Source organism: Eleutherodactylus coqui, chromosome 5, assembly GCF_035609145.1.
Source record: "Eleutherodactylus coqui strain aEleCoq1 chromosome 5, aEleCoq1.hap1, whole genome shotgun sequence".
In the NCBI taxonomy this organism is placed as follows: Eukaryota; Metazoa; Chordata; class Amphibia; order Anura; family Eleutherodactylidae; genus Eleutherodactylus; species Eleutherodactylus coqui.
Genome location: NC_089841.1, coordinates 27,263,205 through 27,335,293, shown reverse-complemented (window position 1 = coordinate 27,335,293; position 72,089 = coordinate 27,263,205). Strand labels below are relative to the sequence as shown.

Genomic DNA, 72,089 nt, shown 5'->3' with positions numbered 1-72,089 from the left:
AGCAGTCACAATCTGCACCCTGTCTATTTTGAAGCGGCCCTGTCCTTTTTAGAGCGACGGGCGTAAAGTCATACGTCGTGATAAGCCCCGCCCCTGACATGTTGGCACTTTGCGACAAATAAATGGGTTTTGGGTTGCAGTTTGGGCACTCGGTCTATAAAAGGTTCGCCATCACTGCCCTAGGATATCTCATCCTCTGTGTGAGAATGCTGCCCTCTCCTGGTCAGAGGGTCCTGGTCTTTCACCCCCCCCCCCCCCCCCCCAGGATTCCTCTTCCTCTGTGTGAGAATGCTGCCCTCTCCTGGTCAGAGGGTCCTGGTCTTTCACCCCCCCAGGATTCCTCTTCCTCTGTGTGAGGATGCTGCCCCCTCCTGGTCAGAGGGTTTCGGTCCTTAACCACCCAGGATTTCTCTTCCTCTGTGTGAGAATGCTGCCCCCTCCTGGTTGGAGGGTCCCAGTCCTTAACCCCTCCAGGATTACTTTTCTTTTGTGTGAGAATGCTGCCCCATCCTGGTCAGAGGGTGCTGATCCTTCCACCCCCCTTCCCCCAGGATTCCTCTTCCTCTTTGTGAGAATGCTGCCCCCTCCTGGTCAGAGGGTCCCAGTCCTTCACACCCAGGATTCCTCTTCCTCTGTGTGAGGATGCTGCGGACTCCTGGTCAGAGGGTCCCGGACCTTCACCCCCTAGGATTTCTCTTCATCTCTGTGAGGATGCTGCCCCCTCCTGGTCAGAGGGTCCCGGACCTTCACCCCCTAGGATTTCTCTTCCTCTTTGTGAGGATGCTGCCCCCTCCTGGTCAGAGGATCCCCGTCCTTCAGCCCCCAGGAATTAGCATCCTCCTGTGTCCTCAGTGTAGATCCGGCTGCAGTAAAGGACTCTTATCTAAGGGCCTTTTACACCGGCAGATACATCGCTGGTCGTTCAACCAGAAATCCTTCAGAATCGTTCCGTGTTTCACATTCGCCGTATAAGTGAGACGGAGCGACCGAGCGCTGATTAACCCTTTATACCTGCAGGAAATGAGCGAACAGTGAACGATTCTTGTTCTCCGTTCCATCGTCTCGCAGTCAGACTGAACGATTCTCGCGCACTTTCTCTCGTTTGAACAGTTTTTTGAAGCATTATCGCTTTGTCTACAATCACCCTGCGGGCGGCTTCACATGGGCGGGTTGGAACATATAGAATGTACGCGTGCAAAACATGGAGAATAGCCCCCCAGTATGGATGTACCACTAGAGGGCTCCACATACAAAGTGCACATTGAGTGCATTGCTGGTCGGTCGCACTGGCAGCTACGTGATTGGTGTGGGCAGCGGTATGTGGGATGAAGGAAGGCTTGGGCAATGCACGCAGCGGAGAGGTGTGATGATGTCAGCATCCTGCTGCTCTTGGAGACAACTGCCTGCCATCTGTGCTCCCGGCTCCCCTCACACCGCGGCTGTTTGCTGGAGAAGTACAGAGCAGCGGTCTGGTTCCGGGGTCACGGCTGACACGGTCTTCTGCAGGTTATCCACAGGGTAGGAGATAACCTGCTGATCCCTGGGGGTCTCACACCACTGAAAGTCCCCTGAGGATCTTAACCCCTTAGTGTTTTTACATCGTAGCTAAGTGGGATTTAATCCCGGAGGATATAAAAACATGCTTCCTGCGAGGATTAAAGCCACGTGGGCTATGGAGGGAGCTGACAACATGGAGCTGTCATTGGGGGGTCGCGGGGAGCACCTTTTCCCTGGCAATGCGATCAGCGCTATCCATTAACCGCATTCAAGTGTAAAAACGTTTTTAAAAAGGTAAAGATTCAGCTGCCTTGTGGATCGGATCCATGAGGGGAGGTGAAAATGCTCCCCCCCGTCCTCCATGATGTACATCTGATCTGCGGTCATTCGCGAATCAATCAAATGTATTGGATTACACAATTCTGCTGACATTAGCGGGTCGGAATTACATAATCCACTCGTACAAAATAGAAAGCAGCATGTTCTATTTTACCGCGGATACCCATGACATAGAACCCATTGTGCTGTATGGTGGTGGATATCTCTGCAGCCCATACACCGCATTGTGTACGGGCTGCGGGTACCCGTGTCATCGCTAAGCGGCGACATGGGAAATATAAACAAAAAAAGGTGTACTGCGCATAACCGCTGTGTGAGTTGGCAGCATATTATGCAGCACCACGGCCGGCCTTACAGCTGGGATCCGCTATGGGCCTCCGCAAGCGGATTCCACATATAGCCGTGTGAGCCCGGCGTTATTGAAATCACTAAGTTTAATAAGTAATTTACAAGAAGCCCCGGGAGCGCTCGCCTTCCTGCAGTTCCAGGAGCAGCTTGTTGACACCTTCTATGTGAGACCGCCGCACCTCAGCAAGCTTGGGAAGACTCACAGAGCGCTACTTTTTACACCCCATCCCTGCCACCGAGGTCAAGAAATACCCCCAAAAAAGCGAGGAGGAGGGATGCCTGATTTTATTGCCCCATGTGCCCATCCCAACCAGGCCCCCCTAATTACCCCTGTCTTCGGACATACCACACAGTTTATATTATTACTTTAATCTAAGATTTGGGGAAAGCCAAAAAAATTGTTGGGGGAATTATTTTTAAGGAGTTAATTTTTTTTCTGCACAAATGAGCAGTGGGGACTGGAATGAATTCAGTTGTGCCCTGAAATCCAATGGGTGTTCCCTTTACTAAAGGCCTAGCCATGTGTCCTGTAAGTAGATTAAGGCCACAATGGGAATGTTTCTGAACACAGGACAAGCAGGGCGATCCATTTTGGGGTGTCAGTCTTCATTCATATGTGTGCTGTACAAAAAAAAAACCCTCTCTTTAAAATGTCACAACTGACGCAAACAGATCTATCTCAGGTACCCCCCATTTTGTCACGAGTCGGCCGATCACCTCAGGATGAAGCTCCCACTCTCCTGGATCCACTTTCTTCCTGCTGAGAAAGTCCACGGCTATATTCTCAGCTCCTTTTATATGGAAAGCCAACAGTGACCTGATTGTAAGTTCCGCCCAATGAAGGATGTTGAAGTAGAGGAATCCTGGTGGTACTCTGGTGGCCAATGAGTGACACTGCCATCATGTTATCTGAGAAAATCCTAACGTGCTTCATCCATAACTCTGTTTGCAGGCTACATAGGGATTTCTCTAAAATTAGATGAACTGGTTCTCTCATGGGGATCCTAGGTACCCTGTATGCGACCTCCCTTAAAGTGGGCCCCTCACCCCTTGGGGCTGGCATCAATCGTTATTACTATCGAGGGGTCCAAATTCCATTCAGATGCCTGAGAAAGGTAGTCTGAGGACAACCACCAGTGAAGGGAGGATCTAGCCCTGGAGAAAATAAGGATTGTTTTATCGAGTGAAGCCTGTGACTTGTCCTAGTTCGGGAGGATAAGTACCTGAAGATCACAGCTGTGGAACTGGGCCAAAGAAACCACATTAATTCATGAAGTTATTAACCCCAGGCCCTGCATAGCTTCTTTGATTGATATTCCAGATTTCCTATATAGAGCTGACCATTTGTGTAGGATAAGTTGTTGCCTTAGGGGAGGTAGGGATTAACATTGGAGACAAGAATCCAAAATGACTCCCGAGAATTTTTTCCAAGTTTCTGGCTCCATGTCGGATTTCAGATCATTAATAATCCATCCGAGCTCCCATAGTAACTGAAGTGTAGAACTTAAGTGTGACTTCAGAATTGACGGAAAATCAAAAGGAAGACATCCAAATACAGGATGATAACAATTTCCAGATTACGCAGAAAGGCTATCATTTCAATAACAACCTTGGAAAAAACCCGCAGAGCGGAGGAAATTCCAAAAGGAAGGCAAATAAACTGGCAGTGATGGATTACCCCTTCAATTTCCAGTGGAAATCTTAGGAATTTTTGCGAGTTATGGAGATTTGATAATACGCATCCATCAGGTTGATAGTAGTCATCACACTATGTGGACCAATTTGGGGGTTTAGAGTTCTGATTGTCTCCATCTTAAATTTCCTGTACTCTATGAAATTATTTAGGTATTTAAGATTGATTATGGTGCGGTGAGACCTATCTGGTTCAGGAACAGAAATAGTGGGGAGTAAAACCCTTTCCTCCATAAAGGTCAAACAGGTTCTGCACTCCCTTAAGGAGAGCTGGAGACTGCAATGAGGTTAACACAAACCTATCTGGGGGACAAGATTCTAGCTCAATCTTGTAACCCTCCGCTATCAGGTGTACAACTCATTAGTTGGTTGTTATATTCTGCCAACTGGTATGGAAATGGACTAATCTTCCACCTACCAGGCACGGACATATAGACTAGGGACAACGGTAAGGACTTTACCCCTTCCTCCCTTCGGATAAGACCATCTCCCGGTCTTTCCTTTCCCTATATAGGCCGGAACTGGGAGACGCAGGGTGAAGGGTCTTTTTAGAAGGTCTGATAGCTGGAAGCCCCTGGCTTTTGTCTGCTGCCTTTTCTAGCAGGCCATCCAGGTCTGGTCCGAATATACATAAACCCTGAAAAGGTAAAGTACACAGTTTGTTTTTAGAGGTAACGTCCCCTGACCATTCTTTTACCCAGACTGCCTTTCATTTTGTGTTGGATAAAGCTGCCATACAGGACCTAAAGCAGACTAACTCCATGGAAGCATCCACCAGGAATCCTGTGGCCATCTGAAGTAAAGGAATGCCACTAGCAATTTCCTCTCTTGAGGCTTTCTGATCAGTTAGAGAGGTAAGCTGATCCAACCAGACCACCGTGCTACCGACGTGGATGCAATGTTGGTTTTCATGACCATACTCGATTTAGACCAGGCCTTCCGCATGGTCATATTCACCTTGTTGTCCCTTGGCTCTTTCAGATGGGACATATCCTCAAAGGGTAGCCCTGTTTTCTTTGCCACCACAGAGATAGCTGTATCTATCTTCGGCATTTTGTCAAAGATAGCAACATCTTCATCCGAAAACAAGATTCGCTCCCTAAATTCTTTGGAAATCAATCATCAATCATTCCACTAATTTAGAATCAATTGTTTAAGTGTCGTGTTCACTGGAAGCACGGATCTGCGTTGAAGTAAGAGGCCTCCAAACATGTCATCTTGTGCTGTGCGGGGTTGTTGTATCTCCTCTTCAACTTGCATGGTCTTACGAACTGCTTTCAATAAATGATCCATGTTAGCGGTGGAGAATAGATATTTTCTCTTCTCCTGCACCACTTTGCTTAATTCCACTAAAACAAATTCCTCAGCCATGTCAGAGTCAGACTCTGACACTGCCATAGCCGATCTTCCTGCAGCCCTTGAGGGCCCTGACTGGAGATCTGAGAGGGAGGATTGCACTTCTTCCCAGATGACTGTCCGGATTTCAGACATAACAGAAGATTTTTCTTCCCGCAGAATCTTTGCTGAACATGCAACACATTGTGTTTTGCTATAGGAGTCATCCAGTTCCACTAAGCATACTGGGCACTTTTTACTTCTCCTCCTAACCTCCTTAGGTTTTTGAGTATCCCTGTATTGAAATGACAAGAGAGAACTCCATTAGTAAAGGGAGTGTAGTGCAGGTGTTTGTAGTTTGGACCACAGGACAGCTTACAGCACTGTGGGCTCGGACTCCTGTCCTTAGGAACCGATCCCCACTTGTAGTAGCCTCCTGCAGCATTCTGCTGGTGCAGCGGAGGTTTATTTTTGTATTTGGTGCCACCTGCGGTAGGCCCCATCCCCTCCATGCGCTCTGTGTGACGCCCCCGCCCCGGAGTGTCTGACGTCAGCTGCTAGCTCCGGGGAGCCGATGCAGCAGCCGCAGCCTGGATGATGGCCACTGTGGTGCTCGAGAGCCCGTCCTTGGACCAAGGCCGATGCATTCCCTGTTAGCACCCAGGTGAGGTACATCCTACTGGGGTAATCGGGGCTGCCAGGAACGATGCTGCCCCCACCACCTTGGTAAGTCCTGATCCGGCGGCATGTGACAGCATACGCTGGAGCTCTGCCGCTGCTGTCCTGAAGGGACAGGAAAAACACTGGAAAAACAAAATGTGCAGTAAAGCGAGCAGGCTTGTGCAAAAACGCAATGATGATTAAGTAAATGCACACATGAATGCGCTTCCGCCCGTGTGCAGCTGGCCTAATGGTATGTAGTAAATAAAAGTCACATTTGTGCCATAGCGTCTGCCAGGTGTTATCTGCTTTCACGGAAGCTGGCGCTCACATGCCGCTCGCTCAGGGCTCCTTCACATGGCGCTATTTTCATCAGTACTTTATGAGCTAAAACCAGAAGTAGAACGTACAGAGAAAGTAGAATGGAAACATTCGCATCTTGTCCATATTTTGGACCCATTCTAGGTTTTGGCTCACAAAACACTGATGTGAGATGCGTTCCCCGTGTGAAGGAGCCCTCAGCGTGTAAACTGCGTATAGGGGCTTAAACACGGGGCGGGTTTTACTCCCATTATACAGCCGTGATAATTAATAACAGGATGAAACACAACCATTTTGTTTTCAGTAGTTCGTGAATATTACGGCCAAGAAAAGATAGGACTTGCCCTATTTCTCCTGCAAATAGGTAATACTGAATGCGCAAAAGATAGGACAGGACTTATCTTCTAGCGTTTTTTTCAATTTCCTGCGCTATGGCCGGAGAAGGGAAAAAAACAGTTCATCCATAACTATACCCCATAGCGGCGACTGCTGTGCACATATGGCCGCCTGAAATCGCCCTCGGTACGTTCACACGTAGCAGCTTTTGTTGCGAATTTGCCAGAAAACCCAGAGTATTTGGTGCATTTTTGACACAGATCTACAGCTCATTTACCCTTTAGGCTTCGGTCACACGGGCGTTTTTTGCCCCGATTTGTGGATCGCATGACGGATGCGCATCCGCAAATCGCGTGACCGGGGCCGAAAAATCACCCGAAAAATCTGCTCCTAGCCGCGTTTCCTTTGAAACGGGCCCGAGCAGTGGAGCGCTGTCCAGCCCATTGAATTCAATGGAGTTACAATACAGCCGGCTCCATTGAAAGCAATGGGCTGCGGGCGATCTCAGGATGAATTTTCCTGAAGGGCTTAAAAATATAAGCCCTTCCCTGAAAATCATCCAAAAATGTGTAAAAAGTTAAAAAAAAAAATATACTCATCTTGTCCCCGCAGACAGAGTTCAGCCGCGGCCGGCCGGCAGTTCTCCTGAACTGCTCTGAGTAGTATTCAGCAGGCGGGGATTTAAAATCCCCGCCTGCCGAATGGGCTGCCTCTGATTGGTTACAGCCCTGACCAATCAGAGGCAGCTCTCACTCACCCATTCATGAATTCATGAATGGGTGAGTGAGTGCTGCCTCTGATTGGCTCAGCGCAAGGACCAATCAGGGGCAGCTCTGTGACACGTATGGGATACGATTGAACTGGATGATTGTGTCAGAAGCAGGGAAATTAAGGTAATCAAATAACTAGTTGCCGTATGAGTTAACCAGAACTTCAATGAACTAATGACCCGTCTGAATATTCTGCTAACATTTGTTCAAAAGCAGAATATTTTGAACATATATGGTAAGAACAGCAAGAATGACTCATAATACAACACAGATGTCGATAACTTCATGGACAAAATATTCAATATATTTTGTTGCCAATCATCTACTACGCATGTCTAGAACCTGAATAGCCATATTAGAATGACGTATATACCCATAACTGCGCAGAAGCAGATATGCCACGTAATGTAAGAACAGCATAAATAACAGTGATCTTCAGGGAGGAGTCGGGACTCGTTTTGTTGTGGTCGATAGACGTATCGGCGTACTAACCGGATTCCTCCTATAAATCGTACCTGGAGATCCCCCGATTGCGGAGTGATGCTACAATATCCGGTGACGTATTGATGCTTATCTTTGTTACCCATGTGATCTCAATGCCTATATGTTAATTAACTATTTTACTTACATATACTAAAGAGTAAATAAACCTGTGTTTTATATTTGTCTTACTTTGAAAACTGTCTCAGACGGTATGCTTGGTAGGTATGCCAATGAGGTTAAAGAATAGCCAAAACTTGAGCAGGTAAGACATAAATTGGCGTAGTCTGGCAGGATATATATATATATATATTGTTGTCTTTGGTAAGGTTATATTACTGTATAATTTGGTATTGTGACAGTGCTTCTCAGTGCACGGGGGGCTGCTGTCACCATATTAGATTTTTGGCCCATTGCCAAGGGGTTCAAATGGTTATAACTTTGCTTTGATAAGTGATAGAGTAATAATAGTAAATACACATTGATAGTCGCAGTAAGTAGTCCCTGTTGAACCCATTGGCATACTGCCAAAATTTTATAAGTTCTGTAACTTTGAGACAGGACTTGGGAGATTGGTGCCAGTTTGCACGGTTGTGTCTAGCAATAAGCGGGACCTTTGTGCAAAATTTCACCAATTGGCACGTTGCCAAAATTTTCGGAGTTCTGTAACTTTGAGACAGGACTCGGGAAATCGGTGCCAGTTTGCAGGGTGGTGCCTCGCCGTAAGGGGGACCTCTGTGCAAAGTTTCACCAATTGGCAAGTTGCCAAAATTTTGTGAGTTCTGTAAGGGGGAACTCTGCGCAAAAAGTTTCACCAATTGGCATTTTGCCAATAAGACAACAATATGTTTAGAAAAAGAACCAAGAAAGATAAAACTAAAATCGTTCAGAAAATAGACATCCCCGGCTGGTCCGAGGGTCCCTATGATATATTAGCTCAGGAGTTGATGCATAGTGGGCTTGCAGAATCATGGGATAGTAAGCTAAAAGATTCAGAGCCCCTCGATGTCGTTAAGGTACTCGAGGAGACCCCCTCCAAAGCCGGTGACGCAGTTCAGTTGGGTAGGAGGAATTGGGTATTGGCCTCAGCCTATAGGAATATCCATAAGAAGAAGTCCCAACTAATAAGAAAACTTAATCAGACGGAACAAAAGTTAGCAGAATCTGAAGGAAAGAGAGTGGTGTTGGAATGTAACCAAAGGCTGATAAAGGAAAAAATAGAACATTACCAGAATATTGCAGAAAAGGCTGTTGTAAAAGTTGCTCAGAATAAATATAAGGGGCGTAAAGGTAAAGTTGATAAGCGAAAGGTATCGAAAGCTATAGCTTCTGCTTCTGTGAACTGGGACCCAGATAAGTGGGATGGAGACTTATGGGATTCCTCATCTTCTTCGGGGGAGGAGGACTGGCATAAGGGGGATTGGGAAGACCCACCCAATCCAATAATTGATCCACCTGCTTTAAAACGTGCCCAGCCCATTAGCAGAAGGAAGGAAACTACTGAATATGGACCCGATACCCAGCCTATCGTAGGTCATGATGGGCAAAGGTTGCCCAGGTATGACGATCAGGGAAACTATATGTACGATGCCGATGGGAGACTGTTGGTGCAAGAAGAATTGGTGCCACATAGGCGCACCAGGCTTACCCTAGAGGATTTTTCTCAGTCAGAAGTTGATGATATACTGAGTAGATTTAGGCAAAGGCCTGGGGAATCTGACATACCATGGTTGGTCCGTCTATTTGAGCACGGGGCGACTGGGGTAATGTTGGATCCAAAAGATGCAATGAGATTTGTTACTCTAACTAGAGATCCAGTAATCAGTAGAAATTTTAGAGAATATTTTCCTAATCATCAAGGAGAAAGTGCTATTTCCCTGTTTAATATAGTAACCAATGGGTTTCTTAATAAATTCCCAACAGAGGCAGACATTCCAATCAATGACAAACCTTGGTACACTATCAGGGATGGCATTGAAAGGTTGAAGGAGGAAGCTATGAGGGTCTCATTAATTATCATCGAGCATATGGAAGATTATTTGGAGACTCGGCTGACAGCAGGAGTTAGAAATCGTTTAATTAAGACTGCACCTCTGGCTTATAAAGCCGTGATGATGACCCTACTTCTATCCATGACTAATGAGCCAATGTCTGCGGTCGTGGCTAGAATGCGGGAATTGCAAGATATGGGAAACTGGGATAGAGAGGAAAAGCGAACAGATCGTGATAGGTCTAGGAATCCTAGTTCCCAGGGGACTGGTGATTCAGGAGTGCCAAGGGTATCTCGTAGAGATATGTTTCAGGCTCTCCTGAAAGCTGGAGTCTCCAAGGACGCCATTGATGGAAAAGATACAGGTGATTTGTGGCGTCTTTATAAACAGAAGGTATTATCCAACAAAAAGGTGGATAAAAGGGAAGATTCAGTGGCCCCAAAAGCTTCTAAAAAGAGAGAGAAGCAGGTCACTAATTTAGAACCTAAGAAATTAGAATGGGAGGACTTTCAAAAGATCTATCCATGGAAGGAGATGGCTGCAATGGTAGCTACCCAAGTGCAGGACCATTTGAAGCCATCTGCTCCGCTCCTGGAGGAATCAGATTCTGATTCCGCATAGGTAGCAAGCCAAGCCCCTGTTTGGGTTAGGCGGGATGACAGACCCTATGTCCCGCTAGCCATACATTGGAAAGGGGGTAATGTCCAAAGGGTCCCAGCTTTAGTAGATACAGGGGCGGAGGCTACTCTGATTTATGGAAATCCCAAAAAGTTTAAAGGTCCAAAAGTTAATATTTCAGGATTGGGAGGAAAAGTTACTGAGGGAGTACAGACACAGGTAACTTTGAAACTGGGCAATTTGCCCTTACGTAAATACACGGTGTTAGTAGTACCTATTCCGGAATATATCATTGGCATAGATATTCTGAAAGGATTGACACTACACCTCGAAGATGGTAAGTTTGCCTTTGGCGTAAGGAAAATAGGGATAAAAGCTTGTCCAGTTACGGTGGGAAAGGTCAAAATGCCACCCGTACACATCCCTCCTGCAGGAAAACTGGTTGCTATGAAGCAATACAGAATTCCTGGAGGTCACAAGGAAATAGGAGAAACCATTAAGGATTTGGTCGATGCTGGGGTTGTGAGGCCTGCAACCACAGCATGGAACAATCCGGTATGGCCTGTGAAGAAGAGTGATGGGTCTTGGAGGATGACTGTCGATTACAGGGAATTGAATAAACAAACACCTCCCTTGACGGCAGCTGTCCCAGACACCATTACAATTGTGGAGCAGATCCAAAGTCACAGTGGACAATGGTACGCTGTGATTGATATCGCACAAGCCTTCTTCACAATTCCAATAGAAGAAAAGGCGCAAGATCAGTTTGCCTTTACGTGGCAAGGACGTCAATATACGTTCACTCGATTGCCACAAGGTTGGATACATAGTCCAACCATCTGTCACCGGACGGTGGCAGAACATTTGGATGAGTTTGATTTACCATCAGAAATGCAGTTTTCACATTATATCGATGATATAATGATTCAGGGACCGGATGAACAATCTGTAAAGAAACAATTGGACAGACTGTTACATCATTTGCGGGAAAAAGGATGGGAAATAAATGATAGCAAGGTGCAGGGCCCCTCTCAGACGGTGAAATTCTTAGGAATTCAATGGAATAAGGGCCATAGGGAGATTCTCCCTAAGGCAAGGCAGAAAATCTTAAATTTTCCCACTCCGAAAGACAAGAAGGAAACACAATCCTACATAGGATTGTTTGGATTCTGGAGACAACACATTCCGCATCTGGGGCAGCTTCTTGCTCCTCTTTACAAGGTGACTCGCAAGAAGTACGAGTTCACGTGGGGAGAAGAGCAACAGGTTGCATTTGAGGCAGTAAAAGAAGCCATACAACAGGCTGTAGATTTATGGCCTTTACAAGATGGTGAGATAGAACTTCATGTATCAGTTCAGCATATGTATGCAAACTGGTCATTGTGGCAGAAGCAAGGGGGCAAAAGAGTGCCACTAGGCTTCTGGAATCGGAAATTACCAGATGCAGGAGAAAAATACACTCCACTGGAGCAACAGCTGTTGGCATGTTATTGGGCCCTGGTGGATACTGAACAATTGACGACAGGACACATAGTCCTTCTAAGGCCGCAAATACCCATCATGAGTTGGGTATTATCTAATCCAAAGTCCAATCGGATAGGACATGCCCAGGAGCAGAGTATCATTAAGTGGAAATGGTACATCTCGGAAAGAGTGAAAAAAGGTGAAGGGGGGATAGCTGCCCTGCATGAAAAGATAGCTGATATCCCTCCAGATGGTCAGGTTACACCAGTAGCGCAAATGGAGGAATCCCCAGTAAAGTGGGGAATACCTTACTCTGAGTTGACAGACTCCCAAAAAGAGCATGCTTGGTTCACGGATGGTTCGGCCAAGTATATCAGTGGAAGACGTAGATGGAAAAGTGTAGCCTTTAATCCAAAATTAGACAAGACGTTGGTCATGGAAGGAGAAGGTAAGAGTAGTCAATATGCAGAACTTTGTGCAGTATTCTTAGCTCTGAAGCAGGAACAAGGGCAAGAATGTCATTTGTATACGGACTCATGGTCAGTTGCCAATGGTTTGGCCACTTGGATCATGGGATAGAAGAAGAACGACTGGAACATTCATGGTAAGGAATTGTGGGGGAAGGAGCTTTGGCAAGATATAGAGGAATTCATTAGGAGTACTAAAAGTACTGTGTTTCATGTTGATGCTCATGTCCCTCTTGACTCATTGGAACGTTTATTTAATTCTCAAGCAGATGCGGCAGCATCGATCTCTGTTGCCGTCCAAGAACCTGACAAGGAAAAGGAAGCATGGCTTCAAGGTACAGCTGTTTGGGCTCACCAAAAAAGTGGACACTTGGGAGAGAAGGCCACTTACAGAATCACATAATCATTTTTGGAATCCTTGGCGTCATGTGTTCGGTGTTCGCAGTAGGTGATGCGTGGACGCCAGGGATCCGCGTCAATGACACCGGAAGGAATGACTATTCGTGGGGCTGGAGGAATTCAACCCGAACCAGGAAGCAAGACAACTTCACTTGTGAAGCCAACCAGAAATGTTATATCGTGAATATTACCTTTGATGGGACTATCTGGAGTGGAAATCCATTATCGCATATAAGTTCGACTTACCGTCCTTCATATGCACTGCATAAGGCAACGGGACAAATAAACATTACGTCACTTGTGAAAGTGTCCTGCTGTCAGAGACCAAAAGAGTTGCCATATCTCAATTACTCCCTGGTGATACAATATGTTCAGAATTGTACAAATACGGGAGTGCAGTTTTCATTTCCCTTAAATGAGACAGAAGTAATTACATGTGGGAATGCAACGGAGATCGAGAATCGGGCCATGTGGGGCCAGTTCCTGGTATTCGTGAACATTAATGCTTCTAAAATAGATCCTGGACATATAAAAAGGGTTCCATCCACCTGTCGCCTGGTGGGACGAGATGCTCAAAAGACTGTTATACAAGCCTCCGTGCAGTTTCCACCCTCAAGGACTTGTCCTACCAAGCGTTCCCGTCGAGCTTGGTATGATACCTTACTCGGAGGCTATGGAGCGCTTTCTGGGACTATTAATGGTTTTGATATAGAGACTTTAGCTAATCGAATGCATAACGCGGGAAGTGGTATTAAAGATGTGCTCACATTGCAGGCTAACTGGATGCCCACTATATGGCAGCCCTTTAGTATGCAAACGGATGTGGACACAAAAATGCTTGATTTGCAAGATGCATCTAATAGGTTTTCATATGAAATAAATTCTAACATATCTAACTATGTTAATTGGTCAATATGTACCTTGCAGACCATTTATCAGCAACAACAAAAGAACACACTTCAAACTATGCTCATGACTGGCAATGAGCAGGTGTGGAGGACCGTGTTCAATCAGACTATAACTGAGACTGATTGGATACAGTTGGAGGCGCAGAAAATGGTTTGCAATGATATATTATGTAAAGGGACCATATTCATATACAATGTTACTAAAAAGAATGTGATGTGTAAGTTTGTAGTTCTCCCCTTACTTATAGGTGTTCCAGAAGATATGCATTTCTGGGTACCTAGATTTAACGGGATTTACATTGATGACCAAAATAGAACTCATGATTTATCATTGTGTGATGATACATTAGAAGGGACCATATGCAAGGTCCAATCGGCTGTTTATGAACCATGCTTATTACAAAATACGATCAATGTATGTGAATGGACTGTGCTGCCACTCACTTTTAAGATGATGGTTGAAATAGCCCCACAGGAGGTATGTTTGGCAAGTAATCATCCTGTTGTACCTGGGATGGTTGTCCCATTTTCAGGATGCTTGCGAAACGTATCTGCACTTGTTTGGGAAAATGAGACCTTTGTGTTATTACCTGAACAAGACAAGACAGTGGCTGTCAATTGGCAACCACTGCCTTTAAATGTGTCAAATTGGGATCTAAATTTGACCAAATTCAAAAAGTTGTTAGAAGACACAGAAGAAGTACAGCAACATATTAAATTGCTTAATAGATCTTTGGCAACGCATATTGTAAGTACTACTGTAATAGCTGGCAAAATTGTAAAGATGGGATCGGCTATTGCTGATGCCACGTCACACCATTGGTATGACATCTTTATGGGTTATTCATCATCTGCACAAACCACTCTTAATTGGCTAATACATCCTGTTTTGGTATTGGCCATAGTTGTAATACTTTTATCGCTATGGAATTGTTTCATGGCATATAAGGTATTCTGTAGAAAACCAAAAGTTTTAATGGTATCATACGGCAAATAGTGAATGATTAAGGACCGATTGTGACACGTATGGGATACGATTGAACTGGATGATTGTGTCAGAAGCAGGGAAATTAAGGTAATCAAATAACTAGTTGCCGTATGAGTTAACCAGAACTTCAATGAACTAATGACCCGTCTGAATATTCTGCTAACATTTGTTCAAAAGCAGAATATTTTGAACATATATGGTAAGAACAGCAAGAATGACTCATAATACAACACAGATGTCGATAACTTCATGGACAAAATATTCAATATATTTTGTTGCCAATCATCTACTACGCATGTCTAGAACCTGAATAGCCATATTAGAATGACGTATATACCCATAACTGCGCAGAAGCAGATATGCCACGTAATGTAAGAACAGCATAAATAACAGTGATCTTCAGGGAGGAGTCGGGACTCGTTTTGTTGTGGTCGATAGACGTATCGGCGTACTAACCGGATTCCTCCTATAAATCGTACCTGGAGATCCCCCGATTGCGGAGTGATGCTACAATATCCGGTGACGTATTGATGCTTATCTTTGTTACCCATGTGATCTCAATGCCTATATGTTAATTAACTATTTTACTTACATATACTAAAGAGTAAATAAACCTGTGTTTTATATTTGTCTTACTTTGAAAACTGTCTCAGACGGTATGCTTGGTAGGTATGCCAATGAGGTTAAAGAATAGCCAAAACTTGAGCAGGTAAGACAAGCTCTCAGCTATTGAATGTGCGTTGTACAATCTTCCTTTGTTCTTATGGCCAGTAGTATGTACCAGCATGTCTTTCAAATTCGGCCCCCTTCGATACGACATCAACGAGGGGACCGGGAATTCGTTGATATCAGGACAGCAATCCGACAAAATATGCCAGTGCTTCCTGATAATCTGCGAAATCCCCCTTTCTCAAGTGCCATACGTAGAAATAAATGGCATACGCATGGAACCGCTGTCCCTCGTGTTAGTCTGTAATAATGAACTTGTAGAACAACGTTGCATAAAAGCTCACACGGTAGAGCATGAGTCATCAGGGTAACCTCTCTGAGTAAACTTGTCGCACATCTGTTTTAGCCATGCATCTACGTAGTCATCATGGGCAATTCTACGAACCCGTAGACACTGGCTCCATGGGAGCGCATTGAGCATTCTGTTAGGATGAAAACTGCAGTACAGAAGCAAATTATTTTTGTCGATCGGCTTTGTATAAACTTCAATATCAATGCCCCAGTGTCATTAGTAATATCAACATTAATGAATTGTATCGCTTTGTTCAAATGCATGAAGGTAAATTTCAATTCGGGAAAGATCATATTCAACCCCTCATAGAACTCCTGTAAACCGCCAATTGTACCATCCCAGAGGAATAAAATATTGTTTATGTACCTCCACCAGGCTCAGACAGGTGTCTAGCCTGCAGAGGTGTAGACGAAACTTTCCTCAACAAACGCCATGTACACATTGGCTACGTTGGTGCGACATTCGAACCCATCGCCATCCCCTGGCGCTGGTGATAGATTTTATCATCATACAAAAAGATGTTACACTTGAAGACCATCTCCAAAAGTGTCAATAAAAACTGAATGCATCTATTTGACAAATTAGATCTCACCAGCTGTTCATGTGTGGCTTCCAAACCTTTGTTGTGTTGGATATTGGTGAAGAGAGAGAGACAGTGTCCAGAGTTCCCAAAATGGTACTCTCTGTAACATGGGCTTCTTGAATTTTCACCCCAAAAAATCAGTTGTATTGCGAATATATGATTTGGACTCCACTGCAAATTTTCTTAGAACCCTGTCGAGAAAACGATATACATTTTTTAATAAACCACCTCTCCCAGAAATAATTGTACATCCCGGAGGAGACTGCAGATTCTGATGTATTTTCTTCAGAGTGTACAGTGTGACCATTACCGGATATTAAATATACAAGAAATCCCTCAGATGCCCGTCAATAATTCCACCCTCAAATGCATCATCTAATAACATACGTAGTGATGACTGATATTGAGCAGTGGGGTTATCATGTAGAGGTTCATATACTGTTACATCCATTATAATATTGTGTGTCCAACATGACCACAGCCCTGATCTGCTCTGATCGTGATGTCCACATCGCCACTCTAAGATTTAAGAGCTTCTCTTTCAGCAGATTATTTCTGTAATGTGATCTATATTTTCCTGTTCTCAACTTTTTTAAGTCCTTCACTACCAGTTTGGAGTACGTATCAACAGCAACCTCAACCTGTGGAGGATGAAAGGTGCTTTTGTTACAAAGACCCAATGCACGTGAAGAGAATGTCTCATTGGGATCCATCTGTGTCTCTTGCATATTAACAATTTCACCTTGTTTGGAGAAGAAGCTCTTAAGATGCAAATTCCTAAAAAAAAACTCCTAAAGTCAATATCCATTTTAAACCAGTCCGTATTCAGTACAGGGAAAAAGGACAAGCCCTTAGATAGTACCTCCACCTGTACCTGTGTGAGTGGCTTAGAGGAAATATTGACAACTAAAGGACTGACGTAGACACTTCTTTTGACGTGCCCCGGCCCTGGTTACAATGCTTGGAGTATCCTTTCCTGCTCCTATGATGCCTACGGCCGCCTCTCCTGGATTTGCATCACCCTAATGTTTTGCTTTAGACCTCATAGATGGACGAAGTACTAAAAAACATTGACCACCTGACTGCACACCCTTTAGGGAATCATTTGTCAAATCTGAGCCCACAGAGGTGAAATCAGATTTCGGGGATCTCGTTCTCTGTTGGTGTTGTTGTCTTCTCCAACCGCGTCTTCCTCTCCTATTCCCACCTTGAGGTTGTCTGTTGGTATTCCTACCACATGTCTACCAATTATACATGTGTCCAGAGCTGTAATCATCAGCGTACCTACTCCATTTGTAATGCTTAGTATTTTCCAAATCCTCAGTATATTTCTTAAAACACCTCATCCATCTTTTTCATGTAATCAGACTAATCTTCATCCGACAAATGACATCTCAGCTCCGGCTCCAAACTGCCTGCATCAACATTGGTTTTTTTAATATCGCTTGGCAAAAATTCCATGTTTAGCAGCATTAAATCAAATGAGTATTTGTTAGCGATACTCACGAATTTCATGCAAAAGTCCTCATTATTTGCCATCAACGTAGGTTGTATATGGGATCTGAGGCCCCTCGGTATCCTTTTGACCGAGTAGCATTTTTTTAATGCCACCAGATGTTAACAACTTATTAACACATGTTTCCGGGCAGCTTCCCATTTCCTCTATATACCACTCTGATATTGGGAGAGTTTAAAAAGGTACCATCCACGTTGGCCCCCAGTAATATTCTGGCCACCTCTTCCTCTGTATAGGTAAACGTAGTTGATAATCCTGGAGCACCCAACTCAGGATCCATTATATCACAAAAAATGCTTCAATTAGGTGCCCGCTGGCAATGGTCAAAGGCAACTGTAGAAGGTAATGTTTGTAGATAGCAGCACACAATCAGACCACAATTGCTGTGGGAAGCATAACGCCACTGCATGCTCCATATGCGATCCTGACCACGGATCAATAAGCCAAATTAGTCCACGGGGACCACGGGGATAAAGGAATGTCCTGTCACAGCTGCGGCAGAGTTCTGCAATGCTATTCCATTGGTCATAGCGCTCAGCCAATCACAGGCAGCGCTTGGCCATTTATTGAATTCAATCCCAATGGGATAGCATCGCAGGCCTCTGCCACAGCTGTGACGGGACATTCCTTCATCCCTGCGGTCTCTGTGGTAATGAAGGAATCACGTGCCATAGCTTTTCTATGAACCTCGGGGTTTATTTTCTTGGCATTTAGCTCCTCCAGCTATCTGAATCTTGGAGTTATTCTGTTCATTATTAGCTGCAGCAGCTCTATGAACCTGCGGATCCGTTTGTTGGTAAGCTTTCTCTGCAGCAAACTGAACTTTCTTGTTTCTTTTTGTGCACTTAGTAGCGACTTCGTTGATCTGTCTTCTTCTTCTGATCGCATCAGTAAATCTAGCTCAGCGGTTTTTAGTAGTTTTCCCAGAATTAGAAGTACTTTAAGCTGAGGAACAGGTAGTGTGATCGACAGAGCTTTATAGGGCAGGTAAACATGAAAATGTCTGCTAGAAAGATCTTGCGAAGAAATAAAAGGCAGTCTATTTACAGGATTACCTTCAACTCCGAACTTTCCACACAACTTTCCACTGTGATAGACTTCAAACACTGACCTAAATATTTTCCCAGCTGCTACTAATTCACAAAACCACCATAAGTGTGCGGTCACAGCATATCAGCACAATAGTCTGCAGAACTGTTCTAATTCTTCATATCACTATCATGAGATAAAATGGTGAAATCATCCCAGTGATTCACTACGTACTCCAATATCTCCTCACGCACCTCTCTGGCCATGAGTATCATACAAAGTATAGGATATTGCTCTACGGCAAGCACCATCACCAATAATAGGTACGACGGTATGAGGCACCATTGTGCCGATCGTGTTTAAAGCTCCAACAACCACTGTAGATAAATATATGAAAGCTGTCTAAAATACAATCTGCCGCTGTTGCCCGTAGCATTGGTTTACAGCACAGCTTTCATTTTACCTCAGCAGTATAAGAAATGAAAGCTGCGCTGTGATTGGTTGGTAAACTACTGTGGTAAAATGACAGCTTGTGCTGTGACTGGTTGCTATGGGCAACAAAGACAGATTTTCTTTTAGACAGCTTTTATAAGGGTGTGGTGCCGGGCCACTTTTCCATGGTCTACCCTAGATTACACAGGTCTGAGATGAAAAAATTGTAGCATATTTAATTAGTGGGTTTAACAGTATTTTTTGTGCTGATTACGGTAAAAATTGTGAAAAAATTCCATCACCCCTAGATAAGTCACAAATTTCACCTGAAATTTTCTTATTTTCAGTGTTTTTCAGGTTCGGTACGTGTACGACAACGAATCTAAACTGTCTGCTAGGCGTGACCTTGACTGCAGTCAGTGACTCAGTGTGGAGCCAGCCACTGTGGTGTACGCATCAAACAGTTTTGTGATACGGTATTTAGAAGAAATGGCTACTAGAAGATGTGTCAACTCTCCTAACTGTTTCTGTTATATTTGTCAAGAAGCAACAAAGGAACATTTCTAATTTTGTTCAGAAGGTGTATTTTGCATACTTTGGTATGAAATTAGGGGACCAAGATAAATCTTGGGCTCCCCATATAGTGTGTTCTGTGTGTGTTGAAGAACTGAGACAATGGTTTCAAGGTAAGAAGAAATCATTTCGTTTTGGAGTACCCATGGTTTGGAGAGAGCCTAAAAATCACAGTGATGACTGTTATTTTTGTTCTTGTTCAGTGCAAGGTTTCAATTTAAAAAACAGGAAGGACATTTCATACCCAACCAACATACGTTCGGCTATTCGCCCTGTTCCTCATGGACCTGACTTGCCTATTGCTTCACCTCCAGATACCCTGGACAATATTTTAGACGATTTAGACCAAATGTCACATAGTAGCAGCGATAATGATGACAGCTATGATCCAGGTACCAATGACCCTGAACTTTTCTCTCAATCAGACTTGAACGATTTAATATGCGATCTGGGCCTACCAACGGATTCAGCGGAAGTGTTAGGGTCTAGACTTAAAAAAAGACATATGTTAGCCTCCGGTGTTTCATTTTCATGGTACCGACTTAGAGAAAAGGAATTTGTCCCCTTTTTTTTACACAAGAGGGTGAACTAGTTTTCTGCAACAATGTACCTGGAATCATGGAAATGTTCAACATAACGTATGACCCAGAGGAATGGAGACTTTTCATAGATTCGTCAAAAAGGAGTTTGAAAGCCGTACTTCTTCACAGTGGTAACCAATATGCTTCTGTGCCTGTTGGACACTCAGTCCATTTGAAAGAATGCTACGAAAATCTTGGGTTTGTTCTTAATAAGCTCAGCTACTCTGACCATAAATGGACCATTTGTGGGGATTTGAAAGTTATCTCCATGTTACTAGGTCAGCAAAGTGGTTACACAAAGTTTCCATGTTTCCTCTGCGAATGGGATAGCCGTGACAGGAAACAACACTATGTCAAGCAGACCTGGCCAATCAGAAAGGCTCTTATTCCTGGAGTTAAAAATGTTGAAAGACAAAGTTTAGTGGATCCTAAAAAAATCTTACTTCCACCACTTCATATCAAATTGGGACTAATGAAACAGTTTGTGAAAGCATTACACAAAGAAGGAGAGTGTTTCAAGTATCTTTGTGAACAGTTTCCTGGTCTATCAGATGCTAAGCTGAAAGAGGGAGTCTTTGTTGGGCCCGACATAAGAAAACTTTTAAAAGATGAAATCTTTGTCACTAAAATGGAAATGGAAGAAAAAAATGCCGGGAATTCATTTAAACTTGTTGTAACAGGCTTTCTTGGAAATAAAAAAGACCCAAACTACAAAACTTTGGTTGCTGAATTGTTACAAAACTACAAAATCTTGGGCTGCAACATGAGTGTCAAAGTCCATTTCCTTCACTCACATCTGGACTACTTTCCAGAAAATCTTGGGGCTGTAAGTGAGGAACAAGGAGAACGTTTCCATCAAGATCTAAAAGAAATGGAGCGCAGATACCAAGGTCGATGGAATGTCAACATGATGGCAGACTACTGTTGGATGTTAAAAAGGGAAAATTCACAAGAACACAGCCGAAAAAGTACCAAAAGAAGCTTTGATGGAAAAAGAAAACGTTTTTACAAAGACTTATAATAACTTTGCAACACATGTGTATCACTATTATGCTTATTTTAGCTAGATATTGTTGGGTTTTTTTTTGCTTTTACTTCATGTTAAAATAATAAAAACAAATAAAAAAATTTCCGTTTTTTGTATTTTTTCCAAATAATTCAACTTTATTTTGTAAGCAAGCCTTACGTGATAGAAAAAAACCCATGTCATTTTTGAAATCTGTGCAAAAAAGTACATAAAGATGATTTAACAAAATCAAAACAATTTTTAAAAACGTTTTTTTTGCAGACCTGTGTTATCAATCACACATATATGTGGAGATAGAAGTTTGTTTGTTACCCCACTACAGTCCTCTTCTCCTCATTCTGAAATAGCTGATAACAGGGAGCAATAGATAACATTTAACAGGAGGAGATAAGGGAGCACATGGTGAATCACTGGGATGATTTCAACATTTTATCTTGTGATGGGAATAATTATAACAGTTCTGCTATTTGGATGATGTATCACGATCGCACACTTATGGTGCTTCATGGAAATTTGTAGCAGCCAGGTAAATATTTAGGTCTGTCTTTTCACAATCAGTAAAAAACGCATTTAATTATTTGTTCAAATGATTATTTTTGCCAAATTTCAAGTTCATAGGTGCATTAGATATTGTTTTCCCATAAAATCGTTGACCCCCTTAGGGATTGAATTTTAAAAATGTCCTTCTTAGTGAATCTCTACATTCTACAAAGATGCTACTGTCCAAATTACTGCCAGTGGTGCTCATCAGCTTCTTATCATCACCCAACGGCACTCTGATGGGCTGCCAGTCACTGTCTTACTATTGAGGTGCCTCAGCATCTAGGGGAGCGTGTAGCAAGGACTGAGCTTAGTGAATTAGGAAAAGCCCTGAGACTGCAGTACCTGGGGGAACGAGCAAACCCCTATTCACGGTCTAACTGAAAGTGCCAATTTCTGTTAGGATATGAAAAGGCAGAGCTGTGAGAATAAGACTTCCATGCTCACTGCATGTTCATCCACGCTATGTATTTCCATCTTAGGCTTCCATAACAAATGCTAGAAACAGCATCGGGGGTGGAATTTTAGGCTAAAATGTGTGAAAATAAGACCACTTTTCTCTGTTTAGCAAAGTTTCCAGGATTATAGGAGAAAAGAGAAGCGTAGTCAATGAGCAGACTCCCACATCATAATGTCAGACACAAGATATGGATGCTGATTTTATGCTGGTAATCTGGTCCTCTCCAGCTAGTCACACCCGTTTGCAGTTTCTGTGGTTTTCCTGATGAGCAGCAGTGGCATCGTACCTGTATAAAATTATACAAAGCTTTCGATTATAGTGATCAGCCTCGACAATGCATCCAATGCACAGAGATGGAAAGGACGCCAAAGCAGTTCTCGGGCAACGTAAATCACATTTATCAGCCTCGGTATAAAATATCAGACTTTATATATACAGGATTAAAACTTGGGGTGCACAACCCATTAAGACCAACCACCAACGCCTCAGCTGAGCTCTTAGTCATGGCTTGACAGATGTCAAGTGAGCCAAGAGTTTTATACATAAGTGGTAACTTAGAAGAGCCGGTCCGGCACAATAGTCCATATCAGGGAGCGAACATTTACATTCAATCAACACAGAAAATGAAAATGTAAATCTGAGATCGGGCAGATATTGTAAGTACAAATACATAAGATCAGACTTGGAATTCAGGGCTAACGGAACCCGGGCACACAACTCCATAATCAAGTACTAAAGGTTTCCTGTACCAATCACCTCCCCAAGAGGGAAATTTAACTCTGTAACTCCAAAACCAATAATTCAATGCTCCTACTTTATACATTATAGCTCGAGAGGAGTGAGCGTACTCGCTAAGGCAAATTACTCGAGCGAGTATTGTCATTTCCGAATACATGCCCGCTCGTCTCAAAAGATTTGGGGGGCGGCGGGGGTGTGCGATGAGTTGCGGGAGTGAGCATGGGGGAGCAGGGGGAAGAGAAATATTCTATGTACACGGCTGATATAAAGGTGGGTTATCTGGATGCTATTTGTTTCTGGATAACAGATAATTATCAGTAATTACATACATTTTTTATTTATCACTTAATGCTCTAAACTGCTTCCCTTTACTTCTGTATGACATGTCATTTAACTTTTTACCTTTTTTGTATGGTTTGACAACAGGTTTTAAAAAAATGGTTTCTCTGCTGTGTGACTTCTCTGATGCCTAACAATACATCATTTAGATCTACAACATTTCACACATTGTGAACAAGAAAACAGCTTCTCTCCTGTGTGACTTCTCTGATGGTTACCATGGACCGATCGCACTGCAAAACACATTCTAAACAAAAAAACAGCTTCTCTCCTGTTTTACTTCTCTGATGTGTAACAAGGTATGATTGCACTGCAAAACATTTCCCACATTCTGATCAAGAAAACATCTTCTCTCCTGTGTGATCTCTCTGATGTTTTAGAAGGACTGATTGCACTGCAAAACATTTCCCACATTTTTATTTTTTTTTTGTTAATTCACTTTTTATTGAAAATTTTTGTGTATAAACAATTTGTAAATTTACTTAGAACTTAGGAGATCCTCTGCCTTTAACATCATACATTTTTTTAACTGTTGGTAGATCTCAATCATTCCCCAAGCTCTTCATGTTATGCTTTAAGGCTTTATTATTTAGCTATAGGGGCCTGATCGAGATCCCAACTGACTGTGATATTGTCAACATTATAAACAGTAAAAGAGTAAAACGGGAAGGAGGGGACAGCGCAAAGGTGAAGCAAGTATAACGATTGTATTGAGGGAGTTCTCCCTTGTTGCGCAGACGCCTTCCCCTATTCTAAGTGCCTCCACCACCGCGACCCCACTCCGCATCACCTCCTCTCAACGTTTGGAGTGTACACATTATTTCTCTATGTAGGCGATCTGCGAGGGGAGGGTCCCGAGCCAACCGGGGGAATTGACCAGAGCCCCGGCCCCCGCAATAGTCATCTTGGGTATATCCAGAGGGGAGCAGCAGGCGGGGAGGCCGTAACAATGCAGTTTATTATCAAATCAGCAGAGGACCAAATGCTTGGTTATTTAACTCGGTATAATATAAGAAAAGAAGGTATAAAAAAGGGGGGGGGAGCAGATGGGGGGGGTAAGGAAGAGGGCCTATGGGAATTTGAATATGATTCCGTCCAAGAATTTACTTGTGTTGGTGTTATGATCTGTGTTTCGTATTTTGGTAGGGTGATAAGTGTGTGTTCTCGTCACATTCATTGTCACATCCTTCCTTGGCGTGTGGTTGTTTCCTCTCGTCGCGTTTACCAGGGGTTGCGGGTAGCTTATAATGTGATAAAATCATCTGCTACATTGTATTGTATTGTACGGGGGCCTTATGAATTGTATTATCCTTTTGCTGTGTATTTAGGTATCTGGAGTAGTACTCCGGTTATAGTCTATCCAAGGGGACCAAGTTTCAAGAAACTGGGTATATGTTAAATTTGTCCAGCTAAGGATTTCTTCAAATTGATGAATTTGGTTCAATTTCTCTTTCCATGACTTTATAGATGGGGGATCTGTGCTTCCCCAGTGCAGGGGGATTAAAGCTTTTGCCGCTGCTATCATGAAGGATATTACTTTATCTTTTAAGGGATTGAATGTCTTATTTGTTCTGCTTAGTATGACCATGTCTGGGCAGAGCTGGATTTCTTTTTTGAAGATTGTTGTTATTTCTCTCTCAATATCCCACCAAAAAGACTTAATCTTCTTACAGTCCCACCAAATGTGTAAATATGATCCCGTTTGTTCATGGCATCTCCAACATTTGTCCGACTCAGCCAGTTTATACATAAATAGCCATTCCGGGGTTTTATACCACCTTGAGAGTAGTTTATAATGATTCTCTTGGAGACGGACACATGGCGAGACCCCATAAGAGGATTTAAATATTGTCTTAAGTTCCACATCTGTTATTTTTAAACTTAATTCTTTTTCCCAGGATGAGATGTATGTCGGTCTAGTTAAGACATTTTGCGATATAAATTTTTTCGTTAGATGTGATATTTTCCTAGCCTCTTTACTTTTGTTATTCATTAATCTTTCGAATTCGGTCATGGGTCTTGTTGATGGGTGGTCAGTTTTAAAGTTTGAGATGATGGCCGAAATATGAGCTATATGGAGATCTTGCATCTTTCTATGTGGGAAAAGTGTATTTATTATAGTATGTGGATCTTTGTGTATTATAGTCTGTAGGTCATGGATTGACATATCTTCGAGTCTATTCCATAAGTCATCTAGGGTCTCTGGCTTTAGGTGTTTAATGCTGGACGGAAGTAGGCTTAGGGGTGTGTTGGGTGATGGTAATGGTGCTAGTGTGTGAGAAAGGGAGTCCCAGGTCTCGCAGATGCCTCTTGTAAGAATATTAAAGCCTCTGGAGCGATAGGTTTTTGGGTTGGGGAACCACATGTCTTTGAGGAAGTTCTTTCCTTGGTTTAGTTGTGCTAATTTTCTTAATTTGTGGCTATTAAGCGGATACAAAAGTTCTAGCCATCTTTTTAAATTAATAGCTTTATAATATTCTAGAATATTAGGAAGACCTACCCCCCCAAATTGTCTGCTCCTGGACATTAGTGTGTAAGCTAGCCTGGGACGTTTGTACTTCCAGTAGTAGCCCGAAAATAGTGAACTTATTTTCTTAAAGAAGGATTTTGGTATATGTATAGGTAGCGTCTGTAATTTGTAAAGTATCTTGGGGAGAATATATGTTTTTATGAGATTCTTTCTACCAAACCAGGATATGATGGGTAGGTTGTACGCGGAGAGAAGGGAGGCCACCTCTTCTAACAACGGCTCTAAATTGAAATCATAAAGTTTTGTGAGGTTATTTGTAATTTTGATGCCAAGATAATCTATATGGTGTTCTGACCAGACATATGGGGATATTTTCTTAATCTCTGTGGCTCTGTGTGGGGGTAGAGAGATGTTCAAAAGAACTAATTTGTTTTTGTTTACTTTAAGATTAGAGAAACCGCCATATAAATCTAGCAATCTGTTTAGTCTGGGGAGGCCTTGCAGAGGGTTTGAAATTAAGAAAAGTATGTCGTCTGCAAAAGCTGCCGATTGTATGTATTCTCCTCCAATCTCTAGACCTAGTATTTCAGAGTCTTCTCTAACCGCTTGTAAAAGAATCTCTAATGTGAGACTAAATAATGTAGGGGATAGTGGGCAGCCCTGGCGTGTGCCATTTGTTATATTAAATGGTTGAGACAATATGTCATTTACTTTTAATCTCGCATACGGGTTTGCGTATAAGGAGAAAATAGCGTTAATTAAACCTGGGGGGAAGTTGAATTTGCGAAGGGCTGCTCTCATAAATGTCCAATCGACCCGATCGAAAGCTTTTTCAGCGTCCATTCCTAAAAATACTAGTGGGATATTCTTTTTTTGCGTAATGTATTGAGTGTAAGAGTATTGCAGCATTGTCTTTTCCTTCCCTACCTTTTACAAACCCTGCCTGTTCGTCTGATATTAGTTTTGGGATAATTTTCCCTATTCGGCGTGCTAATAGTTTGGCCCAGATTTTTATGTCGAGGTTTAATAAAGAGATTGGCCTATAATTATTACATTGGGATGGGTCTTTTCCCTCTTTGTGTATAAGGGTGATGTGGGCTTCTTGTGATTGTTTGGGTAGTGGGGCTCCTTGCAGGATAGCGTTGAGTGTAAGCTTAAGGTGGGGCAATAGGGGCTGCTGTAAAGTTTTGTAGTAGAGTATTGTCAGGCCATCAGGTCCTGGGCTTTTACCGCTGAGGAAGCTATTTATGATTTCTGTAAGTTCTTTTTGGCTTATTGGGGACATTAAACCTTCCACTTCTTCTGAGTTAAGTGAGGGTAAATTCAATTTTTCTAGGAATGTAGCCATTCCTTTATATTTATTTTTTAATTCGTCTTGCGGTGTTTCTTTGTCAAGGTTGTATAATTTGGTGTAGAAGGCGTGGAACTCTGCTGCTATGCCCTGAGTTGAAGTCGTTTTTTTGCCTGTTGCTTTCCTAATTTCTTTAATGTGTGCCTTTTCTCTAGCCTTTTTTTATGAGTGCTGACATTAATTTCCCTCCCCTGTTTCCTTGGGCATAGATCTTTTGTTTAAAAGTCATGTATGCTCTAAAGAACTTTTTATCTAAGAGAGATTTGAGTTGTTCTCTAAGTGAGTTTAATTCAGGCTGTGTTTTTTCTACTATTGACAGTTTCCTTTTCTGTTCAAGAGAGGCTATTTTTATTAATAGATCATCAATTTTCTTTTGTTTTTGTTTTTTGAGTTTTGAGCCTAGGGAGATGAACAGACCCCTCACATATGCTTTATGGGTTTCCCATATGATAGGGAAATTTGAGTTGTCTTTTGAGTTGATTTCAAAGAATTCTGTAACGCTTTTAGTAATCTCTTGTTTGAATTCCTCTTCTCTTAGTATAGATTCATTAAGGTGCCACCTCCATTCACCTTTGTTATTGGGTAAGATGTTTAGTCGGGCATGATCAGAGATTGTAATGCTATCAATTTGTGCTTGGAGAACAGAGTTTAAAAGTCTTGCTGAGACGAAGATATAATCTAGTCTCTGGTGTGAAGTATGGACCTGCGAGTAGAAGGTGTAGTCCTTTTCTGTAGGGTGTTTAAATCGCCATGTGTCGATCAGGTTCATCTCTTGTAGGGCAGAGTGAATTTTTTTCTGAGCTTTCTGCGAGACCTGGGACTTACTCCTTGAGGAGTCTAGGAGCGGGTTTAAGGTGATATTAAAGTCTCCGCCTAATATTATGTGCCCAACCGCAAAAGATTTCAGCTTCAGGAACGTCTCCATAAGCCAATTAGATTGCCGCAGAAACTCTCCGCTTGTTCCTTACCCTGCAGGGGTGATGAATTTGATGTAGTCCGGTACGACTGAGGCAATTATGTTGCCAAAAAGGGGATGTAAAACCACTTGGCTTAGGAGTCCTGTGCCAGTGCGTCCGAACTCTCTGCAGGTTAGGCCACGCCCCAACATTTCCCACATTCTGACAGGAAAAAGGCTTCTCTCCTGTGTGAATTCTCTGATGTCTGACAAGGTCTGATTTATATGTAAAATATTTCCCACATTCTGAACAAGAAAACGGTTTCTCTCCTGTATGAGTTCTCTGATGCTGAGCTAACTTTGATTGTTCTGCAAAACATTTCCCACATTCTGAGCAAGAAAACGGCATCTCTCCTGTGTGAGATTCTTGATGTTGCATTAAAAGTATTTTGTGATTAAAACATTTCCCACATTCTGAGCAAAAAAACAGCTCCTCTCCTGTGTGAATTCGCTGATGTCTAACAAGGTCTGATTTTTGTGTACATTTCCCACACTCAGAACAAGAAAAACGGCTTCTCTCCTGTGTGAATTCTCTGATGTCTAGCAAGGCTTGTTTTCTTTGCAAAACATTTCCCACATTCTGAACAAGAAAATGGTTTCTCTCCTGTGTGAATTCTCAGATGCTGAACTCGCTTTGATTTTTCTGCAAAACATTTCCCACATTCTGAGCAAGAAAACGGCTTCTCTCCTGTGTGAGTTTTCTGATGCCTAACAAGGCTTATTTTCCTTGTAAAACATTTCCCACATTCTGAACAAGAAAACAGCATCTCTCCTGTGTGAATTCTCTGATGTTTAACAAGGTTTGATTTTTCTGCAAAACATTTCCTACATTCCGAACAAGAAAATGGTTTCTCTCCTGTGTGAATTCTCTGATGTCTGACAAGGGTTATTTTACTTGTTAAACATTTCCCACATTCCGAACAAGAAAATGGCTTCTCTCCTGCGTGAATTCTCTGATGTTTAACAAGGCTTGATTGTATTGCAAAACATTTCCTACATTCTGAACAAGAAAATGGTTTCTCCCCTGTGTGAGTTCTCTGATGTCTGACAAGGCTTGATTGTATTGCAAAACATTTCCTACATTCTGAACAAGAAAATGGTTTCTCTCCTGTGTGAGTTCTCTGATGTCTGACAAGGTCTAATTTATATCTAAAATATTTCCCACATTCTGAACAAGAAAACGGTTTCGCTCCTGTGTGAGATTCTTGATGTTGCATTAAAAGTATTTTGTGATAAAAACATTTCCCACATTCTGAACAAGAAAACAGCTTCTCTCCTGTGTGAATTCGCTGATGTCTAGCAAGGCTTATTTTCTTTGCAAAACATTTCCCACATTCTGAACAAGAAAACGGCTTCTCTCCTGTGTGAATTCTCTGATGTGTAACAAGGTTTGATTTTTCTGCAAAACATTTCCCACATTCCGAACAAGAAAATGGCTTCTCTCCTGCGTGAATTCTCTGATGTTTAACAAGGTTTGATTGTATTGCAAAACATTTCCTACATTCTGAACAAGAAAATGGCTTCTCTCCTGTGTGAGTTCTCTGATGTCTGACAAGGCTTGATTGTCTTGCAAAACATTTCCCACATTCCGAACAAGAAAATGGCTTCTCTCCTGCGTGAATTCTCTGATGTTTAACAAGGTTTGATTGTATTGCAAAACATTTCCTACATTCTGAACAAGAAAATGGCTTCTCTCCTGTGTGAGTTCTCTGATGACTAACAAGTTCTGATTTATATCTTAAACATTTCCCACATTGTAAACAAGATAATTGCTTTTTCCCTGTGTGACTTCTCTGATGTGTAACAAGATGTGATTTCTCTGTAAAACATTTGCCACATTCTGAACATGAACATGACTTCTCCCCTGTGTGAGCACTTTGATATTGTCCTGTTCTGTGACATTTCTCCTGCTTATCGGCCTGTGATGGACCAGAAGATGGGACCTGTACAAGAGGATCAGATGATGTATCTTTGCTGTAAAGGGCTGAGGAGATATCTGGGATAATGCTAGGTTCTTCATATGTATCTTGCGTGATACCACAATCCTCTGCTTTACAATCTGCAGATATCAGACGTCCCTCTGAGCTCCCGGTACCGTCATCTGCCAAGAATAAAGCAGATTCTTTAATACTAAAAAACTTACAAATGTATAGAAATGTTATAAAATATCAGTATCTAATAACAAGTCATGTAGCAAAATCTAATTATCATCTAAGGGTGCTTTTACACAAGCTGACAGCCGCTAGAGTAAACACTGAAGAGAGCCATTACGGACAACTGTCAGCCCATGTAAACACGGGTCCTGACAGAGCAAGTAAGTGAGAATAGCTCACTTGGCGAAGTTGCTTGGTTTGCACCTCACTTAAAGACCAAGAGATTGTCAGTGTAGAAAACATCACCAAAAACTACAGATGTGAATCAGGACTTACAAGTAACTAATTCTGACTTCCATCAATAACATGGGTATCCTGGGGGATCTGAAAAAGGGTCATGAAACTAACTTGCAGCAGAGTCTTTCACAAGCCCCGGGTTCCGGTCCCCGGTAGATCTCCGAGCCCAAGCTACAGGAATAGTATATTCCATACAGATGGAGTTCGGCCATTTCTGCAACAAGATCAGTTTTTGTTTTTCCATAAAGAACTCACAGAAAATCTCCCATGAAGCAAGATGTCAGTAACACACGGCGTACAGCAAATAAGGAACCGCTCATCTATAAGACAGCTTAGTACATACAGTAATTCTATATGCGGTCACATCAAACCAGGACTAAGCAGGGGGAAGAGAGGCAGGTGACAACACAGCTGGGTTCGCCCGTACAGGTTTACGGCCACTTAGTTTGCCCCACTCTTAAAGGTCCGATGGCTACTGCTGCTACTAGTGCTGAGAGTCTTACTCATGGTACAGCCGTGTCCCGCTTTCTCATAGGCTGACAGAGTCACCTCACTCCTCCCTCCCCGGCTCCAGCGTTCACTGTAGTCTGAGTGACTACGCCAGGGAAAAGAAGTGAGGTGACGTTGTGAGCCTATGAGAGAGATAATGGGGACTGTTTTCAGGACCTTGGAGGATTATAGGGACTATTTGGGTAATATGGAAGGATGATGGAGCCGCTTGTAGAGTTGCTGTATTCCACATTATTCACTTGTTACCTGCAATGCAAATTTTTAGTACCGTAAACTCCCTCTTCCTTCCCTGCCCCTCGTAATTCCTCCCCTCTCCCAGAACACAACTGTTCCAATGAACATTAAGCACTCACCTCTAAGCAGATCGGTATTAAGGAGACCAAAGGCATGCAGCCATTTGAGCCATATATTGTATTTCTGTAACGTTTTCCTTTTGCAATAAACACCTTTTTTCCACACTAGAATTTGAGTGACTTTTTTGTGAGTTTGGTCAGATCAGGAGGGTCTCATCCAGCTGGTGCTGTGCTATTAATTTTCTGGTACTGACAGTTTCTCATTCACATAACCCAGAACGCCTACCAGCGGGGTAAATTCTAATGTACATACACACTATGGATCAGACTGCATACCTCGGACCAATATTTTTGTAGTTTTGGACAGCGCCACATCATATGTATAAGGTCTGCTGTGTGGATCTTGCATCTATTACACAGAGGGGTGTCTCTCAGACCCATACCGTATAGGAACGCTGGAGTGCGATACACTCTATGTAACAAATATATTTGTGATCCATGGGACTCACTCAGAGACAGCTTGGGAGTCATCTGTGATATTTCCTCCCACAGTGATTCTTCAATAGCACCTATATCTTCCTCCCATTTGCTCCTTGTTGCCAGAGGATGGAACAAATTAATCTGACCCTGTATATAGGAATATATGTGTGATATCTTCCCCTTTGTAATGGTTGATCCACCTATATGTGATCCAACCTCTATGTGTATATATCGAGGAGAATATACCTCACCACTATGTGTATATACTGAGAACAATCTACCTCACCTCTGTGTGGGTATATACTGAGGAAAATCAACCTCACGTCTATGTGTATATACTGAGGAGAATGAACCTCACCTTTATGTGTATATACTGAACAGAATCTACCTAACCTCTATGCGTATACTGAGGAGAATCTACCTCACCTTTATATGTATATATTGAGGAGAATCTACCTTACCTCTATGTGTATATACTGAGGGGAATCTAACTGACCTCTATGTATATACTGAGGAGAATCTACCTCACCTCTATATGTACATACTGAGGAGAATCTACCTCACCTCTATATGTATATACTGAGGAGAATCTACCTCACCTCTATATGTATATACTGAGGGGAATCTACCTCACCTCTATGTGTATATACTGAGGAGAATCTACCTCACCTCTGTGTGTATATACTGAGGAGAATCTACATCACTTCTCTGTGTATATACGGAGGAGAATCTACCTCACCTCTATGTGTATATACTGAGGAGAATCTACCTTACCTCTATATGTATATACTAAGGGGAATCTACCTCACCTCTATGTGTATATACTGAGGAGAATCTACCTCACCTCTATGTGTATATACTGAGGAGAATCTACCTCCCCTCTATGTGTATATGCTGAGGAGAATCTACCTCACTTCTCTGTGTATATACTCGATCGAGTAGCAGCCTTAAACGAGCGTGCTCGCTCATCTCTACTACTAACACATCTACCTTACCTCTATATGTATATACTGAGGGGAATCTACCTCACCTCTGTGTGTATATACTGAGGAGAATCTACCTCACCTCTGTGTGTATATACTGAGGAGAATCTACATCACTTCTCTGTGTATATACTGAGGAGAATCTACCTCACCTCTATGTGTATATACTGAGGAGAATCTACCTTACCTCTATATGTATATACTGAGGGGAATCTACCTCACCTCTATGTGTATATACTGAGGAGAATCTACCTTACCTCTATGTGTATATACTGAGGAGAATCTACCTCCCCTCTATGTGTATATACTGAGGAGAATCTAACTCCCCTCTATGTGTATATACTGAGGAGAATCTACCTCACCTCTATGTGTATATACTGAGGAGAATCTACCTCCCCTCTATGTGTATATGCTGAGGAGAATCTACCTCACTTCTATGTGTATATACTGAGGAGCATCTATTTCGCCTCTATGTGTATATACTGAGGAGAATCTACCTCACCTCTATGTGTATATACTGAGGAGAATCTACCTCCCCTCTATGTGTATATACTGAGGAGAATCTACCTCCCCTCTATGTTTATATACTGAGGGGAATCTAACTGACCTCTATGTATATACTGAGGAGAATCTACCTCACCTCTATATGTACATACTGAGGAGAATCTACCTCACCTCTATATGTATATACTGAGGAGAATCTACCTCACCTCTATATGTATATACTGAGGGGAATCTACCTCACCTCTATGTGTATATACTGAGAAGAATCTACCTCACCTCTATGTGTATATACTGAGGAGAATCTACCTCACCTCTGTGTGTATATACTGAGGAGAATCTACATCACTTCTCTGTGTATATACGGAGGAGAATCTACCTCACCTCTATGTGTATATACTGAGGAGAATCTACCTTACCTCTATATGTATATACTAAGGGGAATCTACCTCACCTCTATGTGTATATACTGAGGAGAATCTACCTCACCTCTGTGTGTATATACTGAGGAGAATCTACATCACTTCTCTGTGTATATACGGAGGAGAATCTACCTCACCTCTATGTGTATATACTGAGGAGAATCTACCTTACCTCTATATGTATATACTAAGGGGAATCTACCTCACCTCTATGTGTATATACTGAGGAGAATCTACCTCACCTCTATGTGTATATACTGAGGAGAATCTACCTCCCCTCTATGTGTATATGCTGAGGAGAATCTACCTCACTTCTCTGTGTATATACTCGATCGAGTAGCAGCCTTAAACGAGCGTGCTCGCTCATCTCTACTACTAACACATCTACCTTACCTCTATATGTATATACTGAGGGGAATCTACCTCACCTCTGTGTGTATATACTGAGGAGAATCTACCTCACCTCTGTGTGTATATACTGAGGAGAATCTACATCACTTCTCTGTGTATATACTGAGGAGAATCTACCTCACCTCTATGTGTATATACTGAGGAGAATCTACCTTACCTCTATATGTATATACTGAGGGGAATCTACCTCACCTCTATGTGTATATACTGAGGAGAATCTACCTTACCTCTATGTGTATATACTGAGGAGAATCTACCTCCCCTCTATGTGTATATACTGAGGAGAATCTAACTCCCCTCTATGTGTATATACTGAGGAGAATCTACCTCCCCTCTATGTGTATATACTGAGGAGAATCTACCTCCCCTCTATGTGTATATGCTGAGGAGAATCTACCTCACTTCTATGTGTATATACTGAGGAGCATCTATTTCGCCTCTATGTGTATATACTGAGGAGAATCTACCTCACCTCTATGTGTATATACTGAGGAGAATCTACCTCCCCTCTATGTGTATATACTGAGGAGAATCTACCTCCCCTCTATGTTTATATACTGAGGGGAATCTAACTGACCTCTATGTATATACTGAGGAGAATCTACCTCACCTCTATATGTACATACTGAGGAGAATCTACCTCACCTCTATATGTATATACTGAGGAGAATCTACCTCACCTCTATATGTATATACTGAGGGGAATCTACCTCACCTCTATGTGTATATACTGAGAAGAATCTACCTCACCTCTATGTGTATATACTGAGGAGAATCTACCTCACCTCTGTGTGTATATACTGAGGAGAATCTACATCACTTCTCTGTGTATATACGGAGGAGAATCTACCTCACCTCTATGTGTATATACTGAGGAGAATCTACCTTACCTCTATATGTATATACTAAGGGGAATCTACCTCACCTCTATGTGTATATACTGAGGAGAATCTACCTCACCTCTATGTGTATATACTGAGGAGAATCTACCTCCCCTCTATGTGTATATGCTGAGGAGAATCTACCTCACTTCTCTGTGTATATACTCGATCGAGTAGCAGCCTTAAACGAGCGTGCTCGCTCATCTCTACTACTAACACATCTACCTTACCTCTATATGTATATACTGAGGGGAATCTACCTCACCTCTGTGTGTATATACTGAGGAGAATCTACATCACTTCTCTGTGTATATACTGAGGAGAATCTACCTCACCTCTATGTGTATATACTGAGGAGAATCTACCTCACCTCTATATGTATATACTGAGGGGAATCTACCTTACCTCTATGTGTATATACTGAGGAGAATCTACCTCCCCTCTATGTGTATATACTGAGGAGAATCTACCTCCCCTCTATGTGTATATACTGAGGAGAATCTAACTCCCCTCTATGTGTATATACTGAGGAGAATCTACCTCACCTCTATGTGTATATACTGAGGAGAATCTACCTCCCCTCTATGTGTATATGCTGAGGAGAATCTACCTCACTTCTATGTGTATATACTGAGGAGCATCTATTTCGCCTCTATGTGTATATACTGAGGAGCATCTATTTCGCCTCTATGTGTATATACTGAGGAGAATCTACCTCACCTCTATGTGTATATACTGAGGAAAATCTACCTCCCCTCTATGTGTATATACTGAGGAGAATCTACCTCCCCTCTATGTTTATATACTGAGGAGAATCTACCTCCTCTCTATGTGTATATACTGAGGGGAATCTACCTCACTTCTCTGTGTATATACTCGATCGAGTAGCAGCCTTAAACGAGCGTGCTCGCTCATCTCTACTACTAACACATTATGTGAATGTTAGATGTCAGCAGTGTCATTTATATTCACTTGCTGAGAATGCCTATCAGAAATATCATGCTATATAGGGTTTAGCTCAGATATTGCATCTTGCTACAGTAATCCGCTTGAACCATTATCACGTTTGATGGTCTTTGCTGTGCAGATGCGCACTATATTTCAATCAGTGCTCTAGGACTAACAGAGACTCTCTAGGGACCATAGGGTGAAAATAGATCTGTGGTTTGGTTATAAGAGGGCATGTTTCTCGCATGATGTGGTATATATGCAAATGAGCAATCAATCAATACATACACCTCTATTACAGGGTGGTGACGCTATGGAGCTTCTAGTGCACTTATGATAAGAGAAATCTAGGTATTCATACAATGGGATTAATGATGTGATATAGGGTTTAGTTATTGGTGATTGTGCCGAACCTAATGATGTAGATATGAAGTAAAGTATCCCTAACATACATTCTAATCACTTACCTACAGTCTATTACAGTGAGAAGGTGGAAGTAATATTCCCAGAACTAGAATATCTAAGATCTAGAATATCGTTAGCAAAGAGTGAAGTCGCTATGGCAGAAGAAATAATAGATGTATATTACGCCAATTTTTAATGTATATTTAATAAAAGTTAGATTATAAATTCCTTTTGGTGGCATCTTGTTTCTATGGCGTACACACTGCGACAAAATGTACCTAATAGCTTTATTCTATGGGTCAGCACGATTACTGCGATACCACACATAGCTTGTTTGGTTTTTGCTGCACTACTTTTATTTCAGATATGTAATTTCTTACATGTTATTTTTCCGTCTTCTGACAGTCATCATCTTTTATATTCTTGTAGATCTAGCTATGTGAGGGCTCATTTTCTATGGACCGTCCTGTAGTCTCTGTTGGTACCATTCTGGAGTACATGTGACCTTATCACTTTCTATTACCTTTTTTTTCAATAAGTTAGGTTTTAAATTCCTCTCAGTGGGGTCTTTAGATAATTTAGGATTTTTTTTGCCTCGGTGATTACTGAGTAGAAACAAGACGCACCCTAATAAGGCCGAATTTCGGGCTTTTTTTCACATTATATAGTACATTAAATAGCAACAGTGAAAAATACAACCCGTCCCACAAAAACCAGCCTTCGCACAGATACACCGATGGATACATAAAGGAGATAGGATTTATTTAAGAAGAAGGGAGGAAAAACTAAAAATGGAAAAAAAAGAAAAAGGGCCGATTCCTTAAGGAGCTAAGGATGGTTCTGGGGCTCTATTTACGTACTGAGCCTGGTTCTGGTGTTACATCTATGTACATCACCAAGAATGCTTTTGGTCCCTTAACCCCTTAATGACACGGCCTATTTTGGGCTTAAAGGGGTTGTCCCGCGAAACAAAGTTGGGGTATACACTTCTGTATGGCCATATTAATGCACTTTGTAATGTACATCGTGCATTAATTATGAGCCATACAGAAGTTATTCACTTACCTGTTCCGTTGCTGGCGTCCCCGTCTCCATGGTGCCGTCTAATTTTCAGCGTCTAATCGCCCGATTAGAAGCGCTTGCGCAGTCCGGTCTTCTTTCTTTCTGAATGGGGCCGCTCGTGCCGGAGAGCGGCTCCTCGTAGCTCCGCCCCGTCACGTGTGCCGATTCCAGCCAATCAGGAGGCTGGAATCGGCAATGGACCGCACAGCATGGTGCACCGTGGGTGAAGATCCCGGCAGCCATCTTACTTAGGTAAGTAAGAAGTCGCCGGAGGGCGGGGATTCGGGTAAGTACTGGCCGGTTTTTTTTTTTTTTATTCCATCGGGTTTGTCTCGCGCCAAACGGGGGGGGGGGGCTATTGAAAAAAAAACAAACCCGTTTCGGCGCTGGACAACCCCTTTAAGGATGCAACGATTTTTGGCGGATTTTCATCTCCATTTTTCAAAAGCCATAACTTTTTTACTTTTTCGTCGACGCGGCTGTATAAGGGCTTGTTTTTTGCGTGGCGAACTGCAGTTTTTATCGGTGCCACTTTGGGGAATATACAGCTTTTTTGATCACTTTTATTGCATTTTTTGGGAGGCAAAATGCTAAAAATTAGCATTTTGCCTCTGCTTTTTTGCGTTTTTTTTAACGCTTTTTATCATCCAGAATAGAAAGCGTATTCAACTTTTTGTACAGACCGCTACGGACGTGTCGATACCAAATATGTGCCATTTGATTTTTTATTTTACCTTTTTTTATACTAATTTGAGAAAAAGCATAAAAAGGGGGTTTTTTTATATATTTTTTTTTTTTTTTTTCTGCACAATTTGTGTCCCTCTGGGCACTTACAGCACAGCACTGATGATCGCTGTGATAAGGCATGGCAGGGCTACTGCCCTGCCATGTCATGCCATATCTCTTATACGGCGATCATAGGCTGTGGCAACACAGGACGTCGGTATCTGGCGTCCTGTTGCCATGGCAACAGGACGGGCTCTCTGCGATTAAATCGTGCACTCCCTCTGTGAACCCTTCCCATGCCGCGATCTATATAGATCGCGGCAGGGAAGGGGTTAACAGCGGGGGGGGGGGGGGGGCGCATCTTCGATGCACCCCAGCTGCTGCAATGGGAGGCCAGCTATGACTGACAGCCGGTTCCCGCTGCGGGATAGCGCGAGATCATGACTGATGACGTATTCCTATGACGTAAGGGTACGTCGTTTTGCGGGAAGCACCCCGCTCCCATGACGTACCCTTACGTCATGGGGAGGGAAGGCGTTAATTATGTTATGACCTTGGTTCTGGTACTGTATTTATGTATTAAGGTTGGTTCTGGGGCTTTATTTCCAGCTAAATAGATAACTAAGGATGCAATGATCACATTGTGGCCGGTCACACACCACCAGACCGTGCCCACCGACTGCGGCCAGTCACCATGTAATTATGCCAGTATTTTATGTCGCCAATTGTACTGTGTGTTTCCACTCTTTGGGTTCGTTCACACATGGCAGATTTTGATGCAGGTCCACCCCAAATCTGCAGGACAATCCACAGTATATGGTGTGAGTTTTGACCCAGATCCACAGCGGATTTCACTCTTTTGATTGAAGAAATGAAGTCCGATGCAAATCTGCATAAAAATACGGATTTTGCTCAGCAGAAGAGCCACATGTGAACGCACCTTTACGTTGGGCCGTTACTAATAGGCCTGTGATATTATCCTGCCCCCAGGCTAAAGTTTACCAACCAGCCCCTGACCATTACACAGAGCCGCCAGGAGACATATTGGACTCCCATATAGTGAGATTTATGAGAGCCCCAGGGGACGGGTGGGGGATGGTGTTGGAGTCTTTAGTAGGAGGTGGGGAGCAGAATAGCCAGCGGGAAGCAGAGTAACCGTCAATGACCACTGGGGGGCTCCTTAAAGGGATCCAACCCCCCGAGATACAACTCCTACTGCTGGTGTGCAGAGTGCTGGCGATCACTGATTTAGCTCAGGACATATTGATATCTTTACCCGACAGGCAGGCAGCAGCCAGCGGTCAGCGGGGGCCTCTGTAACCATTTATCCTGCCCTGATGGCGGTCCGGCCATTAGACTCTTCCTGATTCTAAACAAACTCTTTGGAGCCATTAGAGAACACTTCTGTAAGCCGTTACTTTATCTCCAACCCCCTTATAATCGGCTCAGACGTTATATTAGGATGAAACTACTCGGAATCTGTTTCCCAATTGTGCCCATTTATGGCAACTGGAAGAGTATTACGGTCAGATCACACACTGCGGAATTGTATAATCTACAGTACAATGTAAGGGAGTGGGATTCTAAGGAACCGCATTCACTCCCAGCTGAGAGATAAGATGTGACACCTGAAATATGATTTATCTGGTCGGCCATATTCAGATGGCTGAGTGCGAGTTGTGCCCGAGAACTCCCATTGGACATCAAATGGACACATATGGATTGTGTGCTGCCCCATGCTGGCAGGCAGTAGACATTACATGTCAGATTCTGGTCCGTGAACCAAACCAGAATAGGACATGCTGTGAACCACATAAAAACATGTTAATGTTAATACCCCAATTGGCTATAAAGAGGATAAGTGCGATCTATGTAATACATGGACAGACGTCAGATGGGAAATAGTGGCTGTCTGAATGGGATCTTCATGATGATCAGCACCTCGGTGTCTTCCTGCCAAGTCTCTGGTGAGCGACATCCCTGACATCCAGCACTAGACTTACATCCTCTAAAGAATCCTCTGTTCTTTGGGTCTATGTCTGCACATTCTGGATTCTGTTATCGGGGTCTTTGCCTTCATCTTCGGTATTGTGTTAGCACACAGCAGCTTGACATCAATCTAATAGGAATTAATGGTTCCTCAAAACCCTTTTACATGTCCTGATCATCAGGCACGAACATTTGTACATCTGATCGTCAGGTTATGAAAAAGGGACATCCCTGAGCGGACATACTAGTGACACTCGCTTATCAGCTGATCGATGATTTTCAGCTTTACATCTCTCCATATTACCGAGGAGATGACCAGCCGGCCTATGTGCATCAGCCATCAGACTAAAGATCATTCGTTCCCATAGCAGTAATTCTTGGCCCGTGTAAAACAAAAAGTAATCCAGCAGCGACTGACCTGCCTACCGATCAGCGCTGGTTACATCAGGTGCTAGCAGGAGATGCCAGCAGGGTATCCGCTAGACACCGGGTGAGTCCCTTTATTCATTTCCTTAAAGATATTGTGAAGTATCTGTCGTGGAGCGCTGTCCTAATTGTTTTACATATAATGAATAGTAGTTCCCGCTCACATAGGTGTGTTTTATGTCCGTGCCGTAAATGTCCATCCTGTGTTATCACCTATAACGGTATCACATGTCAGCCATATTTATTTTGTACTCCGGCTGAATGGGGATATATACAGCGGAAACTGACAGATCCCAGAGCTTATAAATCTACATAACTATCAGCAGCCGCTGACCGAGGAGAATCTGTGACTCTTCTCTGCTGTATTTAGTGGTTACTACTCACCTGGGCGGTTACCTGTAGGAATCTCCTCTTTACACCGCTGATCGCCCCTCACACTTGTCTCAGTAGTATTAATATTGGTCAGATCTTCATCCCGATACAAAAGCTGTGGGACAAATATTGTAAATGTCAGCAAACGGTTGGAGAAGTTGTGCGTAAGGTTGTACATGACACAAAAAGATCATTAATCATCATGACAACCAAAAATAACCTGACAGGAGTGGTTATTCGTCATGTCAAAGTGGATGCACTTTTTAGGCTACTCCTTAAAGGGATTCTGTCACCCGGTTCATGAAGTTTGGCTTGGAGTTGAGATTTGAATCAGGGAGGGGGCCGTGCTGGCTTTTCCCTCTCGCATCACACAAACTGACAGCTCTCTCCCCTTCTGTGTATAGGAAGAGAGCCATCACTGTATGCTGCAGGCGGGGAAAAGCCAGCACGGCCCCCTCCACGACTCAGAGCTCAACTCCAAGCCAAACCTCATGAACCCGGTGACAGAAGCCCTTTCATTCTATAATCTTGTAACTGTGGTTGATTCTACATGATCATAATGTGCTTCACACTACTGCATTATATAACGGCCGTCCCTTTACAACAAAGTAACCGCAGGATAACAAATGCCTGTTTTCAGAATTAAGTGCGTTTGTCTTCCTGATTATCTGACAAGTGGATTTACTTTTTTTCTTACCTGTACTGACATTTATCTGGAATTTACGCCCAGATGTCTTGGTTTACTGGGTTATCGGACAAGTAATTCAGTTATGTTTTTATACGGACACTGTTCCTAATATTAATTAAGACTCACAGGTGTAACGGTTATGATTATCTGAATGTACAGAGACCATATATGTCACCATTACAGACTAAATGGGAAACCACTGGCTAACACTGAGATGGAGAAGGACTTGGGGATTGTAGTTTACTGAAAACTTAATTGGAGCAACCAGTGTCAGACAGCTGCTGCCAAGGCAAATAGAATCATCGGGGGCATCAGAAGAGATCTAGGGACACATGACAAGAACATTGTTGTTCCTCTTTACAAGTCTCTGGTCAGAGCACACATTGAATATTGTGCGGATTATTATTATTAATAACTTATTAATATTATTCGTGTTGTCGGTGAGGAGTTTTTTGCCCTAAAATGAGGAAGATTGGCTTATAACTCATTGGGGGCCGGGGACCAGGGGGGGGGGGGGGGGGGGGGGTTGCCTTACTCTGGAACAACATTGGGGGGTAATAGACCCAACTGGATGGACATGTGTCTTTTTTCAGCCTAAAATACTGTGTTACTTTGTAATTCTCTGACAACTATTTGTAATTAAAAGCCCAATGTATTTGGTGTTATACTCACTATTTTCGTCTAAGCGCTCATTAAATGCGTTCTGCTTTTGGGTCTGTAGAGGTGGACATGTTGGAGTCCAGCTTTTAGTATGTATCTTACTATATAAAAGGGAACCCCAGTGCTGCTGCCACCAGATCTTGCTGCAGGCCTTTTGCAGCCACTGAAGGGTTTTTGACCAACTGCCTCCTCCAGTATCTGGGGCGACTCTTTCTGCCATGTCTGGATAGTGTAGCCAGTGTTCCTGTAACATTGAACTTGCATTCAGCTATATCTCTAGGAACATTCGGTGGCTTTGTATCTTTCGCACCCCTTTCCTTGTTTGAACAAGGCAATGATTGTTTCTTTTACCTTTTTAGACCAGTCTTTTCACTTATCTGAATTTCTAACATGCAATCAAACATCACAGTCAGCAAAGCTCTTGCCAGTCCAGGTATGTGATCTATTTTCTCTCAAGCACACCTGATGCAACTAATGAAGCCCTTGATTAGTTGGATCCGGTGTGCTTGAAGCATCAAGTGATTTCCTAATGTGTGCTGTTGTGAGGGATTCTATTCAGGGGTGAATAATTCTGAGACGGTAAATGTGGCATCTTGTGGAGAAGTCAGAGGACCACATGTAATTTTAGTTGTGTTGAGCAATTTACATTGTTCATGTTTGATTGAAAAAAAAAAAAAACAAATAAAGAAAAAAGGGTTGTAAATTTGGCTAATAATCTGCTGATGTGGCCCTTGGTGAAACTGAGTTTGACACAACTGATCTAATATCTCTGGTCAGCGGTAATCCTGCCATCTCCACCGGCCTCATCACACAAGTAGAAGACATCTAATAAGACTGAAGACAAGAGCTTCACAGCCTTCTACAGATCAGAGGGACATCTCCATCTACCTGGTGGTCCTGTGGAAGAAGAGGACGGGGACATCTCTCTGGTGGGCTTCTCTTACTGGATGGAACTGGGGGAAACACAGAAAGACACTGAAGTCATTCTTTACATACAGATAATAAAGTCTCCGTGTATTTAGTCCTTTTTACCTGGTGATGGGAGCGGCTGGCGGGTCTCCATCATGGCGTCCTTGTACACATCCTTGTGTCCTTCTAAATACTCCCACTCCTCCATGGAGAAATAGACAGCGACATCCTGACACCTTATAGGAACCTGACAACACAATATACAGTCATCACCCAGAAGCCTCCAGTACTGTTACTGTATAATGCCCCAGCATTCCCTGCATCGTCACCTCTCTAGTCAGCAGCTCAATCATCTTGTTGGTGAGTTCTAGAATCTTCTGTACATTGATGTCCTCATGTATCAGAGGGTGAGGTGGTGGCCCCATGATTGGGCTCAGGGGTCTTCCCCATCCATCACACACAGGGGCGTAACAGGCATCACTAGAGGTCTTCTTCACTACTGTGTAATCCTGTATATGGGGAGACATTAATAAATATCACTACAGACATTTCCAGAGTCCATCACCTCTCCAGTGACATCATCTGTTATTACCATAGATAAGGATGATGTGTTATAGTAATAATATAGGTTTCTTACATCAGCCTAGGGAAACCACATGCATATATACACTACCGTTCAAAAGTTTGGGGTCACATTGAAATCTCCTTATTTTTGAAGGAAAAGCACTGTACTTTTCAATGAAGATAACTTTAAACTAGTCCTAACTTTAAACAAATGCACTCTATACATTGCTAATGTGGTAAAGGACTATTCTAGCTGCAAATGCCTGTTTTTTTGTGCAATATCTACAAAGGTGAATAGAGGCCCATTTCCAGCAACTATCACTCCAGTGTTCTAATGGTACAATGTGTTTGCTCATTGGCTCAGAAGGCTAATTGATGATTAGAAAACCCTTGTGCAATCATGTTCACACATCTGAAAACAGTCTAGCTCGTTACAGAAGCTACAAAACTGACCTTCCTGTGAGCAGATTGAGTTTCTGGAGCATCACATTTGTGGGGTCAATTAAACGCTCAAAATGGCCAGAAAAAGAGAACTTTCATCTGAAACTCGACAGTCTATTCTTGTTCTTAGAAATGAAGGCTATTCCATGCGAGAAATTGCTAAGAAATTGAAGATTTCCTACAACGGTGTGTACTACTCCCTTCAGAGGACAGCACAAACAGGCTCTAACCAGAGTAGAAAAAGAAGTGGGAGGCCGCGTTGCACAACTAAGCAAGAAGATAAGCACATTAGAGTCTCTAGTTTGAGAAACAGACGCCTCACAGGTACCCAACTGGCATCTTCATTAAATAGTACCCGCAAAACACCAGTGTCAACATCTACAGTGAAGAGGCGGCTGCGGGATTTTGGGCTTCAGGGCAGAGTGGCAAAGAAAAAGCCATATCTGAGACTGGCTAATAAAAGAAAAAGATTAAGATGGGCAAAAGAACACAGACATTGGACAGAGGAAGACTGGAAAAAAGTGTTGTGGACGGATGAATCCAAGTTTGAGGTGTTTGGATCACAAAGAAGAACGTTTGTGAGACGCAGAACAAATGAAAAGATGCTGGAAGAATGCCTGACGCCATCTGTTAAGCATGGTGGAGGTAATGTGATGGTCTGGGGTTGCTTTGGTGCTGGTAAGGTGGGAGATTTGTACAGGGTAAAAGGGATTCTGAATAAGGAAGGCTATCACTCCATTTTGCAACGCCATGCCATACCCAGTGGACAGCGCTTGATTGGAACCGATTTCATCCTACAACAGGACAATAACCCTAAACACACCTCCAAATTGTGCAAGAACTATTTACAGCAGAAGCAGGCAGCTGGTATTCTATCGGTAATGGAGTGGCCAGCGCAGTCACCAGATCTGAACCCCATTGAGCTGTTGTGGGAGCAGCTTGACCGTATGGTACGCCAGAAGTGCCCATCCAACCAATCCAACTTGTGGGAGATGCTTCTAGAAGCGTGGGGTGCAATTTCACAAGCTTACCTCAACAAATTAACAGCTAGAATGTCAAAGGTGTGCAATGCTGTAATTGCTGCAAAAGGAGGATTCTTTGACGAAAGCAAAGTTTGATGTTAAAACAATGTTATTTCAAATACAAATCATTATTTCTAACCTTGTCAATGTCTTGACTCTATTTTCTATTCATTTCACAACGCATGGTGGTGAATAAGTGTGACTTTTCATGGAAAACACAAAATTGTTTGGGTGACCCCAAACTTTTGAACGGTAGTGTATATATATATATATATATATATATATATATATATATATACACACACACACACACACACACACACACATATATACACATACACATACACACACACACACACACACACTAGTATATCTTCCTTCTTAGTGGATAACTAGCATCTAAATAATTAACTCAGTTCATGTTGTGCACTGGTATGTAGATGCAGGCTCATACTCCCTCCATATCGTTTCCTGCCTTGGGAATGTTTAGAGATAGCGGTTTCTAACTCTCCATTCATACAGAAACTACTGGAAAAGTGTATACAGTATTTAGTTTCAGATTCCTGGGAATTACGTGTTTTGTAGGGACACGCTTTGAGCCGTTAACATATGTTAAACCATTAGCTCCTAGAACCAATCATGAGTACTTATAATTATAAGAGGGGCATGTATTTCTGACGATATGTAAGTGAACTATATCTGTATATATATATATATATATATATATATATATATATATATATACACACATATATACATACATACATACATACATACATACATACATACACACACACACTGTCCGCCTTGTAATAGACAACGAAGAGCTTCATTGTTGGATGATACTGACTGTGTCATGTGTCAATGATTTGTGTACACAACTTCTCATATAATTCGGACCAGGCAATGAAATACTATGAAACCCCTCTGATGATTTTCCTAACAGATGTAATGTGACATCATCAGAATATCTCCACTCGCTAGTCATATCATCGGTTACTACCATGGATAATAATGATGTAATGTGACATCATCAGAATCTCTCCATCTCCAGTGACATCATCTGTTATTACCATGGATAATAATGATGTAATGTGACATCATCAGAATCTCTCACCTCTCCAGTAAGCTGGAAGAGTATCTCTAGGGTGAGATTTAATACACTTTTTGCCACCTTGTTTCTGTCCTTCTCCATCTTTGATGAATCAATCCTGTAGGGTCCTGAATGGAAAGAATATGAACCAATGTAAAAACCACAAAAAAACACTTAAAAATAAAATTTACTGGAGATAATAAGGGGAAACATTTAAAAGTGTTTTGCCATTAGTTAAAATTGCTTCACAGCCCGTATCCTTCCTGGTTGTCACTGACCAGGACATGTGACTGCTCTAGCCAATCACTGGCTATGAAAGGTCACCACTGTAGCCAGTGATTGGCTGCAGCAGTCACATGTCCTGGTCAGCAGCAACCAGGAAAGATGGAGTTGTTATGAAGCAAGTCATGGGAAAACCCCTATAAGGAGATATTAAAAGGAACCTGTCAGAGTTTTATGAAGCACGAACTACAGGCAAATCAAATTCCTGACAGGGTTCTCCCCAACCCAGATTAGTTCAACTGATAGCCGACCCAGGCAGGGAGAAGTCGGCAGCGACCGCCCCACTGACTCTTCTACAAGTTCAGAGCTGCTTTTTACAGTCTTTTCTCTGAAGCACTGCGGTGCTTTAGAGCACAATATACATGTCTGCAATGTACATGCGTGTTGGGATGTATGTATGACAATCAGGCAGGTTCCCTTTAACCCCTTCCTACAGCCGTTTTACATCCCCACCACTATAGTGCAATTGCTTTTTTTCTGCTAACAAAGCAGTAGGAGAGCTTGTTTTTTTGAAGGGACAAATAGTTGTTGTTTTTCTATGGAACCTTTTAATGTACGGAGAACTTTTAAAAATATTTTATTAGAAATTAATTACAAACGTTTTGGGGGTGAAATTATTTTAAAAAACATAATTGAGCCATAGTTTTTTTAGTTTGGTTTTAATGACATCGCTGTGCAGTAAATGGACACGTTTTTCTTATTTAGTGTTTTGGTGTGAATATGGCAATGCCAAAGTTCTATAATTACGGTTATTTTTTACTTTTCTTTAAAAAAAAGTTACCTTTTTTTGTTTACACCTGCTTTCTGCGAAGGAAACTATATTTTGTATTAATGAGTTTGTTTTGTGTTTCAGCAGAACAGCGCTTCTCTAAGACATGCGGAAAAGCAAGCAGGATGTTCTACAGAAACCCCACCCCCACACCAAAGTTGTGCTAAGTCACCAAAGTTTGAACCCCAGAACTTTTTACATTTTCCTTTGGTGGATCTGTGGGAGATGTTGTTTATTGCCGGCTGAGCTGCAGTTTCTATTAGTGCTGTTTTAGGGAATATAGGACCTCTAGCTCCTTTTTTATTTCACTTTTGGGGAGACGAGGCGACTACAAATGAGCCATTCTAGCATTACTTTTTCTCTCTTAGATAACATTCAATGTGCGGTATAAATAACATGCTACTTTAACTCTTTTCTTCCTGACCATGGATCTCTCAGGCAGGCATTCCAGTAGCTAATAACGTAGGTGGAACAACCTTGCTACTAATGGCTGTATCTCAGGCTTTATTGAGGCTGGAGGATCAATTTTATGCTGGTTGTAAAGCCAATAATGTGGAATTTTGTCCCTGACCACAATACAGCCTGAGATACAGGAGGGTGAAGTGGGAGATGAAGTGACAGCTGCACAGACCAGCAGCTCTCAGTCTTGTCATTCCTGGGTTGCTTTAAGCTTTATCTCAGGCTGTGTTGCGCATAGAGTATCCATATTGGCCTTGTTTGAAATCCAAAAGTCTTAGAAAATCAAACCAGTTGTAACTTTTGGTGGGATGTCATAGAGCAGCCTTCGACTGCCTGGCAGCAGGTATATGGACAGATGTAGTCCCGGTAAAACAGTTTTCTTATTTTTAAGCAAACATCGAAAAAGAAAAGAAAAAGGAAACCAAAGAAAAAAAAAGAAAAAGAACCAGACCTGCTATGACCACAGAGCTACACTTTTCTCCTCTCTCATTCAATGAGGACAGGATGATTTGTGTGAGCTCTCCAGGAATAACATTAATATATCTGCATATAAAAAGCAGACCTCTGAAATACACATTGGAGACGCAGTAGAAGATGTGGGAGGGTCCTCCTGCACCACCAGCACAGCACATAGGACATCTTAGAGGGGTCGATCTCCGAATGCTAATTACTCCTGGAGCCAACACGTGTGGTGAAAAAGTTACTGAGTTTTTCTCTAATTCTCAGTGACAGCATTTGGACAAAGCTCCCCAAGCCATAAAGAAGGACTGCACCATTTTCTTCTTGAAGAGAGATGTTTCAGTCCAATCCATTTGGAACAGGAAGCCTAGTTTGTCTAGAAATTAGGGATGAGCGAGCATACTCGGAAAAGCACTACTTGCTCGAGTAATGTGCCTTATCCGAGTATCGCAGTGCTCGTCCCTGAAGATTCGGGTGCCGCTGCGGCTGACAGGTGAGTCGCAGCGGGGAGCAGGGGAGAGCGGGCGGGAGAGAGGGAGAGAAAGATCTCCCCTCCGTTCCTCCCCGCTCTCCCCTGCAGCTCCCCGCTCCGTGCCGGCACCCGAATCTTCAGGGACAAGCACTGCGATACTCGGATAAAGCACATTACTCGAGCGAGTAGTGCTTTTCCGAGTATGCTCGCTCATCCCTACTAGAAATAGTTTAAAGGGAGGAGCTGTCGGCTGTATTCACATTTGTAAGATAGCCTTCAGATGTGCCACTGCCACGAAGTGTAAAAGTTTGCGAGCCCCTTTTGAACAGCAGTACTTATTTGGATCTAAAAAGCCAAAAATCGCCCATATGGGCTTCTGCGGACAGAAAGTCATCAGATGTGTAGTAGTGTAAGTATGGACTCGGGACCAGAAAGCTTGTATCAGAGGACAGGTCCATAGAGAGTGGAACAGATTGGCGTTTGGTGCCTTACATTTGAAACAATTTGAGGTAGGGTAGATTCCCAAATAGTGACCTCTCACAGGGGTTAAATAAGATCTGTGGGCGACCTGCAACCTCATCTCCCGGAATCTAGCCGAAGGTATTTGTGAGCCGACGACATTGACACCGCAATCATTGTAGGAGTTAAGCCCAGGTTGTCGTGAGACCATTTTCTGACTCCAGGGTCAATGTTGTCCAACTCTTGCGCATTACAGATCAATCTATATAGCCTACATATCAGTCCACGTGTGTATGTCGGTCTACGAATCCAAGTACCAGCTATCAGTGTTCAGTCAAACTCTTGAAATTGCGGCAATAGCTGTTGAACATAATGCCTAACTTGTAAATAGGAAAACATTGGAACTGGCAGCTTGGGGAATTTCTGTTTCAGTTCCTCATGGGACAGGATACGTTTTTCTTTCTTGTATAGTAATTCATCTATGGAGTCGATCCCCCGGGCATACCAATCGAAAAAAATCCTGTCTGGGTTATGGTCTTGGAAATTGTTTTTTTTTTTACGAGGGACAAATGCGGGGATGCACAAGGGGATGCATGGCTGTCACAATGTATCCTGCCCCACACCTTCCACGCAGTAAGTATCAAGGGACTGCACTTAACAGCCTCCAGCAGTTCTGTGTACGGGAGGTGAAGGATGTTTTGCAGCAGTATAGGGGCAGACATTCTTTGCTCCAGCATTAGATTTGTGTAATTCGATTGGGAGTATATCCAATCATGGATAATACGGGCTTCTGCTGCTAGGGTATAGTCCCTTATGTGAGGGCAGTTGAGGTCACCATTGGCTTTGTGCTTTTGCACTGTTTTGAGAGCTATGAGCGGCCTCTTCCCATCCCAGATAAAGTTTCTATATAATAATTTTCACATTCTTTAAATGTGCAGAATTAGAGAACTGATTCTGAGTAGTTTTCACCTAATATGACTTCTGAGCAGATTATAAAGGGATTGAAAATAAAGTGACGATGTCACGTCCACCCAGCATGTGCTGGATCCGTAGCAAGCAGGTCCCCCACAAATGCACACAAACTGTGTAAAAACAATAATATACCAAAACATGGGAACACTTTCCCTATCTAAATAAACACAGGGATGGTGACCTGCCCAAATGCAGGCAATTCGTCCTGATAAGGACGTAACTGACCTCTGTTAACCCTACGTGGGACAGAGGGATAACAAAAGAAACACTATAGAAAATAAACATCAACTTAGCTTTCAGATGCAGCAGGCAAATGATAGGTCCAGGACCAAGCTCTGGCTGAAACCACAGTCAGAGCTAGACTGAAGATTCAACAGCAATTCAGTCCAGCCTCAGCCAAACTATATAGGCCTTACAATTACCCACAGGTGCGGCTAAGCACGTCTCGCCTAATACCACACCTACCAGTGCCAGAAGATGGAGAACCACTTGCAATACCCACAACAGATGGCTTCCAGAGATGTTTCTGTAATGGCTCCAAAGTGATGTAAAGCTGTGGCTACATAAATATTAGGAAATGCCTTAAAGGGGTTGTACAATTATCAGACAAGATTCCCCTTCTACCACCGATTTTGTTAAACTATCAAAAGAATCAGTACTTACCCCTCCTGTGCTGCCACGATCCAGCATTGCAGCTTCACTGGGGTCCCAGTGATTGTTGTGGCAGCTGACGTCAGTGGAAGTGACCTGACAGCTGAAGCTAATCAGAGATTGCAGCATCACTGTTCTGGTCTGCTGGCATCACGGCCCAGTTGGTGGTATAGAGAGAATTTTGTTCGGTTACCTGACAAACCCCTTAACAACTTAATGCTTGCCTTGTGGATAAAAGACGTGGGGGCTGTAGACATGAGAAGTCCTTGTTGTCGGCTGCCAAAGGTAGCCGACATCATGGAGCTGTCCTGGGGGAGGCGGGACATCCGACATCCAGTTATGTCGATCACTTGAAAGTAAAGAGAAAGTAAAATAAAGTTAAAGATTCAGCTTCCCTCACGGATTGGATCCATGAGGGAAGTTGAAAGTACTCACCTCCATCCTCCGCGATGTTCTGCGGCATTCTTGTCTAGAGAGGAGCTGACGGTATCTTCTGAACATACGCACCAGATCTCATATGTTAGCTGCATGTGCAGATGGCTCGGAAGCCCGGCAGATTTAAAAACTCCCTGCTTCAGACTAGCATGAGTAGCAGCCAGCAGGAAGAGGTCACCGGGCACTGCTGTATGTTGTTCCCAATCATGTAAAGTGGAAAAAAAAGTTTAATCTCCCCTCACAGATCATATCCATGAGGGGAGATGAAACTACGTACCTAAGGCCCCTGAATTTATCCATGGACGTTACCCTAGCTTCTGTGCATGCGCCTATCGGCAAAATGGCAGACGCATGCGCAAAAGCTGTGGATTGCCAGGGTAATTTAAAATCTAAGTAAAAACCAACGGTAGCTGAGAGCCTGGAGCAGTGACCAGTGGTCTCGCTGAGCAGTCGTCGGTAACGTGATAAAAAGGTAGCTGTTGCGTCCAACCGGACGTGCAATATCCAAAACAAATGAAAAGGCACAACTGTGCAAAGAAAACATAAAACTACGGGAAATCCTCTCCCTATCAACCCCTAACCCGGGAGGTGGCCCTGCCTACCCGGCGGGCCAATCGCTCTGACAGGTGCGGACCCACACGCGTGCCTGGGCCACTGACAAGTCCCCATCAGGGAGCCCTAGAACAAAAGAAAGAGAAACAGAAAACCAAACAAAGAAGAAATAGGAACTTAGCTAGCACGGAGGAGCTTCAGCCAGGATGTGTTCCTCAGCAGCTGTCCAGCGGCAACTGAAGCATTGACCAGCACTGGGGTCAGTACTAGCACTGCTTAAATAGGAGCAGAGCTACTCAGCACCAGGTGATGACTGACATTACTCTTGCAACCATCACACCCCTCAGCTCCAGGAGAGGTAGGAATACTGCTAAACCCTGGTCTGGCCAGAAAGCAAGGTGGGAACCTCCGAACGGCTGCAACAGTAGCGATCTACCTTAGGCCAGTCTCACATGACCGGATAGGAAATACGGATCCCGCATGCGTCTGATCCACAGTAATATGCAGATTAATCGCATTGGATTACACAATTACGCTCACATTAGTGGGTTGGAATTACGTTATCCACTCGCAGAAAACAGAACGCAGCAGGTTCTACTTTACTGCGGATATCTGCAACAAAGAGCCCATTGTGCTCCATGGTGACAGATATACCCGCAGCCCATACGTAACTACACTGTGTACGAGCTGCAGGTATCCGCGTCATCGCTAAGCGACGGTGCGGAAAATACAAACAAAAAAAGGTGTACTGCGCATAAACGCCTGTGTGAGTACGCAGTTATGAGCAGTACATTACGTGGCTGTATGCAGGGCCACGGCCGGCCTCACAGCTGGGATCTGCTGCGGGCCTCCACAAGCGGATTTCACCTACGGCTGCGTGAGCCCGGCGTTATTCAGACCGCTACCTGTAATACGTAATTTACAAGAAGCCCCGGGAACGCTCGCCTTTCTGCAGTTCCAGGAGCAGCTTGTCGAGCTCCTTCTGTGTGAGACCACCGCACCTCAGCAAGATTACGAAGCCTCACAGAGGGCCACTTTTTACACCCCATCCCTGCCACCGAGGTCATGAAATAACCCCCAAAAAGGATGATAGGAAGGGGGGGATACCAGATTTTATTGCCCTGAGTGCTCATCCCAACCAGGCCCACCATAATTACCGCTGTCTTCGGAAATACCACACAGTTTACATTATTACTCTTAGCTAAGATTTGGGAACGTGTGGGGGGGGGGGGGGGGGGATTATTTTAAGGAAGTCAATTTTTTTTTCGTTCAAGTGAGCAATGGGGCCTGGAATTTATTCAGTTGTGCCCTGAAATCCAACGGGTGTTCCCACCATTACAGGCCTAGCCATGTTTCCTGTAAGAAGATTGGGGCCAAAATGGGTATGTTTCTGAACACAGGGCAAACAGGGGTAGCCATTTTGGGGTGAAAGTCTTCATTTATATGTGTGCTGTGAAAAAACTTTTTAAAATGACAGAATTGTCAAAAAAATGAAATCGTAATTTTTTCCTTCTGCTTTGCTTAGAATTATTCAAAGCTTGTAGGGTAAAAATACACAGTACACCCCTAGAGGAATTCGTTAAGGGGTCTAGTTTTCAAAATGGGGTCATTTGTGGGGGTTGCCTATGGTTTTGGCCGCTCAAGTGCTCTACAAGTGGGCAATGGGGCCTAAATTACCTTGATGGAAAATTTCTCTTCTGAAAGCCACCGACTACTGCTTTCAGTTTGGGCTCCATTGTGCATCCAGACATAATATTAGGGCCACAATGGGTCTGTCTCTGAACACAGGGCAAACAGGGGGATCCATTTTGGGGTGCAAGTCTTCATTCATGTGTGTGCTGCACAAAAAAGCTGGTTTTATAATGACAGAATTGCCAAAAAACAAAAACCACCATTTTTTACTTCTGCTATGCTTGAATTCATTAAAAAACTGTGGGGTCAAAATGGGCAGTACACCCCTAGATAATGTGGTCATTTGTCGGGGTGCTCTATCATTTTGGCACTCAAGGGCTCTACAAGTGTGCCATGGGGCCTAAAATGCCTTCAAGCAAACTTTCTGTTCTGAAAGCCACCGTCTGCTGCTTTCGGTTTGGGTTTCGTTGTGATTAGGGCCATAATGAGTATGTCTCTGAACACAGGACAAACAGGGGGATCCACTTTTGGGTGTCCATCCTCATTCTCATGTGCACTATAGAAAAAAATATGTCTTTAAAATAACATACTTTCAAAAATATGAAATTTTATTTTTTCTCCTCTAAATTGCATTAACTCCTGACCCCCTCAGTGAATACATTAAGGGGTGTATTTTTTAAAATGGGGTCATTTTTAGGGGTCATTCTGACACCTATGAGCCTTTACAATCTTGTCTTGGTGCAGGAAAACAAAGTGTTCCTCAAAATGCTGAAAAGTAATGTTAAATTTGTACGTCTCCTAAAAGGTTAAAAAAAACAACAAGTTTTTCAAATGTGCGTCCAGAATAAAGTAAACAGATGGAAATATATATCTTAGCAAAGATTTGTACAGTATGTTTGCACATATTTGAGATATTACCGTTGAAATATCAAAAAAATAACAATTTTTTCAACATTTTCCCAATTTTGGCACTCTTAATAAATATTCACAAATTCTATTGGAGTATTTTTACCACCTACATGAAGTACAACATGTGGATCAAAAACAATGTCAGAATCACTTGGATATGCTAAACCTTTACAGTGTTATTCTATGTTAAGTGACACAGGCCAGATTTCCAAAATCGCGCAAACAGGCTTTGTCGCTAAGGGGTTAAAGCTCCAGTGTGACTAGTGCATGGTAGGAATGAATGAATGAATGTCGTGCGTTAGAACATGCCCCACTTTCCCCCCTTCCTCAGCTATGATCATGCTAAATACATCCATTACCTGGTGATGGGAGCGGCTGGCGGGTCTCCATCATGGCCTCTTTGTAGAGATCCTTGTGTCCTTCTAAATACTCCCACTCCTCCATGGAGAAATAGACAGCGACATCCTGACACCTTATAGGAACCTGACAACACAATATACAGTCATTACCCGGAAGCCTCCAGTGCTGTTACTATATAATGTCCCAGCATTCCCTGCAGCGTCACCTCTCCAGTCAGCAGCTCTATCATCTTGTTGGTGAGCTCTAGAATCTTCTGTACATTGATGTCCTCATGTATCAGAGGGTGAGGTGGGGACCCAGTGATTGGGCTCAGTGGTCTTCCCCATCCATCACACACAGGGGCCCGACAGCCATTACTAGAGGTCTTCTTCACTACTGTGTAATCCTGCATATGGGCAGACATTAATAAATAGCACTGCAGACATTTCCAGAGTCCATAACCTCTCCAGTGACATCATCGGTTATTACCATAGATAAGAATGATGTAATGTGACATCATCAGAATCTCGTCCCTCTCCAGTGACATCATCTGTTATTACTATAGATAAGAATGATGTAATGTGACATCATCAGAATCTCTCCCCTCTCCAGTGACATTATCTGCTATGACCATAGATAAGAATGATGTAATGTGACATCATCAGAATCTCGTCCCTCTCCAGTGACATCATCTGTTATTACTATAGATAAGAATGATGCAATGTGACATCATCAGAATCGCTCCCCCTCCAGTGACATCATCTGTTATTACCATAGATAAGAATGATGTAATGTGACATCATCAGTATCTCTCACCTCCCCAGTCAGCTGGATGAGTATCTCTAGGGTGAGGTTGAATACACTCTCCGCCATCTTGTTTCTATTCTTCTCCATCTCTGATGACTCACTCCTGTAGGGACCTGAATGGAAAGAATATAAACAAATCTAAAAACCACAAAAACCAACATGAGAACCAATTTACTGGATATAACGAGGGGAGATATGTAACAATGTTTTCCCATTGGTTAAAATTGCTTCACAATCACTCTGTCCCTCCTGTCTGCTGCTGACCAGGCCATGTGTTATAAAGGGTCAGTGCTGTGGCCAGTGATTGGCTGCAGCAGTCACATGTCATGGTCAGCAGCACCGAGAAGGGACAGAGTGGTTGTGAAGCAAGTCATGGGAAAACCTCGGTTAACCCCATAAGGACATGGGTATTAGTGTATCGTAATGCCCCCAGCAATAGCTGGTGGAATCAAGATTGACAGGGGGGGTGACGCCCCCTGTAGGTGATTGGCTGCGCAGCTTCTTCGGCACAAGGTCCTTGAAGGCCACTAAACAAAGGTAGAAAAAGCAGAACGCTACAGAAGGCGGAACCACCTGTCAGTGCACAAGCTTTGCGGCCCCTGGGCAGTATGTTGGCGACAGGGAACTTAATGTGTTAGCCCAGGCGATTTCCTATTTCATTGCCAGCTGTCAGCGGGTGTGGGCGGCCGACTGGCATGGAGCTCACAGCCGCCGGTCGCAACACAGCTCACAGCCGCCGACTGTGGGAACATGGCAGCATTTACAGGTAATAATATAAGGCAAAGAAGAAAACTAACCGTCAGCCTAATGCAGCAGGGCCGGCAGAAATAGATCCACACTGTGCTGCTAGTACCTTGCAGCTTTGACCCCATCGGGTGCTGAGGGTGTGACAGAGGCGTTCCTCCTGTTAAACCCCTAACTTCCGGTGGTGTCAAGATACACTAATACCAAGGACACGGTCTATTTTGGCCTTAAGGTCACAACGATTTTTGGGGGATTTTTATCTCCACTCTTCAATAGCCATAACTTATATATTTTTCAGTCGACACGGCCGTATGAGGGCTTGTTTTTTTTGCGTGGCGAAATGTTGGTTTTACTGGTACTATTTTTGGGTTCATATAATCTTTTTTTTGAGAGCAGGGAGAGAAAACAGTGTCAATCATACAGAATAAATGACAATACATTTTTTCTGCGTGTTGGTACAATTACAACCATACTAAAAATATTATTATTATTTTTTTTTTTCCACTTCTGCACAATAAAAAACATTTTATTTTACATTATAATAACTTTTACATCTCTGCCCGGATCTCTGTCTGGGCTTGTTTATTACGTTATAAGCTGTAGTTTTTAGTTGTAGCATTTTGGGGTACATTATGGCTTTTTTGTTCACTATTATTGCACTTTTTGAAGGTAAAATGGATAAAATAAGCATTTTGCCTCTTTATTTAATGTTTTTTACTGCAAAAGTTAAATAGTATGCTCCAATAATAGGACAGGTCATTCTGGACATGAAGATACCAAATATATGGGGGTTTTCTTAATTTTTTTTATACAAATAGGGGAAGATGAGCAAAACAAAACTGTTTTTTTTTACACTATTTTTTTCATTCCTTAAACTCCTCCCACACATGGGCTTGTAAAAACGCTGTGTTTTAGCGCATGTCTGAGAAGCCTCAATGAAATCAAAGAAAGCGTCTGACAATGTTTAGCGCTGCGCTAAAAAGGCTGTTAAATGCTGGAAACAATGCATGTGTGAGAGCGGCCCTAGGCATCACAGGACTTCGGTACTGCCATGCCCGATCGCTTGTAATAGGCAATGGCAAGCTGGGGGTCCAATGATGTCACAGAGGGGGCACCCCTCCATCTGGGAATACTTTTCATGTAAGGGGTTAACAGCGGGGTCACTTTCCTCATGCCCCCCGTTGTGGCATCAGGGGGTCGGCTATCAGTTATCTTTTCCCAACGATTTCTCAACTTGGAAAAAACCCCTCAGAAAACACATCTGTGCCCAAGGCTGCCTTCACACTGGGGATAACATCACACGATGCGAGAGAGCGGAACCGCAGAATTAGGGAACCATTCCTGCTATGTGGAGTGGGGAAAAAGAAAACATTGCAGCCTGTCCCATCTTTCTGGGTATTCCCTATGGAGACTCCTTCTATTTCCCAGGTTTCCCTATGAAGTCTCCTTTTTATCCAATCACAATGCCCGAACTTGCGACTTGCCTGCGATGCGTTTTTAACATTAGAAATTCCTACTGTCTATTGCAAGAAAAATGTGCGAGAAAAAAACGCAAGCCGCAGCGATCTTCGTAATAAAAAGCATCGCTGACGCTCAGATGTCTCATAAGCAACATTGTGATTTACTCACAGCTAAATGGCGCTCGTCAGTGTGAGGACGCCCTAAAAAAGACCCCAAAAGAACTTGTAAAGATACATATTTACTTAATGGCTTAGAGAAGATAACTGTAAACTAAACTGGAGCAACCAATGTCAGGCAGCTGCTGCCAAGGCAGATAGGATAATGGGGGCCATAAAATGAGGTCTACGGGCGGATGACGAGAACATTATTCCCCCTCCTTACCGATCACCGGTCAGACGACACATGGAATACAGTAGACTGTTTGGGGCACCGGTACTTAAGAAGCACATATCTGAGGATGAGTGGGATCGAAGGCGACAACTAAAGTAATACCTGGAAAGGGCGGACTACAATACCCAGAGAGGTTATCAAAACTAAAATAGTGCTGGGATACATAAAAGAGCGGCGACAGAAGAGACAGAACAGGTAAACGGTTAATCAGCAGCAAATAAATAGTGACGCAACCCAACAGAGTGAGGAAGATCAGACGCCACAGGAGGGTCCGAACCGCGATCCACACAGTATCAAACATATAATATGAGACTCACAGCAGCAATAATACGGGGCGGAGTAAAACATATAATTCTATATTCCTCCATATCTAATAAAAAGAAAACGTTTCCACCTGGTGCAGTCCTTATAAAGCTCTGATAAATGTCAGGAATGAAACAATATAGTATATACATCAGATAGTGGTGACAGTAGTGACAGAATAGTGACCGGTGACATCAGATAGTGGTGACGGTAGTGACAGAATAGTGACCGGTGACATCAGATAGTGGTGACAGTAGTGACAGAATAGTGACCGGTGACATCAGATAGTGGTGACAGTAGTGACAGAATAGTGACAGGTGACATCAGATAGTGGTGACGGTAGTGACAGAATAGTGACCGGTGACATCAGATAGTGGAGACAGTAGTGACAGAATAGTGACCGGTGACATCACATAGTGGTGACAGTAGTGACATAATAGTGACCGGTGACATCAGATAGTGGTGACAGTAGTGACAGGATAGTGACCGGTGACATCAGATAGTGGTGACAATAGGGACAGAATAGTGACCGGTGACATCAGATAGTGGTGACGGTAGTGACAGAATAGTGACAGGTGACATCAGATAGTGGTGACAGTAGAGACATAATAGTGACAGGTGACATCAGATAGTGGTGACGGTAGTGACAGAATAGTGACCGGTGACATAAGATAGTGGTGACAATAGTGACAGAATAGTGACCGGTGACATCAGATACTGGTGACGGTAGTGACAGAATAGTGACCGGTGACATCAGATAGTGGAGACAGTAGTGACAGAATAGTGACCGGTGACATCACATAGTGGTGACAGTAGTGACATAATAGTGACCGGTGACATCAGATAGTGATGACAATAGGGACAGAATAGTGACCGGTGACATCAGATAGTGGTGACGGTAGTGACAGAATAGTGACCGGTGACATCAGATAGTGGTGACGGTAGTGACAGAATAGTGACCGGTGACATCACATAGTGGTGACAGTAGTGACATAATAGTGACCGGTGACATCAGATAGTGATGACAATAGGGACAGAATAGTGACCGGTGACATCAGATAGTGGTGACGGTAGTGACAGAATAGTGACAGGTGACATCAGATAGTGGTGACAGTAGAGACATAATAGTGACAGGTGACATCAGATAGTGGTGACGGTAGTGACATAATAGTGACAGGTGACATCAGATAGTGGTGACAGTAGTGACAGAATAGTGACCGGTGACATCACATAGTGGTGACAGTAGTGACATAATAGTGACCGGTGACATCAGATAGTGGTGACAGTAGTGACAGGATAGTGACCGGTGACATCAGATAGTGGTGACAATAGGGACAGAATAGTGACCGGTGACATCAGATAGTGGTGACGGTAGTGACAGAATAGTGACAGGTGACATCAGATAGTGGTGACAGTAGAGACATAATAGTGACAGGTGACATCAGATAGTGGTGACGGTAGTGACAGAATAGTGACCGGTGACATAAGATAGTGGTGACAATAGTGACAGAATAGTGACCGGTGACATCAGATACTGGTGACGGTAGTGACAGAATAGTGACCGGTGACATCAGATAGTGGAGACAGTAGTGACAGAATAGTGACCGGTGACATCACATAGTGGTGACAGTAGTGACATAATAGTGACCGGTGACATCAGATAGTGATGACAATAGGGACAGAATAGTGACCGGTGACATCAGATAGTGGTGACAGTAGTGACAGAATAGTGACCGGTGACATCAGATAGTGGTGACGGTAGTGACAGAATAGTGACCGGTGACATCAGATAGTGGTGACGGTAGTGACAGAATAGTGACCGGTGACATCAGATAGTGGTGACAGTAGTGACAGAATAGTGACCGGTGACATCAGATAGTGGTGACGGTAGTGACAGAATAGTGACCGGTGACATCACATAGTGGTGACAGTAGTGACATAATAGTGACCGGTGACATCAGATAGTGATGACAATAGGGACAGAATAGTGACCGGTGACATCAGATAGTGGTGACGGTAGTGACAGAATAGTGACCGGTGACATCAGATAGTGGTGACAGTAGAGACATAATAGTGACAGGTGACATCAGATAGTGGTGACGGTAGTGACATAATAGTGACAGGTGACATCAGATAGTGGTGACAGTAGTGACAGAATAGTGACCGGTGACATCAGATAGTCGTGACAGTAGTGACATAATAGTGACCGGTGACATCAGATAGTGGTGACAGTAGTGACAGAATAGTGACTGGTGACATCAGATAGTGGTGACAGTACTGACAGAATAGTGACCGGTGACATCAGATAGTGGTGTCAGTAGTGACATAATAGTGACCGGTGACATCAGATAGTGGTGACAGTAGTGACAGAATAGTGACAGGTGATGTCAGATAGTGGTGACGGTAGTGACCGGTGACATCAGATAGTGGTGACAGTAGTGACAGAATAGTGACCGGTGACATCACACACGTCTTCTGTGGTCTAGATGGCGGATAGAGTTATGTCGCTCACCGGCGGATCCTCCGTGTTTCTCCCTACAATTTCTGCGTTCGCTCCGGACGTTCCGCAGGTTTTTCTCCTCTTCTACAACTTCTGACTTGCAGTGAATGTAATAAACAATGGCGCTGCTCTCCATAGACGGCGCTTCCCTGTGTGGGAGACTCACACCGACCTACAGATGACAACGTGCCGCCTTCTTCCTGTCACTGCAGAAAGCCCCTGAGTCTGTCGGAGTTCCCTCAGTGGGCCCCTTCCTCACAGCCCCTATAGGACTCAGTGGCCAGTGCAGTTTGATTAACCCTTAAACTCCTAATTGTCCCCCCTGCTGTGTGAGGAGCACATGTCACCTCTCAGGCAGTGAAAGGGTTACAGCTGGTAACTTCCAGCAGCGACTTCCATCATCCACCAGGGGGCGCCGGCTCCTTCATGAGGTCCCATCATACAGCCTGCTGATGGCAGGTCTCACAACCCTCCCGTACCTCCACCGGGGTAGATGCTGGAATGGAGGGGCTCCTAGGAGGTTTGAGGGGAGGAAGTCACATGGTCTGAGGTCACATGACTGGAAAAGGAGGAGCTTACAAATAATGCAGTTCTGTGGAAAGAGAAGAAAAGGAGGCTGCTGGGAGGGCTGTGAGTGGAATAGAGGAAGACTTGACCTTGTTGCAACCAGGATTCCTCCTTGTCTGTGTGAGAATGCAGCCCTCTCCTAGTCAGGGGGTCCCGGTCCTTCACCTTCCAGGATCTCTCTTCCTCTGTGTGAGAGTGCTGCCCCCTCCTGGTCACTGGGTTCCTGTCCTTCACTCCCCAGGATTCCTCTTCCTCTGTGTGAGAATGCTGCCCCCTCCTGGTTAGAGGGTCCCGCTCCTTCACACCCCCAGGATTTCTCGCCCGTGTCATTGGGGTACACAGCAAAGACCGTGGGATACAGCTTCTGCCACTAGGAGGCGACACTAAGCACAAAAAGTTAGCTCCGCCCTCTGGCTGTATCCCTCCTGCCGACAGCAGGCTAGTCAGTTTTTAGCTTAGTGTCTCGTAGGAGGACGGTCGTGCCCGTTAGGGCTAGTTTTAAGGGCCAGGGTTAGACGGAGAGGCAGGACGCTCCCCATCAAACCCGAACGGAGAGGAGGGCGAACAACCTCGGGTTTGTCCAGGTTGCTTCTTGCCCGGCCCGCCTTAGAAGAAAAGGTGGCACATCCGGATCATATATATCTGCATGTGGCCCGCCAGCGAGAGCCCCCCGTTTGGTGCAAAGGTCCACATCCCCTACCTGTTGGGCAGGCGATGTTACAGGGGTAGGCTGCTGGAACTGGGGAGCCGCTATTTCCACCAGCAAGGACGCAAGAGGTGAGTATGCGCTGGCGACCTTCCCTTCCCCCCTCCCTTGGCTCTCCCCGTATGTCGCGTGTTCCGTGCAGCCCTGGGCGTCGGGCAGCATGGCGTAGGGTAAGCGCTAGCGTGCCCATATTATAGTGCAGCGGCTAGCAGGTTAATCTCTCCCTCTGCTCCTTTTGAGCTTGCGGGCAGCTCGGGGGGGGGGGGGTTGTTTCTTGTTGATGGCTTACCTGGTGGTGTTCTGGTGCCGGTATCAGGGCACGAGCACGCTGAGTGGGCATGGCTACACACGGTGGTGTCCCGGCATGGCACCTTAGTAGCACAGCGCATTGACATAGTGCCACCCGGGTCTTGGGCTCCTGGCAATTGGGGGCACTCTTGCAGCATGGGGCACAATAGAGGGCCTCTGTGCAGCCCTGGCGCGGCAGCAATACTCTGGGCGGGTGGCGTGGCTCCAATCTGGCCACGCCCCTAGTGACGCACGGGGGCTCGGCTTCGCGGCGGCACACGGGGGCGTGGCCTCGCTGTGATGCACTGCGCCCCTCCCCGTCCCCTCCCTCCCTCCCTTCCTCTCTTAGGATTGTGAGGGATGATGCAGTGAAGCAGCATATTGGGAGACAGCGCGCCAAAGATTGAGACCGCCCTGTACCTCCACTCATTGCTGCTTAGCTTGCTCAGGCTGGTGTGCAGTACAAGTCAAAGCTCCAGGAGGCCTCTTCAGCATCTGCAGGCTCTCGACCCAGCGGCTCCCCGGACCTCGACAAGGACCCAGGGTAAGCTGCCTGGTGGCTATCTGCCCCCTCTTGCTGCTCATCCCTCCTGCTGGCCGTTGGCATAGAGGAGGATAGTGTGCAGCTTTTTGCCAGGTCGAAATCCCAGCACCATGTCCGACCCCAGAGTTCTGAAGGCTGGACCAGGGACAGCAAGAGTAACGCACTTTGCTTGCTCATGCTGTAACCTAGAGTTCGCATGCGGACAGGCTAGAGACTGTTCCCCAGCGAAACAAGTGACAGTGCAAAGCACCCCTCCCCCGTTCAGCCCCTATTTATGGCCGAGCTGGAGTGGGCCCGCTCCTTGTCCCTTGCAGGTCGCTCCTCACTCGGGCGTCTGGTGCGATTTTGGAGAAGTTGGCACAGGACGCTTCCGGTTCACGTGAGAGAAACAGAGATGGCTCGCAGCGCGGCTGTCGGCGAAGACGGGACAGGCCCCCGAGCTCACGGCGGTCCTCCCGGTCTCCATCCTCCTCGTCGTTTTTGCGCTCCTCGGGTACGAGGTCGCGTCGATCGTCGGCAGAGAAGGTCTGTTCGGATGAGGATTGGTCTGAATCCTCCTCAGACTTTGTCATGGTGGAGGATCAGGTCCTTAGATTTTCGGCGATGGTGGAGAGCTTAGGGGATACGTTTCAGCTCACTGAGCAAGAGCCACAGGCGTCTGGGATATCGTTTTCTTTTAGGCAGCCCAGACGCTTCCCGAAGATCTTTCCTGCCCATAAGGCCTTTGACAAGGTCCTATCTAAGGAGTGGAAGGCACCAGGATAAGCGTTTTTTCCAAGTTTGGTTACTTGGATGGGAAATACCTCTTCTCGCAAGAGTTAGGAGAAATGGTCGATCCCACCGCTAGTTGATCCACCTATCTCTCGCCTGGCTAAGCCTATTATGCTGCCTACGGCGGAGTCCTCCTGTCTCAGGGATTCCAAGAATCGAAAGGTCGAGGCGTTGGCGAAGACCGTTTTCGAGGCGGCTAGGTCAGCTCTTAAGCCTGTGTTTGCCTCTTCCCAGGTCAGTAAGGCTATTACTGACTGGGAAAAACGGTTATGAGGGGGAGTCCTTGAAGGGGCTTCTCCCGGGAATTTGCCAGGCACAGCACAGCAGATGCAGCCAAACGGGTGGCTCGGGCCTCAATGGCTACTCGCCGGAGCCTATGGTTAAAATCGTGGGATGCAGGTACTTCTTCAAAGGGGTCGTTAATCAATATGCCCTTTGGAGGATCTCGCCTTTTTGACGCCGAGCTACTCGGGCTCATCTCAGAGGGTCAACAGGCATTCTAAGCTGAATGTTCCTGCTCTCGTCAGATGGCGGCCCCCAGCCAGCATGTCTGCCTGGGAAGCCCAGGTCCCGTTGACTTCTACGGGTGAAAGGAGCTCGCTTTTGCCGCAGAATCGTCCAAAACGGTCATCCCCCGCAGCAGAGACGTTCGCTCCTGTCGCCGGACGAGTTCTCGCAGGATGGAGAGGAAAGGTCCGCAGGAGCGGGAATAAAGGAAGAGGCCTCCCTTTAAACCAAGGTCTCTTGGCGTGGGCCTCAGCCTACGAAGAGTTCCAAAAGCCCTCCGCATGAGGGACTGCCCCCACCTGTTTTCGGATAGGGTGGGGGGTCGGCTTCTCCAGTTCAGCCAGGTCTGGTCGACTTGGGTCTCATATACCTGGGTGCATGAGGTCATGTCCAGGGGCTATGCGATACAGCGTTCCTGACGCAACCACACGTCCGCCCCTTTTTTCGGTCTAGAACCCCGGGGGACCCAGGGAAAGCAGCAGCTTTCCTCAAGGCGGTCCACACTCTCTATTTTGCAGGGGGTGGTGCAAGCTCTCCCCGAGCATCAGTTCACGGGGTTCTACACTAATTCTTTGGTGGTCCCCGAAAAGGGTGTCTGTCTGTCCGATTGTGGATCTAAAGAAGTTGAACAAGTTGGTGGCGGTTCATCATTTCCGCATGGAATCTGTATGACCGGTCATCGCATCCTTGGAGGCAGGGGAGTTCCTTTCCTCGATAGATATCCAGGATGCATATTTACAAATCCCCATTCATCAGGCGCACCAGCGCTTCCTCCGATTCGGGTACAGGGGGAGCATTTCCAGTTCGCGGCGTTGCTTTTTGGGCTGGCAACAGCTCCCAGGGTGTTTACAAGAGTCTTAGCGGCATTAATGGCATTCGTGCATTCCAGGGGGGTTGTTGCCATGCCATATCTGGACGACATCCTGGTAAAGCCCCTACCCAGCGGGACAACCTGGGGAGCCTGCAGATTGCCTTGGACACTCTTCCAGGTTTGGCTGGCTGATCTATTATAAGAGGTCATCTCTTGTGCCAGCACAATGCATGGTGTACCTGGGGATGTGCTTCAACACGATTCTGGGTCGAGTGGCTCACCCGGAGGAAAAACGCCAGCTGCTGCAGAAGCAAGTACTGTCCCTTCTATGACGGCGACCGGTGGCGATCCGCCATGCAATGAAGGTCTTGGGCCTAATGGTCTCGTTTTCTGAGGTGGTTTCATTTACCCAGTTTGGGTTGGCATGATCCCTCGATCGGAAGATAAGGATTCCACCAGGGGTTCAGCAGTCACTCCAGTGATGATTGGACTTGCCACGCATTCAGCAGGGCAGGTCGTTCCTGCGCCTGCAGTGGCAGGTGCTGGCTACAGACACCAGCATGTCAGGCTGGGGGTGCGCGCTGAGGGATCCGGTGGCACAGGGAACCTGGTCCAGGCAGGAATCCGGTCTCCATATAAATGTATTGGAGCTACAAGCAGTATTCCGGACCTTGCAGTTCTTTACACATCGGCTGGAGGGAATGCCAGTGCGACCGCGGTGGCTTACATAAGCCATCAGGGCTGGACCTGCAGCAGAGGAGTCACTGGATCGGATGGCATCCCGCTTCAAACAGAAGCTTCCAGCCTAGCTGGCCAGGTCAAGGGATCCCAGAGCACTAGCAGCAGATGCACTAATGGCTCCCCGGATGGGTTGTCATTACCCCTAGGTCTTCCCACAAACTCCTCTCATTTCCTGGCTGCTCAGGAGAATCAGGAAGGAGGGCTACCTGTGATTCTCTTAGTCCCAGATTGACCGCGAGGAACATGGTATGCGGAACTCATGGACCTGGTAGCAGTCGTGCCCTGGTGGTTACCCCTGCAAAAAGATCTTCTCTCTCAGGGTCCCCTCTACCACCAGAATTTGGCTACGCTGCATTGGACGGCGTGGCGGTTGAGGGCACGGGTTTCTCAGACCCAGTTATTTAAACAATGATTAGGGCTAGAAAGCCGTCGTCCTTTAGAGTATATCACCGGGTAATTCCAAACACTAGAATATGGTGTCCTGTGCTGTCAGCTTGCTCACTTCACTACCACTGACGAGGGCTCTGTGCAGCCAATACGTGTCTGGTTAGAGATGGGTACACCTGGCAATTTTAAATATGACTAAATAGAGAGGATTACAAATTTTGCTCTGCAGGCAAGCATGGATTACACTTTTTCCTGCATGTAATTTTTTGCTATATCACCGGGTGTGGAAAACATTTCTTCGCTGGTGCGAGCAGAGGGGGGCACACCCGAGGCATTTTTCGTTGGCTCGCCTCCTGTCTTTTCTCCAGGACGGGTTGGACTTTGGCCTGAGCCTCAGCTCCCTTAAGGGATAGGTTCTGGTCTTTTCGGTCTCCAGTGCCACCCTGGGACCTAAAACTGGTTCTGGAGGCCATACAGGCCCATCCATTTGAACCATTAGCGGAGATACCGCGGCGGCTGATGTCCTGGGAGGTCACCTTCCTGGTGGCGGTTACCTCTTTTCGCAGGGTGTCGGAGATTGTGGCGCTGTCGGCAAAACCACCTTTTACGGTTTTTCACCAGGATAGGGTGGTGCTGCGACCGGTGCGGTCTTTTCTCCCACAGGTGGTGTCAACCTTCCACACTAATGAAGACATTGTACTACCATCGTGTCCAGAGGCTGTTCACCCTAGGGGACGGGCTCTGCATACCTTAGACCTAGTCCGCGCCTGAGGACGTATTTGGACCAGACCGCGTCCTTCCGGCGCTCGGGTTCCCTGTTTGTGATACCGGATGGCCCGAGACATGGTCTTGCAGCATCAAAGGTGACAGTTGCTCACTGGTTTCGTTTGGCAGTGGTGGAGGCCTACCGGGTTAGGGGTTAGACACCGCCGTTTCTGGTGACGGCACACTCCGCCAGGGCAGTGGGGGCTTCATGGGCGGTAAATCACGGGGCCTCAGTGTCACAAGTGTGCAGGGCGGCTTCCTGGGTATCCCTGCACGCCTTTTTCTAAGTTTTATCAGATGCATACGTTTGCATCTGCCGACGCTTCACTGGGTCGAAAGGTTTTACAGACGGCTGTAAACTGACCGCATGCGTTTATGATTTCTTTGTACCCACCCTCAGGGACGGCTGTGGGATGCTCCACAGTCTTTGCTGTGTACCCCAATGACAAGAGCGAGAAAAGAGCATTTTTTACTCACCGTAAAATCTCTTTCTCGTTTCATCATTGGGGGACACAGCACCCTCCCCTCTTTCTTTCTATGACACAGTTGGTGGTCCTGGTCGGACTCCGGATTCTGTAAGTCGCACGTGGTCGTGTGTTTTTCATTACAGTTAAATTTTGTTGATGTGTCATATGACTAACTATTGTTGTCTCTCTGTTCCCGCATGGCTACTCCAACTGCTGGCATGATAAACTGATTAGCCTGCTGTCGGCGGGAGGGATATAGCCAGAGGGCGGAGCTAACTTTTTGTGCTTAGTGTCGCCTTCTAGTGGCAGAAGCTATATCCCACGGTCTTTGCTGTGTCCCCCAATTACGAGACGAGAAAGAGATTTTACGGTGAGTAAAAAATCCTCTTTTCTCTTCCTCTGTGTGGGGATGCTGCCCACTCCAGGTCAGAGGGTCTTGGTCCTTCACCCCCCCCTCAGGATTCCTCTTCCTCTGTGTGAATATGCTGCCCCCTCCTGGTCAGAAGGTCCTGGTCTTTCACTCCCCCAGGATCACTTCTCCTTTGTGTGAGAATGCTACACCCTCCTGATCTGAGGGTCCCGATCCTTCACCCCCCCCCCCCCCCAGGATTCCTCTTCTTCTGTGTGAGACTGCTGTCCCCTCCTGGTCAGTGGCTCCTGTTTCTTCACTCCCCAGGATTTCTCTTCCTCTGTGTGAGAATGCTGCCCCCTTCTGGTCAGAGTGTCCCGGTCCTTCACCCCCAGGGTTTCTCTTCCTCTGTGTGTGGATGCTGCCCCCTCCTGGCCATAGGGTCCCGGTCCTTCACCCCCCCAGGATTTCTCTTCCTCTGTGTAGGGATGCTGCCCCCTCCTGGCCAGAGGGTCCTGGTCCTTCACTTCCCAGGATTCCTCTTCCTCTGTGTGAGGATGCTGCCCCCTCCTGGTCGGAGGGTCCCGGTCCTTCACCCCCCAGGATTTAGTATCCTCCTGTGTCCTCAGTGTAGATCCGGCTGCAGTAAAGGACTCTTATCTAAGGGCCTTTTATACCGGCAGATACATCGCTGGTCGTTCAACCAGAAATCCTTCAGAATCGTTCCGTGTTTCACATTCGCCGTAGAAGTTATTGAGACGGAGCGACCGAGCGCTGATTAACCCTTTATGCCTTCAGGAAATGAGCGAACAGTGAACGATTCTTGTTCTTTGCTCCATCCTCCCACAATCGGACTGAACGATTTTTTTGAAAGATTGTTGTTTTGCCTACAATCACCCTGAAGGCGGCTTCAAACTGGCGCTGAAAACACGGAGAATAAAACTCCCCATAGACATAGCACTGAGGGGATCCTGAGGCCGCCGCTATATATAAAATGCACATTGAATTCAGCACGGACGGTTTCCATGGAAGTCAATGGATCCACAGCTGATTTCCCCTTAAAAATTGAAGGTTGAAATCTGCTGCGCATTCTCATCAAAAATCTCCACCAGCGATGTGGATTGTGACTCGGCTTCTGATGTGGATTTTATGCTGCACAAAATCTGCCCCAATCCCTCCACATCTGAACCTACTGTAAACCACACCAACACCATCCATAGCAGAGCCCCACGCAGACCATACAGGGGATATTGGGGAGAGTCTTGGGCACCGGAACTCAAGAAGGACATATCAGAGGTTGAGCGGGTACAAAGAGGGGCAACTAAAGTAATTATTGGAATAGGCGGGCAACAATACCCAAAGAGGTTATCAAAATTGGGGTTATTTACTGCAGAAAGAAAAACAAGACCGGAGAGGGGCAACAAAAAAAACAAGACAGGAGAGGGGCGGCAAAGAAATCAAGATGTGATACGGGGGGCATGGAAGCTCTCGTACCCTGTTGTGCTGCCTCTAGCTTGTATACAAGATGTAATACAGGTGGGTATGAAGGCTCTAATACCCTGTTGTACTGCCTCTAGCTTGGATACACGATGTAATACAGGTGAGCATGGAGGCTCTAGAACCCTGTTGTACTGCCTCTAGCTTGGATACACGATGTAGTACAGGTGAGCATGGAGTCTCTAGTACCTTGTCGTACTGCCTTTAGCTTGGATATAACATGTGATATGGGAGGCATGGAGGCTTTAGTACCCTGTTGTACTGCGTCTAAGCTTGGGTACAAGATGTGATACAAGTGGGCATGTAGGTTCTAGTACTCTGTTGGGCCCCCTCTAGTTTGGATACAAGATACGATACAGGTTGGCATGGAGGCTCTAGTACCCTGTTGGCCCACCTCTAGCTTGGATACAAGAGATTATATGGGTGGGAATGATGAAGGCTCTAGTACCCTGTTGTACTGCCTCTAGTTTGGATATAAGATGTGATACAGAAGAGCATGGAGGCTCCAGTACCCTGTTGGGCCGCCTTAAGCTTGGATACAAGATGTGATATGGGGAGCATGGAGGCTCTAGTACCTTGATGTACCACCTATAGTTTGGGTACAAGGTGTGATACAGAAGGACATGGAGGCTCTAGTACCCTGTTGTACCGCCTCTAGCTTGTATACATGAGTGGGCATGAAGACATATAGGCTCCTTATTGTATCCTACAACATATTGCTCCACATTTGCTGTACCTGAGCCTCTAGATCGTGCAAACTCGTAAGGTGTGGAAGTTGGCATCCCAGAGGGTTTTATACATGCTCTATTGATGATAAATCTGGCGAACGGGCAGCCACGTATGTTTGACAATGTTGTGGGGGCTTCCTGTGACCCCCTTGTGTCTGCAGCCCAGCATTATTCTCCTGGAAAAATACCTCTTGGAAGCCGCCATGAGAGGAACACATGTGGCTGCAGGATGTCCTGAACATATCGCTGAGCTGTCATTGTCCCTCATACCACTACAAGGGGGGGCCGCCAGTCATATGCGATGATGCCCCAAACTATAATACCAGCAGTGCAGGCAGTGTGCCGCTCCACACCGAAGGCAGGATTGAGGCGCTCACCCCGAGATCTCCAGACACGAACATAACCATCATCATTGCCCAAACTAAACTGATTGCCAGATTGTAGTCAGAAGCTATTTTTTCCCCAAATGAGTAGAATAGACTTCTATCTCATTGGTTGTTTTTATTTTTTAGCCTTTCTGTGGATCAACGTTGTGGAGTAATAGACTGAACTGGATATACACGTCTTTGTTTTCAGGCTTACACACTTATTGTGCTCAGTTCCTGCTCCTGGCTCTTCCATCTCCCCCCCCCCCCCCAACCCTGCAGATGAGGACATCGTATATCGGCTCGGCGTGAAAACTGAGCCGATATACGTTCGTGTGAATGCAGCCTGAGTGCGGATCCCACAGGAACAGCTTCCATTGATTTCTGCGGCACACCCACAGCTGTCATTGTGGACGTGCCGCGGATCCGCTGAAAAGCTGGAGATTTAAAAACAAAAAGTAAAGCACTGCACATGCACCGGGCGCATCCGCAGTGCTGAATAAAAAAGATCCGGCCGGCATAGAGGAGACCCGCGCAGGATCTGGGGAGGTAAGAAACTGACTTTTTCTCTTTATGTCCGCGGGCACAGCTGGATTCCGCTGAGGGATTCAGCAGTGAAATCCGTGCATGCAAGTGGACATGAGGCCAAGAGACTTCTCTGAGCAACGAGAGGAAGTAGGACTTTTAATGTACATTTCATTGTCTCACAAATATCTGCATTATTACATGTTTCTTAAAAAGGCTATTCAACTAGACCTGTCAAACTAGTAGGGCAAAGTCTCACTTATTTCTAGCTCTGGGCCTACTACCCTTGGCCTTGCTGGATGTGACAGAAAGTGCCATGAGGACTTACTGAAATAGCCAAGTAGGCGGTGCTACACTATTTTCTTCACTCGAGTTGAAGCCAACAGAAGTTATGTAGACAGTATAGCTCGCCCTGCTATGTATTTCATAACTCAAGAGCTGTAGAGTATGAGGGTTACACAGTGTAGCACAGCACACTCAAGTGTCTTTTTAAGTCCCAACCACCTCATTCTATGAATAATGGGAGCAAAACTCCAAATGTGTGGGTCCCTGAGGTGGAACTCACATCTATCAGACTTCCATGACATAGCCACAGAATATTGCATGAAAGTCCGAGATTGGAATACCACTTTAGAAAATGAGTTTTCCAGGACTTTGATATTGATGGCCTATTCTTAGGTTTGGCCATCAACCTTATTCATTGTTTATCACAGAAAGCTGTACATTTTGTGGTGGCTTTGCCTGTTAGGCAGCTCAACCCCATTCAAGTGAATGTACTTCATATTTTTTTAAAATTAACCCCTTTAAACCTTATGTACAAAGAAGTTTGAGATGGAAGTGAAATCCAGCATATCCCTAAGATCTACAGATCACTTACTACCTACTACCAGTGTATGTGTTAGAGAAGCTGACTGATGGAAATGGAAGTTATTTAGTGGGTTGTGGAAAGTGCTGTAGTGCCGGAGGTCCTGGGATCTAATATGCCAACAGCTGCATAGAGTGCTTATCTTCCCCCAATGTTTGTATGGATTTCCTCCGAGTATTATGGTTTCCTCCTACACTCCAAAAACAT

General features: G+C 44.5%; 3 protein-coding genes across 4 annotated transcripts; 1 reads left to right on the top strand and 2 right to left on the bottom strand.

Moving 5' to 3' along the window:
• The first annotated feature begins 7,790 nt into the window (after nt 1–7,790).
• On the top strand, nt 7,791–15,042 carry LOC136629145 (uncharacterized). The gene is made up of 2 exons (XM_066605296.1): nt 7,791–7,853; nt 12,588–15,042. Exon 2 carries the CDS (start codon nt 12,643–12,645, stop codon nt 14,620–14,622), a length of 1,980 nt encoding a protein of 659 aa, XP_066461393.1. The 5' UTR covers nt 7,791–7,853; nt 12,588–12,642; the 3' UTR covers nt 14,623–15,042.
• A 13,163-nt stretch (nt 15,043–28,205) lies between these two features.
• On the bottom strand, nt 28,206–28,607 carry ZFP41 (ZFP41 zinc finger protein). Its single transcript, XM_066604824.1, has one exon. It carries the CDS (start codon nt 28,605–28,607, stop codon nt 28,206–28,208), a length of 402 nt encoding a protein of 133 aa, XP_066460921.1.
• Nucleotides 28,608–28,722: 115 nt separating this feature from the next.
• On the bottom strand, nt 28,723–61,717 carry LOC136629114 (zinc finger protein 605-like). Of its 2 annotated transcripts, none has more exons than XM_066605249.1 (10): nt 61,012–61,717; nt 55,611–55,714; nt 55,021–55,200; nt 54,815–54,938; nt 46,429–46,532; nt 43,614–43,793; nt 43,408–43,531; nt 43,264–43,328; nt 41,040–41,142; nt 28,723–30,329 (listed from the first exon to the last, which is right to left on the bottom strand). In XM_066605249.1, the coding sequence occupies exons 1-10, from the start codon at nt 61,133–61,135 to the stop codon at nt 28,723–28,725; spliced, it is 2,715 nt and encodes a 904-aa protein (XP_066461346.1). In that variant the 5' UTR covers nt 61,136–61,717. The 2 variants fall into 2 exon arrangements, with proteins under 2 accessions (XP_066461346.1, XP_066461347.1); XM_066605250.1 differs by having other exon boundaries at nt 61,347–61,717.
• Nucleotides 61,718–72,089: the final 10,372 nt, after the last annotated feature.

Excerpts from the sequence above, each read along its gene's own strand:
- LOC136629145 (XM_066605296.1), top strand. The coding sequence starts at position 12,643 with ATGGCTTCAAGGTACAGCTGTTTGGGCTCACCAAAAAAGTGGACACTT.
- ZFP41 (XM_066604824.1), bottom strand. The coding sequence starts at position 28,607 with ATGCAACATCAAGAATCTCACACAGGAGAGATGCCGTTTTCTTGCTCA.
- LOC136629114 (XM_066605249.1), bottom strand. The coding sequence starts at position 61,135 with ATGGAGAGCAGCGCCATTGTTTATTACATTCACTGCAAGTCAGAAGTT. Across the intron at positions 55,201-55,610 it reads TCATCCAGCTGACTGGGGAG|GATTACACAGTAGTGAAGAA; the intron begins GTGAGAGATACT and ends GCCCATATGCAG. Across the intron at positions 43,794-46,428 it reads TCTTCCAGCTTACTGGAGAG|GATTACACAGTAGTGAAGAA; the intron begins GTGAGAGATTCT and ends CCCCATATACAG.